The following is a 68,088-nucleotide window of genomic DNA, read 5'->3' as shown; positions in this document are numbered from 1 at the left end:
CTATAATAAGCCTCTACAGCCTCATTCCTTCCACTCGGCCCAACTTCTCCCTACAACTTCTCCCTATAATAAGCCTTCCAGGTAGTGTCGTAGTGAAACCCTAGACAACACCTCCAACTCCCATGGCGGCTGCTACAGTTGCAAGGGATCTCCAAGCTCCGGTCAAGGCTATAGATGTTATTTATCTAGGTATAACTCTATATTTAGGTGCATAGCAGGACCTATCTGTATAGAAAATTCAAAACTACTTGCATTTTGAAACGGATGGAGTAGTAGACAATCTTTTGTTTTCTGATTGAGAAATGATCTTTGGTTGAGAAATTGACGGGTATCATGTGGCCGATTCCAAGAATTTATCAATCAATTCTCATGTTCCCTTGTTTGGATCAGTTAGGCCAAAAAAATTAGCTATCTCCAATTTTATCAGTTAAAGAATATTTGGACCCCCCCCCCCCCCACACACACACACACCCCTCCATGAATATTTTTCCCTCCCATTCGTTCCACTGGGCCAGACCCCTCTCCCTATAATAAGCCTCTACAGCCTCATTCGTTCCACTCGGCCCAACTTCTCCCTACAACTTCTCCCTATAATAAACCTTCTAGGTAGTGTCGTAGTGAAACCCTAGACAACACCTCCAACTCCCATGGCGGATGCTACAGTTGCAAGGGGTCTCCAAGCTCTAGTCAAGGGTATAGATGTTATTTATCTAGGTACAACTCTATATTTAGGTGCATAGCAGGACCTATCTGTATAGAAAATTCAAAACTACTTGCATTTTGAAACGGATGGAGTAGTAGACAAGCTTTGGTTTTCTGATTGAGAAATGATCTTTGGTTGAGAAATTGACGGGTATCATGTGGCCGATTCCAAGAATTTATCAATCAATTCTCATGTTCCCTTGTTTGGATCAGTTAGGCTAAAAAAATTAGCTATCTCCTATTTGATCAGTTAAAGAAATATTTGGACCCCCCCACACACACACCCCTCCATGAACATTTTTCCCTCCCATTCGTTCCATTGGGCCAGACCCCTCTCCCTATAATAAGCCTCTACAGCCTCATTCGTTCCACTCGGCCCAACTTCTCCCTACAACTTCTCCCTATAATAAGCCTTCCAGGTAGTGTCGTAGTGAAACCCTAGACAACACCTCCAACTCCCATGGCGGCTGCTACAGTTGCAAGGGGTCTCCAAGCTCTGGTCAAGGCTATAGATGTTATTAATCTAGGTATAACTCTATATTTAGGTGCATAGCAGGACCTATTTGTATAGAAAATTCAAAACTACTTGCATTTTGAAACGGATGGAGTAGTAGACAAGCTTTGGTTTTCTGATTGAGAAATGATCTTTGGTTGAGAAATTGACGGGTATCATGTGGCCGATTCCAAGAATTTATCAATCAATTCTCATGTTCCCTTGTTTGGATCAGTTAGGCTAAAAAAATTAGCTATCTCCTATTTGATCAGTTAAAGGAATATTTGGACCCCCCCACACACACACACCCCTCCATAAACATTTTCCCCTCCCATTCGTTCCACTGGGCCAGACCCCTCTCCCTATAATAAGCCTCTCCAGCCTCATTCGTTCCACTAAGTCCAACTTCTCCCTACAACTTCTCCCTATAATAAGCCTTCCAGGTAGTGTCGTAGTGAAACCCTAGACAACACCTCCAACTCCCATGGCGGCTGCTACACTTGCAAGGGGTCTCCAAGCTCTGGTTAAGGCTATAGATGTTATTTATCTAGGTATAACTCTATATTTCGGTGCATAGCAGGACCTATCTTTATAGAAAATTTAAAACTACTTGCATTTTGAAACGAATGGAGTAGTAGACAAGCTTTGGTTTTCTGATTGAGAAATGATCTTTGGTTGAGAAATTGACGGGTATCATGTGGCCGATTCCAAGAATTTATCAATCAATTCTCATGTTCCCTTGTTTGGATCAGTTAGGCTAAAAAAATTAGCTATCTCCTATTTGATCAGTTAAAGGAATATTTGGACCCCCCCACACACACACCCCTCCATGAACATTTTTCCCTCCCATTCGTTCCACTGGGCCAGACCCCTCTCCCTATAATAAGCCTCTACAGCCTCATTCATTCCACTCGGCCCAACTTTTTCCTACAACTTCTCCCTATAATAAGCCTTCCAGGTAGTGTCGTAGTGAAACCCTAGACAACACCTCCAACTCCCATGGCGGCTGCTACAATTGCAAGGGATCTCCAAGCTCCGGTCAAGGCTATAGATGTTATTTATCTAGGTATAACTCTATATTTAGGTGCATAGCAGGACCTATCTGTATAGAAAATTCAAAACTACTTGCATTTTGAAACAGATGGAGTAGTAGACAATCTTTTGTTTTCTGATTGAGAAATGATCTTTGGTTGAGAAATTGACGGGTATCATGTGGCCGATTCCAAGAATTTATCAATAAATTCTCATGTTCCCTTGTTTGGATCAGTTAGGCTAAAAAAATTAGCTATCTCCTATTTTATCAGTTAAAGGAATATTTGGACCCCCCCACACACACACACCCCCCCTCCATGAATATTTTTCCCTCCCATTCGTTCCACTGGGCCAGACCCCTCTCCCTATAATAAGCCTCTACAGCCTCATTTGTTCCACTCGGCCCAACTTCTCCCTACAACTTCTCCCTATAATAAGCCTTCCAGGTAGTGTCGTAGTGAAACCCTAGAAACCACCTCCAACTCCCATGGTGGCTGCTACAGTTGCAAGGGGTTTCCAAGCTCTGGTCAAGGCTATAGATGTTATTTATCTAGGTATAACTCTATATTTAGGTGCATAGCAGGACCTATCTGTATAAAAAATTCAAAACTACTTGCATTTTAAAACGGATGGATTAGTAGACAAGCTTTGGTTTTCTGATTGAGAAATGATCTTTGGTTGAGAAATTGACGGGTATCATGTGGCCGATTCCAAGAATTTATCAATCAATTCTCATGTTCCCTTGTTTGGATCAGTTAGGCTAAAAAAATTAGCTATCTCCTATTTGATGAGTTAAAAGAATATTTGGACCCCCCCCACAGACACCCCTCCATGAACATTTTTCACTCCCATTCGTTCCACTGGGCCAAACCCCTCTCCCTATAATAAGCCTCTACAGCCTCATTCGTTCCACTCGGCCCAACTTCTCCCTACAACTTCTCCCTATAATAAGCCTTCCAGGTAGTGTCGTAGTGAAACCCTAGACAACACCTCCAACTCCCACGGTGGCTGCTACAGTTGCAAGGGGTCTCCAAGCTCTGGTCAAGGCTATAGATGTTATTTATCTAGGTATAACTCTATATTTAGGTGCATAGTAGGACCTATCTGTACAGAAAATTCAAAACTACTTGCATTTTGAAACGGATGGAGTAGTAGACAAGCTTTGGTTTTCTGATTGAGAAATGATCTTTGGTTGAGAAATTGACAGGTATCATGTGGCCGATTCTAAGAATTTATCAATCAATTCTCATATTCCCTTGTTTGGATCAGTTAGGCTAAAAAAATTTGCTATCTCCTATTTGATCAGTTAAAGAAATATTTGGACCCCCCCCCCACACACACACCCCTCCATGAACATTTTTCCCTCCCATTCGTTCCACTGGGCCAGACCCCTCTTCCTATAATAAGCCTCTACAGCCTCATTCGTTCCAAGCTCTGGTCAAGGCTTCCCCTCACGCGCAGGTTCCCGTCAGGATGATGGGTACCATTCCTAATGATGATGGGTACCATTCCTAATGATGTAAGTTCATCGTTTATTTCACAGGCTCACGCTTCTTGATTTCTATAGGCTTCTGGATCTTGATTTACTAAATTGAAGCTTGTTGTACGCACTGACGTTTGAGTTTTTGAGTTCGTTTGTTGATCTATCTTGATTTAATTTTATTTCTCTTTTTAGCCTGCTGTGAAGAGGACCGGTCTGTTGGCTGAACAGATCGTCAAACTGGTCAAGGAGTCACCAGAGGTATAGTCTTATCATATTTGTATTTGTGCACTTGAACTAGTCTATACTCGCTTTGCTTGAGGAGCTTACAATAACAACCCACTGCAATGGTCTTTTTTACTACCTAGCTATTCAATCTATCTGGAACCTGTGATGTAGCACTGCGGCATTTACAGCAGCTGGAGCCAGCCGATTTGGGCATTTAGCGCCAATTTATTGCAGCAGCCTGGGGATGTGGCTGTACAGCCCAGCCATTCGTCTGCAGCCCCACCAAGTAGCTGCTGCACTAACTCGGGGCTAAATGCCTAAATCAGCTGCCGCAGCTGTTGTACATGCTGCTGGCTGGCAGTTGCAGCCATAACTACTGAACAGGGCTGTTAATTCTTTTGTACCGCCAATTTCTTCAATCTATGCAGAACCTGTGGTTCACTGCTTGTAAAGTTCTTCTAAAGTTTGATCTTTGTCTGTGTGCTTAAACTAGTGCACCATGGAAAGTCTGCAACCATTGTTGGCGGAACTTGCTACGACAACACAACAGCCGCCATATAAAATTGCTGAAGCTTTGGCAAGGGTACTAAAGGAACCTTCCACAAATGTAGCACTTTGTTTGGAATCTTAAATTTATGATCTTGCTTGTGCAGTTTATAACTTGTTTTCACATCTTTTTAGGCATCCAAAGATAACACTGATGCACTCTTTAAGAGATTGGAAACTATTCTGAAGCCAGAAGAGGTGGTAAATCAATTTTTTTCTTCTTTTTGTCTAGCTTCTGATAGCTCTGGCTCGGATTGACTGCGATCATTTGGCAATACTTAAGCAATACCGTTTCCTATCTCTAGCAGATTTCAAAGCCGTTAACTCTTGGTGAGTTTAACCAACAAAGTCTGATATCAAGACTCACAAGAGTGAAATCAGGGCTTGAGATGCTTAACCAACAAAGTCTGGCATCAAGACTCACAAGAGTGGAGACAAGGCTTGAAGTGTTTAACCAACAAACTCTGACATCAAGACTCTTAAGAGTGGAGTCAGGGCTCGAGGTGAACAGCAGGGTTGCTATTTTACTTGTGGATATTTTGGGGGGAGGGACTATTATGATGTTGGGGTATATCTCTACATCAAAAGAATTCATGAAAAGTTCAGATGCTGAGTTTAAGAGAATTAAGAAAGAATTCCTCCGCATCGACTCTCGTTTGTCGAATGTGGAACCAAAAGTTATTTGCGGTAGATATAGCTATATAGCAAAGCTGTTGTTAATTGTTCCTTTTATAGGAGGCCCTGCTGAAATACTTGCATTGTTTGCAGCTTTGTTGCTCTGCCTGTGGCGATGCTGTCGTTCTCAAGAATCCTGCAGTGGATGATATACTGGAGGAAGCTGCTACAGCTCAAACTTCTGCTACTGTCAAGGTATATCTCAGTGTGTCTATATGCGTTATGTTTGCACAGTAGAAACTTGTAGCTGTACACTAAGTTTGGAAGTTCTCATCTTGATGGTTTGGCTGTATATTTCTGCACGTCTATTGTTTGGTGGCATATTCTGCATGCGCTGGTATGTCCTCTTGAGAGTTTTTGCTGTGCTGCTACCTGTGCCTGGCCTCTTGAGAGCTTTTTTGCTGTACCTGTGCTGGTTTGCGAGTTGTATCCGTTTTGCCATGCTATTGCACTGTTACTGTTGCCCTGTGCTTGTATCCGTTTTGCTGCACTGTTACTGTTGCCCTGTGCTCAACAAGTCAACAGACAACAGGCAATGCTTTCCCTCCAGTTTGTCAGTCGTCTGAGTCTTGCTCAGCTAGACTCGCCTGGTAGCAGCCATGGCTGAGGTGAAGAGCAGAAGCTCACAATCAAGCAAGGAGAAGCTCAATCCAGTGAACAGGAGCTCGATCTTAGTAGTACAGGTTCGATTCAGTGGTCCGCCCATGCTAGCGGATGGTCCTGGTGGATTACGCGGATTCGACGGTTAGGGTCGCGACCCGGCAGCGGCGACTTCCATTTGGGCATTTGGCCACCGAGAGTAGTCTGGTGAGCTTGCCTGGTAAAGCCAGCTGCAGCTACCGACACAGCGTCCAGTTCTTGGTATGGCTGTTTATTCTTACTATCACGACGTTGGCCCATCGAAGAATGCATACGCCCTAAACCAATATTCAGAAACACAATGTGTTGATGCAAATGCAGGCACAGAGAAGCCGTGTCAGTTACATCCAGTCCCAACGTTTTTTTCCGTTTTTTTTTCCCCAGCGTAGATGCAGTAGCCTGTAATTCGCATGCCGCGTGCAAAACAACAGGTCAGGTTGGGCTCGATAGGTTAGCTGGTGGGCTACTATGGGCCTTTTATAGGCCATATTACATTATTACCCGTACTTTCTTTGAAATATATAAGTGCATACCTTCCAGTTTATTAGACACTCGCAAAATAAAAGATGATGTTTCAGCCTAGTCCAACTTTCGAACTTTTGGCCTCCATATCTTTCCACCGTGTTGTGTTAAAAATTTTAAATATTAGTGTGAGCAGATTTGTCTCCAAAATTAGCTTAACAGTATTTTAGTTTTTATTATGTTTTACAAACGGAAAGCAGTGTACAAACGTGCTTGTACATACATTAATGAAGCTTGTAGCGTCCGTCAGAAACAGAGTACGTATGCTCTTCCTTAGAGTACGGTCAACCGGGGCAACATGATTGCACTGATTTTGCGAAACCATCTGCACACTGCTTCGCTTCACATCATTGAAAACTCTAAATTTACAGTCCATGGTAATTAAATATTTGAAGTGATGATATACTTGTATTCACCATGGTTTCTTCTTCTGAAATGCATAGACATAAACAGCTCGCAAACTGGTAGTAGCACATATAATTTCCCTTTTGCTCCCTGAACTAGCTAGCATGCAACAAGGCATACGAGCGCATGCATCCATGATGGCCTCGCCGGCGCATGATCGGTCACATGACGGCGCATGCGTTGGCGTTGTCGTCGCTGAACATGGTCATGTACCTGATCTCGGGCCCGGCGGGGTCGGCCATGGCCTGCGGCGCGCTGCGGACGAAGCCGGCGGGGGCCTTCTTGTCGTAGACGCCGCCGACGTAGGGGTAGGAGGTGAGGGTGTAGGGCGTGTAGGGCCACATCTCGGCGTTCTTGCCGGTGCCCCGCACCCGCGCCAGCACGTTGGCCGGCTCCACGTACCCCGTCACCGTGCACTTGCTCTGCTTCGGGATCACCGACACGCTCGTCACCCCGCGCATCGACTTCACCGCGCTCCTCACCCGCCGCACGCACCCCTCGCAGTCCATCTTCACCTTGATGTGCACCGTCTGCCGCAGCAAATCAAAATTGGAACAAGTTCATCAGACGAAGTCTCGTTAATTGATCTGCAAAAACAAACACTGCAAATTTAAATCTCGATCGAAACACAAACACGAATTGAATCATATCTCACATTCAGCGGGCGCTTCTTCCGGAGCTTGAGGGCCTCCTTCGTGTCCGTGAAGCTGCAGAGATGGGAGAGGTGGTTCAGGATGCCCATGGTGTGTATGCCGAGCTAGTGTGCGTCGTGGCTATGAACGTACAACTAGCAAGGCTTCTCGTCAAGTTTTGTGGTGTACTTGTGCTCGACCAGGGGTGAAGTAGAAGCTCAGGACTGAAGCGGAAGGCGAGGGGAGGATGGTATATTTTATATGTAGTTGCAGAGAAGAAGCCAAAAGGGATGGAAATGAAGATAATTGTTGGTGCAACTTTATAGCACAATCGTCAACAGAATGCCACTTTACGAAATATTCTCCTGAACTTTAGCTAGACTTGCTGTGGATGTTCTAGAGAACCATATGATAGGAGGCTGCAACCATGCGCCAACTTCCTTTCTTTGACAGTAACAGCAGCATGTGTGGCGTTCGGCGTTCCAGCTTTGCAATCTCAGTGGCGATAAATTCAGAAGAAAACAGTCACACCACCTCTGGGAATTGCTTTCCGCCATTGATCATTCTGAAACATGTACCTGGTTGCTTATCCTGATGATCCCAATCCTAATCCACTCCTGCAGGTTGTCGATTGCTAGCTTCGATCTGGTCTGGTGTCACGCCTAGGCCGCCAGGTCTCCCGGTGAGAACTGCTTTACTGGTACAGTGATTACCTTGCTCTTCGTTTTCAGGCGTGCACATTGCAAGATTCTACTTGGCAACAATGTATGCGCCCCGCTTTATTTTATTCTCGTATATCTACATTGGCCGCTTTGCATATTCGCGACGGCGTTTTATTCAGCTGAATGAGCAGCGAGCTGCTTTCTCGCAGAACCTAACAAAAAGTGAGGCTGGCTGCCATGTCTCTGAAGCTACTTGTCTGCTAAGTTTTCTCCGGCTTGCTAGCGTTCCAATCCAACTCCAACCATGGGCCTTCGTCTCCGTGATGTGATGCTGCATAGACCGGAGAAATGGTCCAGGATGCTGGCACTGGTGTGTATGTGATGTGCATCACGCCCTCGCCAACAGTATGATCACAAGGCAAACGTCTAAGCATTTCCCCAAAGCAAATGCCAATGAAATGCTTGTCCCTAGAGGCAGGCTAGAGCTGTAAGCCTGTAACTGTAAGCGCAAGTGTCACAGAAACGGTTTGCTACAAGAGGAGCATCATCCGCATGAACACTTCCAGAATTTTGACTGCTCCGTATGCCTTTAGATGTTCATAACAGTTACAGAGTGATAGATAACCAGATAAATACTACTGTTACACAAATAGATATGCTATCTAGGTAAGTAAAGAGGATCTAGTCATCGCCTTCGCCACCGTCCTCATAATCGCCGTAGCCCACATCCGGAACGCGGGGCCGGGGGGCCGCTAAATGGCATGTGCTTGAGGCGCCAAAGCTCTGTCATCACGTAGCCTGATGATATCGTCAAACCAAATAGTACCAGTGCTAATAGATAGTGATCTGCCTCTAAAACAGTCTTCACGCCTCTAGGCCTGCCAAAAGGAGAAACATTGAATTATGATGAGTGTTAATTAATTTCACCTAGTTAATTTTCGACCCTTTACACAGCACATTATGACTCGCAATGGCATAGCTTACAGCCCCCGCAATGGCATAATTTGCTGCAGTGACATAATTTACTGCCTTATTAAAATCAGTACTGTATCAAGTAGTAAAGTTGGTCAAATTAATCAATGAGAAATCACGGTGAAGGGGTAGAAATCTACTTCATCAAGTTGCATTTTTTAAAGAAATTAAAAGTTCGATACATAAAGCCGTACCGGAGATTTTGAGGCCCTCAAGCAAACTAAGAAATGAGCCTAGTGAAATACAAATAATCGAGATATATTTTGATTCCAGTATGAGTAACAAATATATGCTTTTTTGCATACAAAGAACTGCAATATGAAATTAGGTATAGGATTAAAGGACGAATATTACATACCAATATCTTCTTAACCTCTAGTAAAAAGCATCTTTGAAATGAAATCTTCAATTATATCTTCATATTTAATCTTCTCCAAAACATCATTTTGAAGTGCAATTATTGCCAACCCATTGAGTCTTTCTTGTGTCATTGTACTACGCATTTAGGACTTTAATAACTTCAATTTTGAAAAGCTCCGCTCCGCAGATGCAACAGTTACATGAATAGTTAACAAAATTTTGTATGCAATAAGGATATTTGGGAAATAGCCCATCCGTTTCACAAACTTCAGAATATCAAGAGGGCTCATGTCTTCCTTAGGGATGAAATCTTGGTGGAACATTAACTCCACAAGTAATTCTTTGCCATCAATATCAGAATGTTCACCACTCTTAAGTGCTTCCTCGAGACAAGCACAAAAAGATAACAAACTCTTATCATCTAAGGAGCACAATTTACGTGAAGTGAACAAAAAAAATCAAAAGTCTTTCCATACCTCTGGTATTGCTCAAACCTCCTAGTTGGTGAAGCAATTGCTCGATCAACAACAGGTAAAAAATACTTGAGCCTAAATGATTCCTCTTCTGACTGTGAAGCAATAGATGCATCATCATGTGTCTCATCAAATGTTGGGGCCCCTATTTTTTGAGGATCCGGCTCGGTCGCTCCAATTACGCTGCCTAATGTACGGGGTTGTTTGCACTCTTTTTTGGATGTACTCATTTTATATGCAAGTTTAAAGGTATTATTGAAAATGGAATAAAAGTATGTACTAAGATTTTTCGTTTAGTTTGAGTTATAATAATACGAACATTATTCAAAACAGCAAAGGTGGAGTTGAAATCTATCAACCATCAAGAGTTAAAACATATTGATTGCATAAGCGGTGAAAAACTAAATTCGAAATAGTGATTCTGCAAAATGGAACATCCAATAGTGTTGCATCATATTCTTGTGCACTCACCGTTGCCACCAATTCTCAGCTTTGTCTGCTGGCACCCAACCCCCAGTTGAGAAACGCCTATAGCTCTGGAGCAAGCACTCTGATTAATATAAGTTTGAAGTCTAGACCAAGTATGTAACAAGCAGGTGAACCCAAAATTAAGCCAACACATGTCAAGTATCTGATGAGCGGAAGGACTGCGGCGGCGGCGGCGTTCTTGTCGATGCGGGGCGGAGCGACGGCAGAGGAGGCGTCCTCGGCGCCGCGGAGAGGAGAGCTTGGTGGATCGAGGCTGCCGAGGTTCCAGAGAAGCCGCACCGGCGGCCGAGCATCGCCAACACCGGTCGCATCGCCGCCATCACAACTCGCTCGCCCGGCCGTGCCTCTTCTCCCTTGCGCGCGCGCACGAACAACGGCGTGGGTTCGGGCGGAGCCTCGCGGCACGCACGTTTCGGGACTTTCATTGCCGTCTGATTTCCCCCTTCCATCCAACTCGGATTGGACTTCCATGATCAGTGTTGAGCTCATGGGCCTTGCTTCTGGGCCTTAACACTTGGGTCTGGTTGTGCTCACGGGCCTTACTGCTGTGCTCTTTTTATCCTCAACATTTTTTATTATTTTTATTTTTTTATTTTTTAGCATTTTGCAAAAATATATGTCCAAATAAAAAAATTGCAAATCTATACACATACCGCCGTTTGAAACGCTTAGAGGTGGCCGGCTCAATTGGCGGAATTTCCCTTCTTTGAACATCATATATTAAAAAATTACAACTAATTCATATGAACTTTGATGAGATAAACTTTATATAAAAATCTACAATTTTGTAGTTCAAACTTTTTTGATTTGGAATCATCTTGGTGCTAATATTCAGATCTAAATTATCTTGCCTGGCCCGCGCCTGATCCCGACGTCCGATTAGTAGTCGGTGCAGTTCATGAGCTAAATAAGAAGTTTGCACTGCCTGTTGGTCATTATTTTTCTCTGTTTCGCATACAACATTTGTTGCCAATTGTTTCTTAATTACAGCATCTGTTGCCAATTGGTTGAGCAAAAGGCAGCAAAATGCACTCTAATTTAGCTGCCAGTGGAGGTCGATCGCAAGCAACCAAACCAAGAGTGCCTCTTGGCGTTACTTTTGGGCTAGGCGTGGCCCAGTTTCAGGTGCGGGCAGCCACGCCACAGCTGGACTGCAGGGGACGTCGCACCAGCAAGAAAACCCCAGCTAACACACGAGCATTAACAGGCACAACGCAGACGAGAGCCAGCGTATATATGGCAATGGAGGCAACAAAATTAAGCAAAGCAAGCAGGGTTCTTCCCCTGCACTGCATGATCGCTTTCGCCCCGGTAGTTAGTGCGACGGTGATTGCCGCTGGTTGGATTATGACGTGGACACACACACACACAGCACATTGTAGTCTACATCTACAACACTACAGAAGTTTGGATGCACGTAATGCTCAGCTTAATCATCGCCCTAAAACTGGACACCATAACTAACAACATAAACATATTGTTGCCCGTACCAAACATTTTTAGTTTTAGTGCTAATGGCAGATTCTCTGTGTCGTAAACAAAAACAGTTGAGAAACGAGACATGCATCCTCGGCTCCCCACCACGTACGCAGCCTGTGAAGCGTGCAGGGGGATGCTCTCATGTGATACAAGTGTCGAGCGAACGTGCTGCTGGCGAGTGGGCCAGAGCGCATGACAGATCGATGCCCAAGGCTTTTGCGTGGTGGTTGTCGCCCAATGCCCACGGATTGCCGGTACGCATGAGTTTGTACGTACTTGATGTGTTCATTGAATTCATGAGATGGGAGGCAGGAGCACGAGATTAGCTGCTGCTTCCATCAATTCCAGATACGGCTCAACTGCCCCTACCTCGACACTACTGCATGTGTGTACGCGGGCTACCATGCTGATTTTCAAAAGGAAAAATGCATACCTGAATGCCTGATGAGAAAGCTTGTAACTAGAAAAGATTAGTGACCATTTATGGCCTCAAATTTGGAGCAGGCTGAGAGATGCTCGTGCTAATTAGGGATACCCCTACTAAACTTTAGCACCTGTCATATCGGATGTTTGATATAAATTAGGAGTATTAAACATAGTTTAATTACAAAACTAATTGCACAGATGGAGTCTAATTCGCTACAGTAACCATGTGCTAATGATAGATTAATTAGCCTTAATATATTCGTCTCGCGAATTAGACTTCATCCGTGCAATTAGTTTTATAATTAGCTCATATTTAATCCTCCTAATTAGCATTCGATATGACCCTGCTAAAGTCTAGCTGCTCGTATCCATAGTTGACCAAATTGGGAATGCATCCGTGGACTTAATATTTGTTAATTGGGAACCGGCTGATCCAAAGAATTTCTTCTTAGGCACAAATCACGTGGCAAATACTGTTTGATTCCTCCCACTTGATCAACGAACGGGGACTGTTGGTTTAGCCCCACATGGAGCTCTATTAGGCTCTGCGCCCTGTAGGTCAAACTGAGACACAGGGACGGTTAGTTCTTTTTTTTTTGTTTCATCTCTATTCAGTGAGTTTTGGAGGGCAAGATACACTTTGGTGCTGGTAGTGTTTGCTTCAGCAGCAAGCATTGGTGCCATGTCTCATTCCGTGAAAGCTTAAGCCGAAATCAGTTGCCCCCTCTTGTTACCAAGCTCTCTGAACTGACAAAACAAAAGTGACACCACTTCGACGGTTTTGATCTTGAAGAAGAAACTCGAGTGGCATCAAGAGGTACTACTATAGCCTAATGTTCTTTCAAAGCACCACCAACAACAACAAATTTGGCCTCTTGCCAATTGTAGTGTCATATAATTCAGCCACCAAAAATTTGGCAAACCAAACGGATGTCCTTGCTTGGTACTAGTAACATTTAGCATAGCTGTTCTGGCTTCGCACTGACCTCTTATTTTACCACACAATTTTTAGAAGGCAAGTTTTACCAAACCATTTTCTTCCGACGACGTTTCAGTTTCACCAAACTGTATTTCATTCTGATGATATTTTACCCGACACTTGGCAAGGCAGCAAGCAGGCAACGCATCAGCGCTGAGTTGACTCGCCCAACCAAACTTGATGCTACTGCAGTAGTAGAATACAATGCCAGTAGTACAGCGATTAACGCCGCAAAATACTCCAAGTCTAGCAACGCTCCGAGCAGATAAATTCCCGGGAAAAATACCTGCTACCAATCAGAGGAGGTGAGCGAAGAACGAGAAGGACAAGGAAAAGCGGCAGCAACAGCAAGCCAGCAACAAATGATTTGGTGAGGTCGAACCATCCGTGAGGTGCCCTGTCCCTTTTCCCTCACCTTCTCCACCTCCTCGTCTTCCCTCCCGCCTATAGATCTCTCTCTCCTCCATTACACCTCACCCCCGAGCTCACGGAGTCGCAGTGACACCAAGAACCGCAGCTCGTCCCTCCCCCTGCGGCTTTGCTGAGCGGCGGCGGCAATGTCTTCCAACGGCAAGCCCACCCCGCAGCCCCCGGCCGCCTCCGGAAACGGCACCGGCGGGCCGCCCAAGATGTACCAGCGGCCAATCTACCGCCCACAGCAGGGGGGCGCCAAGCGCCGCCGCGGCGGCCGCTCCTGCCCGTTCAGCTGCTGCTGCTGCTTCTTCTGGACGGTCCTCGTCATCCTCCTCCTCGCCTTCATCGCCGCCGTGGTGGGTGGTGCCTTCTACCTCCTCTACCGCCCGCACCGCCCGGCCTTCACGCTCTCCGTGGCGCACGTCACCAAGCTGAGCCTCTCCTCCTCCGCCACGGCGCCCGCGCTCACCGACGCCATCGACGTCACGCTCACCGCCAAGAACCCCAACAAGAAGCTCGTCTACTTCTACGACGACTTCACCGTCACGGCCGCCACCGCCGCCAACGCCGTCCCGCTCGGGGAGGCCTCCGTGCCCGGGTTCGCGCACGAGGCCGGCAACATCACCGTCATCAAGGCCACCGTATCCGCCTCCGCGCTCGCGATCGACCCCACTGCCAGCTCCGACATCAAGAAGTCCGGCGAGTTCCCCATCACCCTCGACCTGGAGACGAAGGCCGGCGTCAAGGTGGGCGGGCTCAAGACCAAGAAGATTGGCATCCAGGTGCACTGCGAGGGCATCAAGGTGACCGCGCCCGCGCCGCCTCCGCTGGCGAAGAAGAAGAAGCTAGCGAAGGCCGCGGCTAAAGCGCCTGCGCCGGCGGCCGCGGCTAAAGCACCTGCGACAGCGGCCGCGGCTGACGCGCCTGAGCCGGTGGCCGCCGACGACACGCCGGCGCCGCCCGCGCCGGCGGCCACCGTCGCGCGCGTGTGCCAGGTCAGGATCCGAGTCAAGATCTGGAAGTGGACCTTCTAGTCACATCGTCGTCCTCCTAGGGGCCGCATTGCAAAAGTTTTCGGGTAAAAAAAGTGGCTTTACTTTTTTCACGTCGACTGAAGTTTCTCCAGTAGGAAACCGAAGCAGAATCAAACGCCGGTCGCTGTAAATTTTGTGTTTGAATTTTACCAAATTTGGCGGGGGAGGGGAGGAAGTGGATGTGGTGAAGTGAAAGGAGGTTATCCATTCTGCAGTGTGAGGCTTGAACGATTTGTTCATTTTTTTAAAGTATTTTTTCCTTTTTCATCTCCATTTTCCTGTTGGTAGTGCAAGTAAAATTTGGTGATCTGTTACTTTTAACTATGTAATCCAAATTATCCGAATGTATAATTGGTAGTGAGATGCAAAAGTAGTTGTACTAGTACTGTACTCTCCCCATTTTTGCGTGTTTATTCAAATCTGCAGATGAAGTGAACAAGCTTTGTTCTGAATTTTCAATTTTTTTGCCGTAATGTAATGAGCAGTGAGCAAAGCAAGAGCATATATGCGGTCAGTAGGGAATTGGGAAGTGTCGGTGAGCCTGATCTCGCCGGTGTTTGACTAAAATTATGCGTAAAAAAAAGATAAAGACATCAAATCGTGGGGTTGCTTTGTCATGTGATGGACAGTGAGGTGGAGCTGCAACTTGGAGCAGAAGAGTTCAATCCTGTGCGTTGCATGACGTGACCTGACCTGTGGGGAGGGAGACACATGAACTGTAGTGGTAGTTCTAGATACACCGCTTGCTCATGTAATTGTCTTTTCTTTCTTTCTTTCTTTTATTTTAAAAAAGAGGCCAGTAGGGTTAACTGTTAAGGCCCACTGCGATTAGTGAAGGTGAGTTTTGTTAATCGGGATCGGCGAGCCCTTAACTAAAGGTCAACACAATCATTAAAGCGGGCTGCGTCGTCTTTCCCCAGCACGCCCAAGTGACAAAAGGGAAAGGCAGCTTACTAGACTACTGCGTCGTCCCTGCACCAGAGCTAATGACATGCCAGGTCTTGTGCTAACCACGTTGCGTTTTGAGAGATGGGACTATGGGAGTAGGTCGAGATGCGTAGAATGGTCGCCATCCCTGGACAGGGACTGCACGGCTGCACCGGGTCGCGACTTGTGATGCTCTGCTTGTTTGCCAGTGAAAAGTCCGCTTCACGGATTAGCTGGATGCTGTAGCTGACTGAGAGTGGCTAAATTTTTTAGCTGGTGATTCTTTAAGTTGGGAGCATTCATGAGGACCATGATAGTGGCAACTGGGCTTTGGTCCAAATTCCTATTTTTATTTTTGACAGCCCATTGAGAGAGTAGGGAGGAAATGGGCCGTTCTCCCAGGCTGGCCTGGAAGGGAAGTGGGCCGGGGTTCCAGGCCGCGGCCTTGGAGTGAAATGGCCCGATTCCCGTTCTCCCAGGCCAAGGCCCATCTACTCGGCTTTCTTTCTCTATTTTGACTTTTTTTTTAATGAACGTAGCAGAGCTCTGCCTTTCAATTAAGAGCGAAAGAGAGTACTTATTTACAAATCACAGCGGACCTTCTGCCCAAAAAGTGGCAATACACACACGGATGCGCCAAGAACAAATTCACCCCGGGATTGAACTGAAGGCATGCTTGAATTGCTCTATGCACTCTCTGGTCCTTTCGGCCACCTGCATGGCAGTCGAGTGTACGTTGTCCAAAATACCTCGGTTTCTCTCTTTCCACAAGATCCACATGATGTAAAAAGCCATTTCATTAAAAGCTCGCCTCTGGTCCTTCGGCACCCTCATTGCCATCGCTTCCCACAACTCACACATGCTGTCGTAATTGTCGGGCAGGTTGTTTGGGAGAGCGGGAAGTTTTCCCAAGTGGAAACTTGGTTGCATACTGCCTGGGAGAAAGGGCAGAGCAAGCAAAGATGTTGGCCTGTTTCCAGAGGGCCATTGCATAGCGCACAAGAGCTATGATGTGGCCAGCCGCGCATTGCCAGGTTGTCCGATGTTAGGATTTTGTTTTGGATTAGGATCCAAGTGAAGAGCTTGCACTTATTTTCTGCTCGGGCCTGCCAAACGAGAGGAGGTTTGAGTTGGCGGTAGGATCCAATGAATTGTGCGCGATAAGCTGATATTGTGGAGTATCGTCCGTCGCTAGTCCACCTCCAGGTGATTGAATCAGATTCCCCTGTATGCAGCTGCACATCCTGTTGCAGTCTAGCTGGTTAGGATACTCGGCTCTCTATTTTGACTCTCGCGATCATCACTTCATCAGGACGCATAATCCGCGGGATCCGCGTACGAGCAAGGGCAGGTCAGGTGACCGACCGAGCGTAACACGACATGACGCAGGCACAACCTGCCGCGTCACGTCGACACGACCTCGAGTCAATGACATGTACCGTGCGTACTTATCATTGATCTTCCTACTAGGAAGCTTCTCAACCGTACGTCTCTCCTACAGCCACAGGTCTCGAGTGTCCACTTGCGCGTGCCACGCCAGAGCGAACCAAGTTGTGCACGCGAGTTCAAACTTCAAAGCTTTATGCCCGCCGCGGCAGTTGTTGCAGCTTGGCCGCCGGTTTCCCGGATCAGCGAGCTCTGCCACCGCGCGCGGTCACGTGGTGACCTCGCCGGAAGTGGGCGACGACTCGGTGGTTGGGCGGCGACATCACCGCCCTTCCGTTCTTGTCTCGCAGCCCCGCTTCTTCCGGTTAAAAGAAAAGCTAGCAGCGCTGCTACTGCAGGCAATGCTTGCCTGGATGGACTGGATGGACCGACCTGCCGCAAAGCTAGCTGTCGCGCCATCGGCCCAATGTGCTTGCATTGGCAACGCTGCTAGTGCTAGCGCTCCGTCTGTGAACCGAAGAAGGAAGGTCTGGCCGGCCGGTGAGCGGTGAGTGACGAACGGGCGGTGCGTTTCTTGCCGGCTTGCCGCGAGGTGCGGCCCCGCCGAACCCGCAATTACTTTGCCCACCTGCCCCGCAGCCCGGCGCAGGACGCCACGGCTCGTATCGTTCGTTTTCGGCAGGACGCCAGGCGCCGCGCCGCGCCGCGCCGGCCCAACTGGCACGCACCAACCACACACATTAGTAGGAGTACATGACACGGAGAGGCCATGGACAAGTCACGGTGATGTGGCCGGTCAAGACTTTCCCTTCTCGTCGGTCGTCATCACCCCGGCGAGCGGGCGGACGCGTCCAAAGCCGAGGAAAGAGGCGCGGCGCGGGTTCCCAAAGCGCCAAAGCGCTAGTAGCCGCTAGCGGACAGGTCAGGGAGGGGATGGGCGGGCCAAGGGGGAGCGTCCGTTTCCCACCCACGTCGCGGGCGCGCGGATCCGACGGCACGGGGCGCGCCGCGCAGCCTCGTCGCGGACCCCGGCTTATAAAGCCCACCCCCCGCCGCCCCCGGTCGTGGGCTCCCCGAAACCGTGTCCGTGTGGTGTGCCCAGCAAGCCGCGCCGACCACAACCAACCGCTACCTCTCCATCCGTCTCCAGTTTCCAGTGCCCAGCGGTTCCAGTCTCGTTCGTGATGGGGGAGGAGGAGGTCCAGGAGGCGGAGGAGGCCGGCGCGCGGAAGCGGAAGCGCGGCGTGGGCGTCGGTGGCAAGGAGGAGGCGGCGGCGGCGGAGGAGGGCGTGTGCGAGAAGGACATGCTGCTGGGGGATGACGACGACGACGGGGCGCGGTACGAGGGCATCGCGGAGGAGGCGGTGGCGGAGGTGATGCGGTGGCTGGAGGCGGAGATCTCCCCCGCGCCGGGCCCCGCCGGGTTCGTGACCATCAACGGCAACGAGGAGAGCTGCGGCCCGTCCTTCTCCGCCGCGGCGTCCACCGTCATGGCCTCCGTCGACACCCGCGCCGGCGCGCCGCCCCCGCCGCCCGTGCCGTGGCCGTGGCCCGAGCACGAACCGCACCCGCTCCCTCTCCATCTCCACAGCTCAGCGGGCTCCGCCGACATGGACGTGGACGTGGACGCCGCCGACGGGACGCGGCGGAAGGACGCGGACGTGGAGATGATGGGGTCCGGCGGTGGCGAGGCCGACGAGGAGTGGTTGGCGCGGCTGCTGACCTGCGGCGGGCCCCTGCTGGAGGGCGTCCTGTAATCAGCCTAGGCCTAGCAGCAGCAGCAGCACAGAGCAAGTAGCCGTAGGCGTGCGTAGCAGGGAGCCAGGGGGCTCCGCTGGCCTGTGTGGCTTTACCCTTTTTTGGACGCTTGTACAGTGGGAACCGGGGCCGGGTGGTTCGTTTTGGCGCGGCTCGCTCCGTCGCTTTCGGCCCAGTCGTACTTCCTCCCTCGGCGCCGTGTGGCGTCGACGCGTCAGGTCAGGTCAGGTCTCGGTCTCTCGTGCGGTCATGGGTTGCAGAGATCGGTAGCGATCGGTGGTAATGCTAGCTGGTAGTGGTAGAGATGATGGCCTGTTCTTGTCTCTGGTTGGTTTGGTTCTCCGTTGTTTTCAAACTTGTTCACACCCTGTTACCTTTCTGTCCTCGATCGCCGGAATCCCAGGCGGACGAGACCAGCCCGTGTCCAATCTGTCATCTGCGGGTAGCCGTGTCGATCAACTGCTACTGCTGCCACCTAATCGGTTTTTATGACCTCCGAATCACCGGAAAGAAAAATTGACTGTGTGGCACTGACATTAGCACGAACACATCCTGTTCCAGTAACCTGATGAACCAAAACGAAGCGAAGGTTCAGGGCTCCAAGGCAGACGCTAACACGGCCGAGATACGCGCGGGCATGGGTCCGTCCGGCGTCGTACGCGCAGGGTCTAGCCCGTCGGCGTCAATCGGCGTCGCGCCGTGCGGCCGTGCCCCGGCCCCGCCCTGCGGCAGGACGGGGATGTGGGGCTCCAAGGCTTGCCGGTCCCAGACCACGTCTCGCGCCGTACGGACTGACGGATCGATTCGGGGGGAGGGGGGGGGGGGGGGGGGGGGGGGGGCGCCTGTTCGTGCGCGTGTCCGTTCCCCACGGTTGCCGCACGTACATACGGACGTGCCGCGGCACGCGTCTTCCACGGCCCGACGTGCGGCGGTGGCCGGTGGGGAGGTGCACGGGCACGGACGTCCCGAGCGGTGTGTGAGAGAGAAATGGGCCCACGCAGTCTCGCTGGGTGATGTGTATGGACCGACCAGGCCGTATGGCGTCCAGGGCTCCCGTCTCCCGGGCTGCTGTGATTCGATTCAATGGGAGAAGAGGACCAAAACCTGGGGTCTGTTCGCTTCAGCTTATAAGCCGGCTGAAATGGCTGATTTGTTGTGAGAGGAAAACACTATTTGGTGGCTGATAAGCCGGCTGAATAAGCTGAAGCGAACAGGCCCCTGAAGAGCTAGCAACCGGACAGGCGAGGCGACGTGTTGGTTGTCGAGAAAGGACGCGCAGGAGCGCAGCGCGGCAGGCGGGCACAGTGCACGGAGTAGCTCTTTGTGGCAGACGCCTAGCTGGTAGCTGCAGGGAGGATCAGGCAGGCCTGGCTCTTGCTGCAGCAGCAGCCTTTAGGCCGCTGCTGCGTGTACCAGGGCCTGCCGCTGCTGTTGCAGGCCCGATCCATCCATCGGCTGCCGCTGCGCCTGAGCCTGCACACGCCATGGCTGGCTGGCCGTGGCTTGTTGATCCCATCCATCGCAGTGATAAGAGTAGAGTAGCTCAAACAGCCGGGCGCCCGCCCGAGCACTAGCGCGGCTACAACGATAGCAGCATGGAGCTACAGGGCGCGCACAGGCAGGAGGAAGGCTTGCAGCACAGGGGGCTGGGGCTCGCCCGGTCCATCGTCCGCTCCTCTAGCATCACCGGTTCTTAAATCGAAGGCAATACGTGTAGCTAGATGTGTAGCCATGTACGAAAGGGCAGCGTCGTCTTTTCTGTTCCAGATGGGCTACAATATGTAGGCCGTCACGAGCTAGGCTCGCATCGCATCGCGTTTGTCGTGGAGCATGCCAATGCCAAAATTCACACAGCTCGCCTGCGACTGCAACGCTGTAACGATCATAAGCTGTCAGCATACATTAGCGAGCCATTAACCACACACTCCGATCCACCTGCGTTTCATAAAAAATCTGCATCACAGCTCTGAAGCAGATGATGGAAGATTGGAAGCCTCCTGGGCCGGAACGCCGACCTCTCTGTGTGGTGGGTCGGCGGCGGTCTCCTGATCTCCCGCCTCGTCGACTCGGCCCAATAGCTTCAGTTTGGCAGGCTTCTTTTAGACCACCGGTTACACCCGCAAGCCAGCCCGCAGATGGGCCGGACCCGTATTTCCTTGATCTTTTTGGCAGACAAACAGGACGAAGAAATCTGTCAGTACCACCAGACTTTCAGCTCAGTACACAGGAACAGGTTTCAGAAGCAAAGTCCCGTCATAACTCTGCTGATGAATAAAGAAAGAGTTATGCCCCCTAAAAAAAGAAGAAGAAAGAAACAAAGTCCCGTCAGAAACACAGAAATTAATAACAAAGCTGCATTCATCCGGGACCCTTTTCCTCCTGCTAATCAACCTTACGATCCGCCTTAGAACGCCGTGCGGGTGATACTCATGAAAAGAATAGAAAACCGAGAGGCCGATCATGACTCATGATTCGCCTGCATGATCCTGGATGGATCGCGACCCAAGCCTCCAAGCTCTAATCCTCAATTCCTCATCGAAGGAGCTGCAGGGACACACATATACAGGCTGCTACGTAATCCGCTAAAGAACAGCCCTGTGCTAGTACTCTACCGCTCATCAGTCTTTATATCCAGAAAGAACAAAGTCGGGTCCCCAGTGACGGTAGGCTTGTACGTAGCTTTTTTTTTTTTTTGAAACGAGGTAGGCTTGTACGTAGCTTGAAAAGAGCAAACACCGAAAGAGAAAGACGCCCTGATTTGTGGCAACACAGCTGTTCTTTTGTTTGTCCTCTCCTCTCCTGCGAAAGGAAAAGAGAATGCATGGAGTGGAAGCTTCCTGGTCAAGCCCCTTGAGTTCAGGACCCGTCAGGACCAGCCACTGTCTGTTGCTACTGGCATCTACCACCACTCCACTCTGTCAGTCTTTCAGTTTTCGACCCATGCATCATTGCCCCATCGCCCATCATCTACCTCCTCTGCTAACTGGTAACTGATGCCGAGACTGAGACTGCAAGAGAGATGGGCACTAGAGATGGGTAGAATTGCGAGGCAAGGCAAGGCAAGGCAAGGGCGATTAAAGCGACGACCGCGATGATGGATGGTCCCTTGTTCCTTTGCAGGGGCAAAAGGAAAAGTTGCCGCTGCCGCTTTGATCTTTAGGCCCTCATTGCTGAAGCCAAAGGGACCTGCGGCGTGCCCCTGATTGCCTGACTGCCAGGGTTGCATCGCAACTGCAGTGCATGCGCACTTCAGATCGGAGCAGGACCGGGGTGCCGGCCGCTAGCTTGATTCACATTCACCGGTCACTTTTCTGGTAGGCCGGCCGGCATGGTCCAACTCTCCTTCTCCCTTCTACCCAGATCAGATCAGACATTCAGAGTGATTGATCTCTTCTTTATCATGGCTTCACCAAGGGCCAAGAGCTTAAGGCCAAGGCGTGGTCGATCCGTGGATGCAGATGTCTAGTGTATGTGCGCGCGCGCTTTTCGTGATCCAAACCAACCAACCTTACAGCTCTGCGGTGGTCTGGATGAAGTGGCCAGAAAGGTCAGGTTTTAAGCGCTGCATTTATAGAGTGACAGCCATATGGAATGCTCCCATCTTCTTCAGAAATGGCTATACTCTGAAAATGCTCTGAACATGTTTGTGATCGCCATGCAGACACCGATCGCTAGTGGTCGTGGTAGCAGTTGCAGCTAGCAGCGCCGATTCCGCCACGATCTTGCACGTGTTGGCAAAAGGAGTGAGGGAGATGGAGATGGAGACGGGCAGTGCGTTGCGTTGCGTGGTGGAAGCTCGCTCGGCTCATGTGGATGTGGTGAAGTGAACGCCTGCTCTCGCTTTTTTCCGCTTTACAGCAACACGCAAACACAAAGTTCAGAGCCGAACAGAAGGGGGCGCCCTGAATCACTGTACCTTTTCCCTGCCACTCACACGAGTTCATACAATGTACTAGCGGGAAGCTGGCCATCGATCAGCTGGGGTTTATTTATTTTATTTTCAAGGATGGGGAAAAGGTTTTAACTCCAAGCACGCGCCATTTGAATAAAGAAAAAAAAAAGGGGTAGCACGCGCTAATTCAGTAATGGCATGTATGATTTGGGGAGCAACATGAATTTGACACGGTTCATGCGACAAATAATGGACCCATGATAATGCAAAAGCGATCACGAGTTATAAAAGACTAGCAATCCAATGTGCCTTATTCCTTTCTGCACAAAAGGATGGCATGATTAGCGTTTCCATCAGGACTCTAACAGAACCAAATTATAAACAAACCAAATTGTGATGATGCGACCGATCATCAATTCAAGCCAGCTGGCTTTTGGTCACAGAATACCCCCATTGCTATAAGAAATAAAAAAAATATACATACAACGTGCTTCAATTGCAGTACTTTGTTCCCCTTGCATTTGAGACACTGCATACTGACCCACATTGTTGCATGGACTATATTATGGACACATATACACATTTCTCTCCAAGAATGCGACAGGCAGTGGACTAATCACTGGACAAGCAATCCATGATGCCACTTGTCAGGCCCAATCATATTGATGCGAGGATTGTCCCGTCTCCTCTAGCTAGACGAGATGGTATCTAGTACCGCACACCTAACAAGCTCCAGACGCCACAAATTTGTACACACCCCAACCACCACATTTGCAGTGTTCATCCTCTCTACAGGTACTGATGATTGAACAGGAACGTGTCCACGGACTTGGCAATTTTCAGAGCAGCAAGCATGTGAGCCGAACTGGCGTGATAGCGTCGTGTCATGCAGGGCACGTACGTCGTCCGCTGCAACTAGTCGATCGACAGTACGAGATCATGACTCATGAGCAGGAGCCCAACAAACCGGTCGTCTTGTCCGTTCCTCCAGTGATGATTCACATCTCAGGCATCTCATCAGCAGCAGCCAGATGCCAAATATGTATGTAGAACGAGCCAGTGCTACAAAGCTTATACAACAGTCAACAGGTCCTCACGTTGCTAAGCATGCATATACATGTATAATTGATTGCATGAGCTAGATTGCATTTTGTACACGTGAGTTTTACTGTTAATATTTAGAGAATATTTTTTATATCCACAGTAATTCTCACGTGATTCGCTAAAAAGAAGATAAAATCTTAGTTTTTTCTCGATTCCACCTCCACCTCTTCATTGAATAGAGTTTTTGGCCTTTTCCCCCGGTCCTCCGCGTACTCCCTTCATGCAAAAAGGAATGCAACTCTCATTTCTCGAGAAGTTAAACAATTTTAAATTTGATCAAATTTATACAAAAATATACTAACATTTACATCTCCAAACAAATTTAGTATGAAAATATATTACATTATTAATATATTGATATTTCTTTTGTAACATAGATGTTAGTACAATTTTGTATACATTTGGTTAAATTTAAAATTGGCTGACTTCTCGGGAAGCGAGAGTTCAATTCTTTTTGGGACTGAGGGAGTAGAACGGATAGGGATCCTCTGCGGTTGGTTCCTCCGCAATTGAGTCATTAACGTGTGCTTGACTATAGAGAGATCAACTTCAAGTGAGTCTCGTCTGATTTTGCATTAGCGATTTTATCACCAAACAAATCCGCCTCCTTTGAGCTATATGACACACCATGTGTGATGAAAGGATCGTGCAGTAGCAGGGGGTTTCGAGCATTGCTGCTTAAGACATATTAGTGCATATAATGGTTGGCCAGACTTACTGCTCTGGTGACCACCATCCCCGCAAGATTGCCGGTGTGTTACATACTGAACCTTTTTTTACAGTTACTCTTCTCTTCTTTTGAGAATTGAGATAGAAGATGAGGGGTTCAAAAAAAATTTGTAATATGAAAGATAAGCAAACAATTCAGGCATGTCCGTATTAAATAGAAGTGGATGTCAGGATGTGGATGCATGATTCTTTTAGTGCCTTGGAGAAGGAGAAGCCAAAGAGATCGATGGTTCCGCAGATGATTCTTTCTGTTGTTTTGGAGGTCAAGTAACCACTTTAGGTTTCTTGGCTGCTACACTTTGAATATTCAATGGGTAGAACGTCCCTGTGCTGTACAACGATAGGTCGTCGTTGCAATGCCCTCCTGCAATTCACGTTAGAGCTGAAAATGGCTATAACCCACCGAGAGTTCGACGGTGATTTTGACGGCCAGGAAAGAACAGGGATAGATGACCAGCACAGCAGAATGCTCAATCTTTGCAAGAAAAAGTTGGTGCTGCTAGTTTATTGTCCGTGCCTGGACCGGTCTCTTGAGGAACATATAGCATCGGGACCAGTAATTACTGATTAGCCTGGACCAAGGCCCCATTTGGAAACGGATTATATCTTTTTTTGGTTAAATATCCTACGAAATCCCCAAGATACAATACAAGCGTATATAGCGTTGTGAGAAATAGTAGAAAGGTTGATGTGCCCACGTAGGATGGCCATGTGTGCATCACGTGGAGGCATGGTGTTGATGCTTTTTTTTTGTCAACACACCGAATTGCGCTAGATCGCGCGCGATGGAACTTCACCTCGCGAGGCTCCTGCGTTTAGCCGGTCAGACCGGTTTGCATAGGGGCAACGCAAAAACCTACGTTCACCACCTCGGGAAGGATCCCGTCAGGAATGATACGTCTAGGGTTGCTCTGAGTTTGGCAGGCTACTCAGAACGTCCTCAACCATGGTCAAGGCGAAGGAGGGAAGCAAAGGGGTTGGAAAAGATTAGGGTTTGAAGATAAAAGTAAAGATAAATATTTTGTTCGATTGGGTGTTAGCCTTAATCGGCCGCGGCCCTTTATATTTATAGGGTGGGGAATTTATATTATAAGGTTTATATTGCTTTCGGTTTGTAGATAAATTTTATAAAGTAATAAATTTTATAGGGTCTTTATAAATTTATCTCGGGTATTTATATTGCTAGATAATATAAATATATATTTATAAAGTAATATATTTATAAATATGTTTAAATATATTTATAAATAAAAGTAATACAATAAAAAGTAATATAGGGTTCTATCAATATCGTATGTATTGCCCACCTATTAGACCGGTTGATCTTGCCAGACCAACCGATCCGACCGCACCGATCAGACCGCATGGAAGAACCGGTTAACTTTTTTGTCCCAGCTTGATCGGCTTCCTATCAATTTTGGACTCCTGGACTCCAACGCATGGCAACTTGGCAAGCAAAGGTGGCGACGACGTGTAGGTAACTTTGCCTGTCACGCAATCTCTAGACACCGATGGCCATGGATGGATCCGGCCGGTGACAAACAAAGCTGCAACTAACAGCAGCCGTAGTAGGTCAAGCGACCCTGACGCGTACACGCGCGTACACCGTCGTTCTCTGTTGTATTGTAGTACGTGTCGCAAAGCTCTGTGTATTTGCAAGCTACCTGAGAGAGAGGCTGAGGACCATGCTACAGTTTGCATCATGATCACCGTGGAAAGCATCATAGGCAAGGAAAATGTTGCTGTTGCTTCACTTGCTGGTTGCAGCTGATGATGATCTACACAATGCATATGCGTGCAGACATCATCAACTCTTTTTGCAGTATCGCGGCCGACCGATCAGTTCCGGATGAAGCATCTCAAATGTGGCCGGAATGAACAACCGTCGCGGCCATTGCTGTTGCTTGCTTGCTGCTGAATCGAGTTACACGTACGAGAAAGCGACGCCGGTCGCCAATAGCCGCGTGTTGCTTCAGACTCGAGAGAGTTTTCGCCGCATGAAGTGAACGAGAAGCATGCGATGGTGCATTGGTGCAGGTTACTTGTCCTATTTGTTAATCAGTTCATCAGCGTAAGTTCAATTCAGTAGAGAGGACAGACAAGGCTGTCAGCCTCCCACGGGTGGGTAGATGATGGATGGATGCAGATGACCAGAGGTAGTATAGCATGGAGTATCTGTTGGAGCTTACAGGTAGCTAGGTTTGTGAGCTAGTTCTTGGATGGCTCTGTAGCCGACCACGGGGGCGCTCGGGTTGTGTTCTTGTGTTGTCTGCGTCCAAAACGTTGGTCTGTTCCCTGATCACGGCGGGATCAGGGCGACAGCGCCACTACGGTTACATTTGTCTATCGAGGCCAGTGAACCATCGCTGTGCGCGCCCGCTTACTCCTTTGTGCCTGAAGCAGTATGCCTGTTTGGATTGGGGAGAATTTCAACCAAATTCGACTTGGTTCAAATTTTGTCTTTTTTTTTTTTGGAGGTACATGTCCATCCAACTCGGTTGAATCAGGATGGACGCAGGTAGGGCCGTATAAGGGGGACGCCGGGAATTCAGGAACAGGTGATAAGGATGATTAGCCCGAATCTAACAGTAATCTTTGATGTATACAGTCCCCTGCCCCCCGCAATAATACCCTCGTGATTGCCAGGATCTGCGACCACGTACGTGTACGCCGTACACGCGTACAGCAGCCTCATGCCTGGCGCCCCTGGCCGCTGTCGCGGGGGTCCCAAGCCAGGCAGGCCAGGCCTGCCGCCGCCGCAAGCCTTCAAGTTAGCAGTCGGCGTCGGCGACCGCGACGCCGCAACCTCGCCTCCCCTCGCCGCCCGCGACCAAACCAAACGCATGCTGCCGATGCGCTGCTCACGCCTCACGCAGGAGGGGAACAAACCCGCACGTCGGAATCTGAGGATCCGTCGCGGATCATGGGCCGGTCCGGTACAAACTGCATGCCGCGGCGGCGCGGAATCCGATGGTGGCGTCGCGGCGTGATCCGGCGCTGCCCCCATTTACGCCGTCGGCGCACGGGGACGGAACGGGAGCGCGTCGCGCGCTCGTGATCGACCGACAGCCGGATCGCGCGCGCTGCCGTGACACGGAGTGCCGATACGAACGCGAGCGCTCGTGCTCTCCGTCTCCAACGCAGCAGAGCTGGGCACTGGGCTAATCCCTGACCAGGCTGGCGGGTGCCGCCGGACGACGAGGCCACCACCTGACCCATCCACGCCCCCACCGCCCGACGCCCGCGGGGCCAAGAATCTACAGCGAGAGGGACAGTGGGGTTGGCATTATCCCCGGATTAATTACCCAAAGATTGCATCTTTCCATGCCGGTACAGCTCAATAATTACCCCCCGGCTAAACCCAACCAAGATTCTCCCTCCTTCCTCCTGCCCTTTTGTTCGCTCGCCCCTCCTTCATCCATCCATAGTACTAGGACACATGTAGAGATTAGTTATTGATCCCGGCATGTGCCCTGCACCTCCCCGAGCAGTAATGAGATCGTGAGAGGAGGGCACGGGGTGGAAGCAAGGAATGTTAGTTTACTGTTCCTCGCGCCCCCTGGATTAGCTTCTTGTTTCTTCCTTCAACCCAAAGCTCTCTCTTTTTTTATACTGCTGCTGGAAATTTTTTCTGTTGTTAGGAGGATGATGCTAGTAATTTATTCCTAGCTACAATTAGTCTTCTGTAACTACTGCTCGCTCTACTGGTACTTGTACTGGCCGTGCTGGACTGCTGGTGGTGGCGCTGTCTTGCTCTTGCCTTGCCTCCGGGTCGGCACCTCCTCACCTTCCTCTATTCCTCCTCCCCTTCCCTCCCTCCCACTGCCAGGCTTCCTACTCCTCCACATGGGTTTGGTGCCCTCCATGGCGTGCCGCCAAAATGTCGGTCAGGCTCCGTCGTCTTCCCGCGCTTCAGGGGCTTCTTGCGGTTGCGGCGGGAGGAGCGGCGTCGCAGCGGAGCCGGCAAGGTTGTGATCTGTGCCGGCATTGACGGCTGCTGCTGGGCTTGCTGATTTCCCACTGCGGCGGCGCGCGCGTGAGGGGGGCGAGATGCGGACTCTTGCTCTCGTGGCGCTTCTTCTTGCTTCGGCTCTTGGATCCAGAGGTGAGCGCAGCTCCACGCGTTGCAAATGCATTTTCGATTTCAGCTTGTCCCCCTCCCTTTGCTCTGGTTTCTTGGGGTGGGGAGACCCAGCGGTGTATGGTGCTCAACTGGCTGTCTGGCTTCATGGCGTAGTAGTGCGGAGGATGGGTTGTTTCTCATGTTTTCTTCCCAGCCTCGGTTGAGCAATTTAAGAAGAATTCAGCGTGTTCTGTTAGGGTGACTTCGAGTTCTGGATCAGCAATTTTCTTTGCAATGCCCATGTTGTTTAACTGATCTGTGGCTGAGGAATTGCGGTTCTGGGCTGTTACTTCAGAATTTGAGCGAATTGCGGGGGCGGATGCTATGAATTGGCTAGAAATAAATGAAATTTCTGTTTTCTGAATTTTAGTTAAGATGGATGCTGCAATGCCGGTGGCTTTCGAAGTTCCAGTTCTCGTCCTGGCATGCTGTAGCTTTCGAACTGAATTTCGAGGGATGACTGCATTCTTTTCCCTTCCATAAATATGACGGGCATTTCCATGTCCTGTACTTGCATCATCATTGCTCTTGTTCTGCAACATGGTAGTGTCATTTGATACGGTGACTAGGCACTAGTAAAATTACTCTAATAACTGCAACCTGATGATTGTAAACTTTGATCTTAATAATTGCGGAGTAGTGTGCATAATTCTAGTCCTTGCCATGAACTTGTCTTCTTTACTTGATGTAGGTACTACTCTGGCCCCTTCTCCTGCTGTCACTGATTCTCCTCCAGACCAAGGACAAGCTTCTAGTCCTCCTGAACCTGCATTTGCTCTTGGTCCAGTAACTATTCCAACAGGTAGCTCCGAATTTCCTATACAGCATGACATTATGTTCCCAGACCATAATCAACTTTGGAGTGTAACCCCTTACATTCTTTATTTCAGCACCATCTACTCCATCAGCAAGTCCTTCCCCCGAGAAGGCAGCTGTTAGCCCTGCTGCTCCCACTGAGCCGCAAAATGCTCCCAGTCCAATAACTCCTCCTGAAGGTAACTCATCCTCCTCCAATTTTGTTTTTGTCCCTGCAGTTAGATATGATTATATGATGTCCCAGTCCTAATGGCTACACTGCAAACTTTATGTCTTGTAGTGTATAATGCACCTCCTCCAATTGAGGTTGCACCCACTGATCCCACGGATGAGGTTCCTGCACCGGTAGCTCCTCCACAAGCTGCAGCTGAAAATCCCACTCCAATTCTTCCTGGGGCACCTGCACTGCTACCTTCTGTTCAGGCTCCTGCTCCGTCCGTTGCCCTCAAGCCTATTCCACCAGTCGTGCCACCTCCATCTGTGAACAATCAACCAAATAGGCCGGTTGGGTCAGGTATATGTTCTGACTGATAGAAGTGATTAAGATTTTTATTAATGAATTCTTTCTGCATAAAATCTCATCTCACTGATGAAAAAAATTTGTAGTCCCACCTCATCCACCCCCTGCATTGCCCCCTCCAGCAAATGATGTTCCGCCATACCCACCTTCAGGAAGTTTTCCTGCTATCCCTCCTTCCGCTTCAGGTAAACTTTTTCCTTGAAAGTAGATAAAATCACTCAGGTTCCATATCTCTTCTCATTTTCCTATTTCTTGAAAAGCAGTTCCACATGTAAATCCTCCGATTGCATCACCTGTAGTACAAGCACCGCGACAGCAGGCAGAGGCTCCAAGAAGTGAGCATAAGAATGGTGAGGATAAAATTACCTGATTTGATCAATTCGATTGTGGTTTCTTCAGCCCTTCTGTTCTAAATATTTGACTATATGTTAATACATAGGAAACACAGCACCCCCAGCAAATATTTCCCCTCCTGCAAATCTCAAGAAGCATCATGTTCCACATGCATCTCCTCCAAAGGAATCCACTGGTCAAACTGTCCCAGATCACAAACCACCAGTTACAGGTAATCTCAGTTAATGAACTTTGGCTGTGTCTTCTTGTATATGTCAATGTAGCTTGTCAACCAAAATTCCTTGTTTCAGGATCTGCACCTGCAACAAGTCCTTCGCCCCAGAACACAAATATGCCTTCAATCCCGAAGAATGCTTCATCAGTTTCACATGCCCAACCTTCACCACCAAGTTTAGCTCCTAAATCGGCACCCACTGGTAGATCTCATGCTCGGGGATGGAAATCCAATACTCCAAAGAATGGAGGAAATCCATCAATTGCCCCATCATTCCCGCCGTCACGTGCTCAAGGTCTGTAAATACACTTCCACCTGAAGCCTAAATATTGTCAGTTCTGACCATGGATCTAAAAGGTTATGCATTACAGGGCCCGAGGTCTCACGAGCTCCAAGACAGACTGGGACTAAAAGGCAAAATCACCATGCACCTCCACCAATCCCTCAAGGTAGTCCAGCTAATGTCTGCTTGTGCATTGGATTCATTTCAGACACTGACAATTTTCTCGTATCTTTTTTCCTGCCCAGGACATCCAAGCTTTCCTGTACATCCCCCATCTCCTTCGCCAGCATCGTCGAGGGGTCCCACGAAAGGAAAGAAAAGTATGTTCATGGCCTTGTTTCTTTGCCTTATTAATGATTTTTCCTCATGTCAATACAAATTTCCAAACTGTTGGTTTTTTTAGGGCATCATCTTTCTCCTACTTTGCCTCCAATCCCTCCCCTGCCGGAGCCAAAAGCACCATCTGCTCATCCTATTTGGACATTGCCTCCGCCACCACCTAATTCAGGTACAGATGTACAGTTTTGCGTATTTGTTCTCATACGTTTATCATTTCAAATTGGATCTAATATTACCGGTGTGCTGTGTGATATCGGTGATTGCTTACATGTTGGAGCCTGTGAAATGCAGATTGCAATTCATTATCATGCCCTGAGCCTCTAACAGATCCACCTGCGGGAGCCCCATGTGCCTGTGTTCTACCAATCAGAGTTGGAATTCGTCTAAGTGTTGACCTTTATTCATTCTTTCCATTGGTCTCTGATTTTGCTGAAGAGGTATCGTCTGGGGTAAACATGGCAGAGAGGCAGGTCCGTGTAATGGGTGCAAATGTTGCTGGTGATCAACCTGACAAAACAATGGTTCTTGTCGATCTAGTACCAATGCAAGTGAAGTTCGACAATGCTACAGCATTTTCAGCATTTGAAAGCTTGTGGAGCAAAAAAATTTCTTTAAAACCATCAGTCTTTGGGGACTATGAGATTCTGTATGTTGTATATCCAGGTCTGTGATCTTGCTAGTGTCCTGACTCGTTTTATATTTGGTATTCTGTTGCTGATCAGTGCATATTTTGCCCATCAAATCTATTATTGACATTCAATCGCATATGCACACAGTGGAGGATGCAGCATCAAACAAGTCATGCACCATCTCATTTATTGAACATGTTGAAATTCTGCACCACTAGTTCTCACCAAGAAATATGAACTTTATGCAGGTCTTCCTCCTTCACCACCTTCAGCACCAGAAGGTGTTGGTGATGGGGCATTTGGCAACAACAGAAATGCGAGGGCAATGAAACCCCTTGGGGTTGATGTAAGAAGACCCAAGAGAAAAGTGAATGGCAGCCTAATCGCTATTGCCGTTTTGTCTACCGTTATAGCATTGATTATTTGCTGTCTTGCTGCATGGTTGCTGATACTAAGATTCAGGGGCCCAAGTGACACAGCTCAAGGATTTCCACATAATGTACTTCCAAAATTTTCTAGGTCATCTGGTACGTGTAGCTAACATGCTAATTCCCATAGTTTGCTAATTGTCTAGTGAAGTGGTGCCAATTTGCTATTAAAATTCACCATGAATTTATAGTCAATAAGCAAATATTAGTTATTTGAAATGCCAGTCAACAGTGCTTGCAATAACTTCTCAGATCAAAGGCTTTCTCTGCAATTTCTCATCATGTACATGTCCTTGCTAGAATAATATGTGCACTTTAGCCAGTACTAGTTTTTCCTTCTGAACCGTCTCAAGTGATTGTAGGCACAGGTCACACGCATTTAGCTGGTGTTGGTCGCTATAGTTCACCTTCAGGTCCGTCAGGTTCGCTAGGCTCAAGCATCGCAACGTACGCAGGGCAGGCAAAAACATTCAAATTTGCTGAGATTGACAAGGCCACAAACGGCTTTGATGATTCAAAAGTACTTGGCGAAGGTGGCTTCGGATGTGTCTATCAGGGCACACTTGAAGATGGAACGACAGTTGCGGTGAAGGTCCTTAAGAGATATGATGGCCAGGGTGAGCGAGAGTTCTTGGCTGAGGTTGAGATGCTGGGACGTTTACACCACCGGAATTTGGTCAAGTTGTTAGGCATCTGCGTTGAGGAGAATGCACGGTGTCTGATATACGAGCTTATTCCAAATGGCAGTGTAGAATCCCATTTGCACGGTATGTATTTGCATGTTAAAGTACGTCTAGAAGTTTCAAGAATCGACTTAACGCAGTGCCCTTTTGTTTGTTTTTCTGTTTGCTCAATGTAGGAGTGGACCGTGAGACAGCTCCACTTGATTGGAATTCCCGTATGAAGATAGCCCTAGGGGCAGCGCGAGCGCTCGCATACCTACATGAAGATTCAAGCCCGTGCGTGATTCATCGCGATTTCAAGTCAAGCAATATTCTTCTGGAGCATGATTTCACGCCAAAAGTATCAGACTTCGGACTAGCCAGGACCGCGAGGGGGGAGGGGAACCAGCACATCTCCACTCGTGTCATGGGAACATTCGGGTATGAACCATATCCCCATCTCTTTTTATGAATGTATTTTATACAGAAAAACATTATCGCTTGGCTTTCTTCTCAGCTATGTTGCACCGGAGTACGCCATGACAGGGCATCTCCTTGTAAAGAGTGACGTGTACAGTTATGGGGTTGTATTGCTTGAGCTCCTAACTGGTAGGAAGCCGGTGGACATGTCTCAGCCTGCAGGGCAAGAAAACCTAGTGGCTTGGGCTCGGCCCCTTCTAACAAATGTTCTGAGCCTACGCCAAGCAGTCGATCCACTTCTTGGCCCTAATGTGCCACTGGACAATGTAGCAAAAGCAGCCGCCATCGCATCAATGTGCGTACAACCTGAGGTTGCGCACCGCCCCAGCATGGGTGAAGTAGTGCAGGCCTTGAAACTTGTTTGCAGCGAGGGTGACGATTGCCTTGCATCAGGAAGATTCAGCCAGGAGTTGCCCATACACACTACAGCGGTTTATGACGTGACTGGCATGGAAGCAGAGAGAGTGCTGATATCTGAGATATTTGGCTCCACGCCAGTCTTCACTCCTGCTGATGACTCAGGCTCTTTCCGCAAGCAGTCCAGTTCAGGCCCACTGATGACAGGCAAGAACAGGAAGTTCTGGCAGAGGTTACGAAGCCTGTCTAGGGGGAGCATGAGCGAGCATGGCGTTTCACCAGATTATGAGACACGCTCGCAATACAGCGGCAGGTGAGGAAAATTTTGCTCGGCATCCAATTTTCCAAAGACAGATGGATATTCAGTTGATTGGGAATAAAAGAGTTTCAAGCTGAGCTAGTGTAAATTATGCATCTGGATTCTGGAGAAAAAAGCTATATAATATAGTTCAGGATCACATCAGAGTAGCAGCGGACTGCTCATATATGGCCAGACTCCAGAACCCTGATACCCCTCGTTCCTTTACAGGTTGTTAGTTTTGAGTTTTTTGTTCTTTTGTTTAGTTAGCAGTTTATTTGCGCTTAGTTTTTTGTTTGGTAGTTGTTTGTTAGGGCTGTTGTGTATAGATTCGGAATACATTTCTTGGGCTTGTGGATTTCGACAGACTTGTTGTACACTGACATTTGCTGGTCTGAAATGAGGATGATAGATTCTTGGTTCTGGCTCGTGACTAGTTGTTACTGACGAATTCCATCTGATTTGAAGAAAAAACATTCTTGAGATTGATGTCTACTTAACATTTATGATATCTGATTCTGATCCTAAAAGTTGTGAAGGTTGAACTGCATCATGACATACCTGCTGGGTTTTTTCTCTGTAAGAATACTGTGGCATGAGAACCCTGATGTCCCTCTTCTCTTCATAGCTTTTGTAGTTTGAGTTGCTGATTTGTCTAGTAATTTGTTTTGTGGTTATCTTATGTTTGGCCAGTTGTTTGTTAGGGCTGTTAATGTTATGTACGGACTCAGAAAGCAATTCTTTTGGCCTTGTGGATCTGCACTTGTTATAGGCTGACAAGTTGCTTACTGGATCGACATACATCATCCCGTGCTTCTAAATCATAGAGGATGTGAAGATTCTCTGGCATAGCTGCATCACAAGCCGTTCGTACACGTATTCGCCCGTCTTTATTTCTCTTTGAGGATATGCTGTAGCATGAGAATTGAGAATTGGCAGCTGGGCTAGATCTGTCGAAGTTATTGGAGACGAGGTCAATTTTGATTTCGTTCCAAGGTCACGTTCTCCCTCTTTTTTTTCCTCGAAGCTTCACTGCGTGCTTCAGTCGAGGAGGATCGCAAAAGTTGTGGCCTGGGTGCTGCAAGATTAGACCAAGTGCAAGCGGAGAGGGATACATATAGCTTTGCGGAGAGAGACGGCCACTCAGCCATGACATTGCTAACTGATGGAATTCAGTAACTTTGAAGAGGGGGAAGTCCTGCCTGATTGTGATTGATCGCGTCGCGGGCTCGCGGCCGTTTTATTACTGGGTGAATTGGGCTCGCCGAGCAGCCGCGATGGCCCAACTTGCGTCCAGACGACGACCCACTCTCTGTTTTCTCCTGTGCAATTTCTATTTCCACCATACGCGCGATTATTAATGCACTTTTTTTTTGTTCTCAAACAAAATTATTAACAAGGTGCGTGTGCCTCGTGCAGTAGAACAACCTATGCAAATTTTTACGCATGCTTCAAATAAACTTTGAATATAAAATCAAAGACGTTTCGATGTAGTATGTCCTTATTAATTAGTACGAGGTGTAATTAAGGCAATTTAGCACGGGTCTTCCTTGCACCCGAGATATTTACTCCCTCCGATCACACACGCATATTAAAATTTAAAGTTTACAATTTTTAACTAATAATGTAGCTAACATTTTTTATTTTTATAATATAACTACGGTGAATTTATAATCAAATGTACTCTCTAATTATTATAAATTTATAACTACAAATAATATTTTATAAGATAAATGAATGGTCGAAACCCTACCGTGTTCTATCACACCTCTTAAGGGAGCGAGTAGGACTGTGCTGTGCGAGAAGATTCTGACAGCTACCACTCCAAGACGGCGATTAGGATGTCGATCTACCTGAATTGAAAAAGTTCTCGCGATTAAACCACCCTTAAAAATTGATTCAACCAAGAAAGGTACGTGCTGATGCGTGTGGGGGCGACCAAACAGTCAACCCTAAACCGACAATTCGACACACGGATACCGAACCATTAGAAAAACTTGGGACTCTCTCTCCTCCAACAACGCTGTCAAAGACAAGGCACGGAGAGGGAGAGAGAGAGACATGCCATGCACTCCTTTTCACCCCCACCCCGAAAGCTCGAAGCATCCGAGACAGAAAAAATGGCGCTCTCGATCGGTAGCCGGCTCGAGCTCCCATGTCAACGGCTACAAAAGTTTAGGCTTTCTGTGTCATCGTCCTTGACCTCTCTCAATCGATGGCCTGCAGGCCCTGCACACATATGATCACACACCATGCCCTGTGTTTACACACATCACAGTTGTTTAATTTCTCTCGTACACAAAAGTTAACGTTGCAAAAAAAAAGTTAACTTTGTAAAGGAACAAAAAAAAAATGCTGGGACGCAATGCAGCGTGCACAGGCATCTAGGAGGTAGGAACACGAGAATAAGCATGTTGTCAATGTTGGTGAGAGAGATGCGTGCATGCAGATGCAATGCAACGAGGTGCAGCAGAGGCTGCGTAGTGGCAGCTACAGTGTGGGGGTGGGGCTTCATCGGCAACTATAGGCACAGGACGTAGTGGGCTAGGAACCCCACGGAACAAGGGCTGCTGGTTGCCTCGTGATGGACGCCAACAAGCAGCGACCTTTTCCGACGCGTCCACGCTAGGACTAGGACCCCAGGAGAGAAAGGAGCCGAGGATTAGGCTTTGCGATTTGCAAAGCTGGGGTGCGTCCCAATTGCCACGCAGAAGGTCGCAGTCTCCCTCCCTCTCTCTCTTCTCTCTCTCATATGATCGATCTCTTTCTTGGACGGTCGTCTCTCCCTCTCCCCCCCTCTCTCTCTCTCATGCAGTTCGTGGCTTCGTGCCATGCTCATGCATGCCGCAGGGCGGTCGTGGCAGTGGTCTCTTTCTCTCTCGAGAATAGAATCTGGCAAACGAAAAATAGTGACTGCATGTGTAAACGTACGTGTACTACTACATACGTACGTAGGAGTATGCTGCAGCTACATGCATGTAACGGTATTGTCGTGTTTTTATTTTTTTGACCGAGGAAGAGCGTGCGCTCGTCGTCATCACCACCACCCCTTGGCCCCGTTGACAACACCACATCAGTGTGATCAGAGATCAGGCTGCTACCCTGCCCTCCCCATATCGGCATCTGCAGAGTCCTGGCTGCTCCCTCTCTCTCTCTCTCTCAAATTTTTGAACCAAGCTTTGTTTGCGAAGAAAAGAGATAGAGACTTCTTTCAAAAAAAAAAAGAGATAGAGACATAGAGTGCAGCAACCATCATCCATTCATCCAACACCTCTCCCTCTCTCTTACGCACACTGACTGGGAAAGGGACACGTGAAGCCGCTCTTGTCGCGTAGCCCTTGGAAGAACGCCCAAACTTTGATGCGCGGAATATTTGATGTGGAAAGCGGGGCATGGCATGCACTTGTCTATGCGATCGATGATGCGCCATTCCAAACTTACAAGCCTGCAGGAGCAGGGTAGGATTAGGATACAGTGCTCTCTCTCTCTCTCTCAGGGTCTCAGGCTCTCACCTCTCTAGCATAGCGTAGCATCATTCATCCATGCTCACATGTCAACAGTATCAAGCCCCTCCCCGCCAGCCACTCTGCCGGCCCACGCTACGCTACACCGCATAGGCCATATAGACTGCAATGCAAGCTACCTGCTACAGCATCAGTGCATGACAAGTCAACAACAGACTACAGCAACTAGGGGGAAAAGACTTATTTTTAGCAATTACTAGCATGTATCCTTTGTATCTCTACCTACGTATCCTTTGTATCTCTACCCATGCACTATTACCATATGTTCATGGTACACAAAAAGCTGCCATGAAATCATGGAGATTCCCCGAAACAAGACAAGGGGGAAATATGCGGAACATTTATGATCACCAAGGCAGCGCCAAAAGGAAAGGGACCTTTGCATCGCTTGCTGCATGGTTGAGTTCTATGTGTGCAATCATGGTGTGCATGGAAAAAGAAACTATATGCAGCAGTAAAACGAGACGAGTGAGAAACTATGCAAACAATGCCTATGTAGCTACTAGTTGGCAAGTACTGCAACTCTTCCTGGTGTGATGATAGGTGAATAAGACTCTCTTCGGAACAGACAAATGCATCGCCAACAAAGCCTTTTGGATGCCCAAAAGGTTAGATACAACTAGTAGAAGCTTTCACTGATTTGTATGCACGCAGAGGAGAAAGTCATGGAAGTTGATGCGTCTCTTCAGCACAAAGTTTTGGAGCATGGGCCTGGGATTAGTTTTGTTGCTAACTGAGATTGGATGATCGGTCTTGCTTCAGCAAAGAACTAAAAGCGTAAGCTAGATAGTACATTGCAGTTAACTAATGCAATGCCCATTCCTTGTGCCTAAGATAATTATTCTTTTTATCACTGAACGGGTACGGTTACTTTTTTTCAGCGTGAAGAGACATACTCTCATGGAGCGGCTGATCAATGAATCAGAGATGTCAAAGTTTGCTAGTTTATTCTTCTTAACAATAGGAGTCACAGCGACTAGCTTTTACCTAATCTCAAGTTGTTCCATATCTCAGCTGCCAGTAACATAATACTGAATTAGAGCACAAGAGTAATACTACTATGAAGAATTGGTTTTCTAATTAAAGAATGATTAATATTATTGTGTATGATTGTATAAACTAAATTGAGCTACATTCAAAATATCTTAATTAAGCTTCTCTAATCAAATATATTTATTACCTTTATTTGGAAAAATCTATTATATTGCACTCAACTCACTTGGTGACCAATAATAATCACCAGGTTATCTTTGAACTCCTAATAATCCACATATTTATGGAAATTGCACTAATATTTCTTGTGGAAAATATATTCTAACATACAGTTTATCTGATTTCATTTAAACATTTAGTCTATTAGAAGTACCAGATAAAATTACACATGGGGGTTATCAAAAAACTGTTTTAAGCAAAAATAAAAAAAATGAGGTGAACTAAAACATGTATCTGTCGATTTATATATATTGATATGTTTGTCAGTACTGTAGGGATACTCAAAAATTGATTTATTTTTCTTTTCTTACAAACATATATATCATAAAAAATCCATGAAAATTAAACTCAGAATTCCCACCCAAAAAATAATTTTATAAGGTATATCATTTTCTTCATAAGTTTTCACTTCTAGCATATAATGTTCAACTTCATGCCTAATTTGACATCATTTTAAAATGACCCTTCGAAAGTTGAAGCAGGAACGTGAACATTTATTTGAACAGGTACATGCAAGGATCTACACGCATAACGATCAGACCGTTTATGCAGTAAACAACGGTTTCGCGTGTAGTAGACCTCGTACAAAGCTTACAAATTCAGTACCGCTGACTACCAATGGATACAGTGTATATATAATCTGACTAAGAACATGAATTAACTATGATATAATAGCATAAACATTTGCAAGTCTCTTCCTTATATATAGCACCTTGAATGAAGTTTATATAAGAATTGAAATGCCCCCCCCTCCAAATGAACATCAAAACAAGTGCCAACTGCCAAGCAAAAAGGATTCGATCGATCCAACTTACCCAAATATTGATCTCGACATGCATGATCGAGCAATGCCGCGGTGCAATGCATGCATGCTGATGCTGCACCTCATCATCTACTAGGATACGATTCATCATCCATGGCGAGCTATGGAACTGAGCTGACGACGACTAGACATGCCACTGCTTGCTGCTCATCTGGTGCCCTTGTTGCTCGTACGCCGCCGGCGAGGCCGGCGACATGCAGGGATCGAACCCGGCCATGCTGAGTATGTCGCCGTGGGAGAAGGCCCGTAACCCCAGGAAATCCCTGGTGAGCCCGTCGTTGCCGCCTCCGGCGGCGGCGCCCGCGGCATTGCCGCCGCTACCGGCGTCGCGATCGGTCCTGCTGCTCCTCTCCCGATCCCCTCCAAAGTGATGGGATGCCCCGAAGCCGAGGGCACCAGTGTGGGCGCCAGTGGTAGGCAGGCTGCCTGCGGCAGCAGCTGCTGCGTTAGCGCTGGTGGTGCTGGTGCTGTGGACGCTCGCCATCTGGCCCTGGTTCGACGGCCGGCTCAGCGTTGCACCCATCTGCGCCGCTTTCTGCAGCAGCGCGGTTGCCGACATGTGCGCCGCCGAGGCGGTGGGTGGCGGCGAGAACCCGAAACCGAGGCCCGCCGCCGGCTGCGCGTTGCTATCCGGCGTGGAGCTCCCCGTCATGTACTCCTGGGACCCGAACACGGACGGGGGGTTGCCCATCTCCAGGTGCTGCTGCTGCTGGGGCGTGAGCCACGACGGCGCGAACTGCTCCCTCTTGAGGCACATCTCCTGCAAGGACATGCCGCCCAGTGGCGGCTGCGACGGGTGGTCCAGCACGGCCGGCAGGTGCACGCCGTCGCCGAGCATCCCGGGGTGCGTCTGGTGGTGCTGGCCCGCCGCCACCGCCGCCGCCGCCGCCGCGGCGGTGACCGCCCGTGCGCTCTCCTCGGCGAGCGCGTCGCAGAAGGCCCTGTGGGTGATGAAGCTGTCCCTCCTAGAGAAGAGCGTGCCGCAGTCGCAGCGGTACTCCCGGGTGCCGCAGACCTTGGAGTGCGCCTTCCAGTCGGAGTGGACGGCGTAGCGCTTGGCGCAGCGGTCGCACTTCCACTTCTTCTCGCCGTGCTTGCGGCTGAAGTGCTTCTTGATGCCGGTGAGGTCGCCGAGGGCGCGGGCGGGGTCGTGGTGCACGCACCCGGCCTCCGGGCACACGTACACCTTCTTTCTCACCACCTCCTTGGGGTTGCGCTGCTTCAGCTTCCACGGCAGGTTGTGGCCGCGCCGGTGGAGCTGCAGGTTCTGGTCCCGCTGGAACCCCTTGCCGCACACCTCGCACACGTACCGGTTCGTCGCCATCAGCGTCCGCGGCGACAGCGCGATCACCTCCGCGTCGGGGTCTAGAAGGCGCCATGGGTGTGCATGAATTGATCAACGGATCGAGCGAGCGAGCTAGGGATTCGATTGAGATGGTACCTGGATTCCCGGGGAGGCTGCGCTTCTTCTTGGCGGGCGGCGGGAGCGGGTGGGAGGAGACGCTGGTCTGGTCGCCGGAGGCGGAGGTGAGGTTGGACATGTTCTCGTCGGCGGCCAGCTGCTGCTGCTGAATTGCGGCCAGATCCTTGAGCATCATCTTCTTCCCGACCGGTGGATACCAGCAGCCTTGTGTGGATGGATGGATCAGCTCGCGCGCATGCAGGTTGCAGGCGCAGCAGGACCAGATCTCACGGGCGGGCGCGGGCGAGAGGCCGATCGTGCATGTGCAGGCAGCCGTGGTGGTACTTGCAGCTGCGCCCAGATCAGCTAGTGCTTGTCCTGCTCCGGCAGCGGTGGGGGCGGACACCTAGCTAGCGAGCGAGCTACCCCCCTTGGCCCTTGATGAATCTTGAGGCCGCCTGGTGCGCCGTACTAGTACTGCCCCTGCCGCGGAATTGCCATACATGGAGTGAGTGGAGTCAGCTCAGCGACCGACCCATCGATCGATCTGGTTGGGGTTGCTGGGAGAATTCGCCGAGGTTGGGGTTGGAGGAAGAAGACGGGCGGGGAGGCTATGGAGTCTGGATATAACCTGCGTGCTAGGGTTGAGAGCTGGAGGTCGGAGCCCAGAGAGAGAGAGAGGGAGGGAGCGGATGAGGGAGAGAGGCGACCAAAAAGCTAGTGTGGAAGCAATCGTCTTCTCCAGTCCACCCGATGGATACCCGCAATCACAGTGGTCTGGAGTACACTCATCACTGCCCTCCCCCTCCGGAAGAAAACAGCCGCTACCACACGCGGGGCGCGGGGCTTTCTGTCTTTTCCTCTGGCCTTCCTTGCTCCTCTCCTCTATCTCTCTCTTACCGATGATGCATGCACTGGCCTCGAGAAATCCCTTGTACCTTCTGCTGTTAGCGTCCTCTAATACCATTCGATGCGGATTATGATTCTGCAGCTGGGCCAGTAACCCATGGGGTTTAATCTAGAGCACTGTACTGTGCTTGTCCACTACTACAGTACTAGGAACAGTGAGGTTGCAGGGCTTTGCAGTTGCATATGCAAGGTGTGGATAGCCCTTTGCTCTAGCAAATCAAAGGATTTGATTTCTCGAGTTTGAAGCACGCAATGGCAAATATGAAACATTTTGTACACTAGCAATTTTTTCAGGGTTTTTTTTTTTTTTGAACCTGAAGAGTGAAGCTGCTGCATGCGCAAGGGCCGATCGAGCTATCCCTTATTCTAAATATTTGCACTTTTTGCAGTATGATGAACGGATTACGTCAACTACATCAGGAAGAAGAGATCGGTAAAATTGGAATTTTCACATGTTTCAATGTCATTTCAGCTGCTTCAAAGCATCTGCCTAGGCATCACACCCTTGACCAGATAACATCAAAGCAAGAGACACGAAGACAGACATGACTTTTCCTCTGTCTTCCTGACGAGTGTGCATATGTATGTGTATCCATCCATCCATCCACTCCGCCTTTCAACGCCCCGCCCGTCCGTCTCTTCCAGCTTCCTTCCCCCGGCATTGGGTTTGGTATCTCGCGCGCCCTCAACAAATGTGGCACGATGTGCCTTCCAGGTAGCGCGATTAAATTAGGGCACGCAGCCTTTTCTGGCCTTGAAAGTGGAAAGGCCAGGCCTGGGACATGCACGAAAAAGGTTGGTATGATTTCCCCGGGGGAGATGCATGATGGGCTCCCGATTCATTTATGCCATTGTTAAGCAATGAGAAAGGGGAGCGAGTGAGTGGCAGGGAAAGCTAGTAGCTACTAAGCAAAAAGGTTAGCTTTTTTTCGCGTTTACACATACTACATGATTGGCCCATTATATCGATTGGTAAGTTCTTCGTTCACAGGTTTCTGCTTTGTTTTTTTTTTTTGTTTTTGAACTAATAACTGGTTTCTGATTTGTTACATGCCTGCCTATGGATCAGTATCCTCTCCCCATTCCCTGACGGCCTGACCCTGCAACAGGTGCTGTGTTGTGCCGGCATGCGCTAAATTCTGCTGGTGGAGTTTGGCCGGCCAGGATGTGAGCAAGAATGTGTTGAATCAAAGGAGTCAAGGTAGTGGTGCAAGTGCAAGGCTGCTAAGAATGTTGACTGAAAACAAAGCAGTAAAGCAGGCACATGTCAAATCCGGTCAAACACAGGCGAATTCATATGCCCATCGTTTTTCCCTATATATACTGATAGTACTGAATTTAAAAGATATTTTCCTGAATGTAAATCCGTGACAAAGTAAAGCTGAGTATTAATTAAATGTAGAGGAGGAAAATGTCAAATCGAAGTGGGCTGAACTGAACCCCAGCCGAGCAGCAGCAGGCAGGCAGCCTTTGCAATGTCAATGCGGCATGGCGCGCACGTACTAGCCAGAGGCTGGCATGGCGCCATGGCGGTAGGCCAGCGGTCAGCAGTCTCTCGGGGCAGGGGCGGAGGAAGAAACAACAACAAACAACACATTTTGATGCAAGCGCAAAGCCCCCCAGATTAAAGCCTGATGATGGGTGTTCTGGGGCCGCTACCAACGAAAGCAACGATCTGATGGATCCCTTTATCTGCCGGTGCCTGACCACCACTGCTGCGATTAGCCTGCCGCTCCATGCCTTGCAGTTCCACTGCTGGGATGGCATTGGCATGGGTTCAGGGTCCACCGGGGCCACGGCCACCTCGCGCCGCCCCTAATAGGGCTCGCCGCCATCTCGCTTGGTCACGGAGTAGAGCAGTCACGGGGACGAGACGCGCTCGTGAGCTCGATCGATAGCCGGCCTCCGCCGTTGGTTCAATCGTCGACCGTGCGCACGCCGGCGCGGCCCCATTCGAACTGCACTCCTTAGCTGGCTGCTGAATCATGGAGCTGAAACCACCGGACTACGGCGGCCGCGGTGGGCGCCGGAGCTAGGAGTTCAGGTTCGCGGGGGCACCCGTACTACGGATGTTAGGTTCGTATGGTTGCCGGCCGGCCGGCGTGATCGTGCATGATGCACGCGGATCAGCGGGTCGCCCTCCGGCAGCCCGTGACGGCGCCACCTGTGCGCTTCCCGCTAGCTGCACTGTGCAGGCCACGGTGTGCTGGACCGGCGGACGACGCGGGTGATCGCTAGCTGCTGCTGCTGCCGCACGTACGTGCCCCTGTCCGCACATGGCCAGTAGAAAGAGCAAAGCTAAGTTAAATTCTGGTCTAAAATAATCTCCCTAGCTCATCAGGATTTCACTTGGCCTGTCAGCGAGAATATTGACCATCCGGGCAGGCCGGGCATGTAGAAACAAGAAAACAAACGAACGAACAAAAGAGCATCCAGCATGAGACATGCGGGGATCGATCGGAACAGTTCCGGACGCGTGGCCTTGCTTGCCTCGCTCGCAAAAGCGCCTTTCTGAATTTTATATATATATATATATATATATATATATATATAACATATATGTATATATTTATCAAGTACACTATCTAAAAATATATTTGTCAAGTAAGGTTTGCCTCACTTTGAGCAATTCCTTTGGATCCAAGCAAGGAATATAGAGTAAAGCTCGATCGGGGGCATGCACGCATGCATTTCCACGTCGATTTAATTCCCTTTCGCCAATTATTTTTTATCGGGCAAGAGATCCATACATGTGCACGGTACTGCTGTTTCACTTAATTCCATTGCGCAATGATTTATTTTTTTCCCTATTTTGCAGACCTCTTGGTCGGGCCTTGTGTTGTGTGCGTGATTGTAGGTAGGACTGTCGCTCGCTTTTTCCCCCTAAAATCCAAAATCGTTTTGCAGCTTGCTGGTACGCATTATTTGGATGGAACAGATGATGGGGACTTACGGTGCCCTGCGGACCGTTTTTTTTATGGTACCGACCGCGTGATCATGGTCCCAAAATTGTCCGGAATCCAATGTTGAGCATACATGCATGCATTAAGTCGAATTATTGTATAGCTTTAATTGAACTTTCATTGAGTCGTGATCATGCATATTAGTGAATAAATAAAACATGCTACATTCGGTTAGTCTTCCATGGATTTACAATATTTGTCGAGCTTCTTTTCTTTTTGCAAATAGTCGGTGGTTATTATTTAATCTCTTTAGTATTTTATTTAACAAGTAAGGGTACTTAGTCTAATTAACATATTTTTTTAAGAGTTACTGTGTTAAGATATGCCGTAGTGTGTATGTTTTGCATTTTATGATCTTGTTCGAGATGTTGACGTGTAGTATGCAGTACGTATGTCCGTGTGTGTTGCAAGCTGACAACTCATTTGAAAATTGAAACCTGCTCCGTTCCGTATGGATGTATCCTGTTGGTAGGTCTTTTGTATTGGCTGCTAGCTAGCTAAACCACATCCGTTGCCGTTTTCCCTCGTGTTGTTGCCTTCTTGTCCGTTAGCCCGTGACATTGCCTACCCAGCTATGTACTTGGCCACTGTGTACTATTAGCTTGTCGGTGACGTAGACTATGATGGTTACCGCCTTACCGGCCTATGGACGCCATACAGCAACGTCTGCCTCTGCACACAAATATACACACTGCTAGTGGACCCAAGCTAAAATGATGTAGTGGATGCCTCCATTGTTAAGCTTTTTAAACTAGGTAGCTTCTTGGGTTCGAGAAAAGGTTTAAACTAGCTAGTTACCGACGCAGCAGTCGGCATTTTTAATCAGATGGAGCAAGTTGGTAGGTTTGTTTTTAACTATGCCGTGTGGGTAGTTGTTTCGTTCCATTTCCAAGTGGTTGGATGGTGCCATTGTCATGCATCATCAATCTGTCCAAAAGTTTCTTTTTTTAAAAAAAAATAGAGAACAGGCGAATGGTTGCTCCGCGGAAGAGATCAAGTGAAGGCGGCCAAAGATCGGAGTCTCCAGAGAATAATGTGTGCAAGATGACAGTTGACACGAGACAAACAGTTGGTGGTCGTGAACGGCCGTCGTGTCTGCGTGATGTCACTTGACTCGACGGCCCCTGCTTTTACTCTGCACTACCGCGCGCATTTGGGATGCCAAAGTTATAAACAACAACCAAGTCAGCATGCACTACCACTACCAGAGAGAACGCCTGAAAATACATAGCTCTCGTTAGGGAATGGAGTAGTCAACAAACACACCGTCAAGAAAAGGACGATTTTGTTATTTTTTCTGCGTGTTTCACCAAAATGGAAAAGGGCCAATTATAGGCCCAAATGGTAGTGCAAAACTGTGGCCCAGTTACAGCTGTGGAAAACATTCTATTTAGGCCGGCCTTATTAACCAACGGGCCGGGGAAAGTAGGGGAAATTGTGGCATATATGGGCTCAAGCCGTCAAGCCCACGAAGAAGACGAGTATGATCCGCGCTGTCAAGCCCACGAAGAACCGAAGCCCCCCGTTGGCCCATTTCCAGTCAAACTGTCTGGTAAAGCAGACGAAAAAAAAAGTCACAACGAAACGTAGCGCTTGTGGGCTTTTGGGCCGGATTCAACTATAGGCTGAGATGAGTACGATTGCACTGACCTCTCACTAGAAACCGAAGCCCACCACGAGCTTGTCCCGAGTACACTACTTTACTTCTTAACCAATTTGCGAAATTAGACTTGTGTGCGTATCATTGTAATTATATATTTTCCTCAGGGCCATGTTTGCAATATGGGTGTGATGTGTTCGATGTAACGCAATCCACCCTTTTCTTAAAAAAAACAATTTGGTCAAATGAGACTGTTGTACAGACGGTAGGGATAATTACAGCAGCACTCCTCCATCTGCAGAAGCTGTTCCTGCCAGACGCAAATTGGTTCAGAACAGTCGCCAGGCACCATTGTGGTAGTTGCAAAGCTCGCAGTAGTTGCGGCATACATGGAGCTGTTTCCATCTGATCTACCAACATACTCCAGGGCTGGTTGCCACGTCTCCAGGCGAGCACGTGTCGCTGCAGCGGCGCCACACGGCTGCCTCAAGGGCCACCACCGCGCGAGCACGGACGACGGGGGGGCGGCCACGGTTGCGGCGCTCAGAAACCTGTGGGCGTCTGAACCAGGAGCCAGGAGGGCATCTGAGCTCGGATCTCGCGAGCTCACCTCTGCCCGCCCCGCAGCCAGAATCCGTAAGCACTGGCACCAACCACCGCCGGATTATACTAGTCACCAGTGGTTCGTGCGCGCGCTCTACTTTAATCATACGACTCATCCGGCTAGCTAGCTAGCTAGCTGCCAAATCGACGATCTGGCCCAGGGGAATAAGATATGTGCAATTATTGGCACACTGGAATATGCAGGAGCAGAGTGGTAGAGTAGCTGCCAAACGAGTTGCACGCTAGCTGACTGGGTGACGTGGCCGGCAGCGTGACGTGGCCGACGAGCCTCATCTCCTCCTCAGAAGCGGACAACCCAATTATACGGAGATTAAAAATACTCGTAGCATACTCGTCCATTAATGGGGGGCCTGTGGCTTCCTTGGGTGGAGTATTTTGCACACTGCCCCTTCCTTGGATCGGCCCCGGCGGTGTAGAATTTCGTGCGCACGGGTGAACAGTGTGGGGTCGCGTGCGCCGCATGCGGCCGCGCCCATCGCGCTCGGTCTCGCGTCGCGTCGCCGGGAATTAAGCTGCCGCCGCACATGCCCCCCCGCATCGATCCCGTCGCCGCCTCCCTCGCCACGCCACGCCACGCGCTGCCTTCCGCCGCCGGCGACCACAGATCACCGCGCTCCGCTTCGCTTCTACGTACTTCTCTTCGCCAAGAATCAAGCAGAGGCAGAGGGAGCAGGTTGGCGTCAGCTAACGCGGCTGCTCCGGAACCGACGGTCCAGATCGGCCGAGGGAAAGGGTGGCGGAGCTGGAGCTTGAAGGAGTCACAAGATATCGCAGTTGCATATCGTCACTTCACTTGTTGATAGAAAAGATGAACGGGGGCAGGCTGCGATCAAGCAAAGTCCGCAGTGACGTCGTCCTCCATTACACTCACCGGGCGCCGCTTTTAAAAATGTTATCTTCCGGGCATAAGATAATCGGCTTCCGACTAGGATCATACGCCCGCAATCATGCGTGCTAGTTTAATCCCAGGCGCCGATTAAGTTAACAAAGACGATCGGAAGCAAGGACAAAACAGAAGCGAGGAAAGACGGTAGGGTGCACTGGCTAAGAGTAGCCCAAGCCTGGCTTACGCAGTCATTTTGGCTCGTGATTGGTTGGGTGCTCTGTGTAGCTTGGCTTAGGTTTGCTGGTGTTTGGTTTGCTGACCTACAAGAATCGGGTTACCTTGTTTCTGCTCACGTGAGCTTACCCGTGGGCTCCTACATCTTGCGCATGGAGATGACCGGCAACTCCTCCGATTCCACCAAATGCAACTCCAATTCCATCGAATACGGCCAAGATTTGCATCCTGGGGAGCTCTATTTGATAATAGATTCCACCGAACTTCGATTCCAGCTTGTGCAAGAACATGACGCAGTTCGTGGCGGCGCTGGAAGCCGTCGTGGTGCCCCCGCGCGGCGACGTCGTGCTGGTGGGTCGCGGCGCAGGAGAGCAGGAGCGGCGTGAAGTGGAAGGGGAGCTGGTTGGAATGGGCGAAGGCGTGGAGGCGGCTGCCAGTGCGAAGGAGTGTGTTGCGGTCGGCGCCGGTGCCGGTGATGCGGACCTTCGGCGGGTGCCCGATGACGCCGGCCGCGCGGCGGCAGACACCAAGCCCGGGGCAACGCAGCCGGCGGCGGCAGCGGCCCTGGCGTCAGCCCGGAGCGCGAGCGCGCGGGCGAAGTGCAGGCACGGTCGGCGGCGGCGGCGCGCGATGACGCCGCGGACAGCAGGACCCCACGGCGCGGCGCGGCGCGGCGCGTGGAGGCGAGGTCCCCGCGCTGCAGCAGGTCGTCGTCGGCGGCGGAGCGCTCAAGTGTGACGTGAGGAGGTAGGCGACGCGTCGGACCCTCGAAGGTGAGCGGAACGAGGAACTTGGCCCCCTGAGGCGCTAGCCAGGCTGCATTAGCGGAAACGAGCTTAATTTGCGTTTCAATTTGCATTTCCAGGTATGCAGGCCGGACAAGCCTTTTTCATAATCAAGCTCAGCTAACTCTCTATGCAGCATTCCAAACATGAGCTGGCTGCATTACATAAGTCTGGACAAGGGGCAATGCAAGATCACTGCCGTAGTAACTTGCTTGCTAGCTTGATTGCTGCTGTGAAAGGAAGGAAAAGAGACGGAGAGAAGGAAGAAGGAAGAAGCAGTGTTACTCCTAAGTAATCACATTTAGGTCCTGCCGTTTTCTCGCAAAACCCCCTGTAACAATGTTCCCCCTCACAAGCATCCCGCCCCGGCGGCGTAGTAGTACTACCACTTGCTTAAAACTTATTATTCGAGTGTACTTTGCATCCAGCACCCTGATGCTTCTCCGAATCGCAGGGGCCGCGCGTATGTACATGGACGCGACGCGATGCCATGCGAGGCCCCCGCCTTGGGTGAAACTGAGGAGTGGCGATTGATGAGCGAGCCCAGCCGCGCGCGCCCGGCGGACGGCGAGGTGGCTAGCTAGGCGCAGAGGGCGCCGACCTCCCTGAGCCGGGGCACGAGACGGCCGCTGAGGTGTAGGTCCATGAGCCCCTCGAGCCCGCCGACGGGGGCGCCGCCCACGAAGAGCGCCGGGACGGCGCCGCGCCCGGCCTCGGCGGCCGCCGCCGCGAGCTCGTCGGCCGCGCCGGCGTCCAGCTCGATGACGGTGGCGTGCGCGCCCACGGCGGCGAGGAGGCGCTTCATCACGTGCGCCATGTAGCACCCGCGCCGCGCGAAGATCACCACGGGGCTCTCGCGGACCAGGCGCCCCACCCGCGCCGCGGGGGCCTCCTCCTCCCCCGCAGGGTCGATGGTCAGCCCCCTCCGGATGCCCACCGCCTGCATGGTGTGCCCGCTAGCTCTCGACCAACACGTGATCGATGAAGCAAGCTGCCGCGTAGCTAGAACGAAGGAGACGATCGAGCTCGATCGCCGGCGGCCGGCCTGGACGTGTCGTCGTCGCCGCCGAGCAGGGGAGCAAGATCCGGCCGGGCGCGGAGGAGCAAAGCAAAGCTAGCGAGATCAAGAGCTAGGCGGCCGGGGAGGAACGGGGAGGCGCATCCGTGGCATATATAGCCGGAGCGGCAGCGGCACATCACATGGCCATAGGCGGGGAGGTGACGAGGAGCGGTGGGGCCGGAGGTTGCGTCACGTGGCCGGGCCATTAAATTCCAAGCGCTGCGCCACATTAAACACCCACCGATCGAGCATATTCTACTCCTACTCCGGCGAGGAAGAAAATCATCGGAAGGAAAAGGAAAATGATTTCTCTTTTTTTTCGGGGTGGCGATATTTTTGGTGCGTGCGTTCAACCTGGGCCAGTCGTCGGAAGAATCTGCGTGCGTGCGTTAGGAAGAAGCTCCGCTCGAAGATGCCGCCACCGAAATTCGATGGTACTACTGCGATTGTTCTTTCGTACTCCATAATTGACCTCGAGCTCGAAGGTTTTTCGTTCCGAGACGGCGTACCAACTGGGCTTCGTCAAACAAGAATCGTACTAGCAGTAGACCTGTAGCAGTAGGAGCTGGAACCTAGAAGCAGTGCGCCCTACGTCAGCACGACGGAAGACCAGTGGCCTGACGTCAGCGCCCGGCACGCTCGCCGATCGTCTCGTGCGGGGCGACGGCCCACGGTTCAACCGGCTCGCACGGCGAGGCGAGGCGAGGGGAGAGCGGCTGGCCCGCGGCTCTCACGTCAGGGGTCACGTCCCCGAGGGGATGGGGCGGCTCCGGCGCCACACGTGGCGTCCCCGGCGGCCGTTGACGTCGCTGTTGATGGTTCCCCTCCGTTCCCCGCCGCGCGGGGCGCCCAACCAGAGGGAGGTAGCCTGCACGAGCAGCACCTGCATCTGCACGCGGCGCCCGTCGCCATCGACCCGGCGGTGGAGGGAGGGAGCGAGAGCGAGATGGACGGCGCGGATCCGCCCGGGTCGGCATCGTATCGCATCGTATCCCGCCCGCTCCCCCGAGCCCAGATCTTTGTTTCCTACATCCTACTGCTACGTGGTGTTGACCGTTGACATGTCGCGATCGAGGTCGAGGGTGACGCCGGGGCTGCCGTGAGACCCTACGTGGCCGTGACGATACTACACACGGTCACGCACTGGGGCACTGCACGGCTAGCGGTGTGCCAGTGGAATCGTACAGGCGCGCGCTAGGAATAGGATGTCGGCAGCCGAATGAAGCAGCGGTCAGCAACACCGGCAAGCACTAGGCGAGAGGAAGGCGAGCATGGGGATGCATCATGCATGCCGGCAACGTCAACCGGGTCTTACTGGTGTGATGCACATGTGACACGTCACCCCGCATGTTTTCCACTCGATCATCAATAAGCACATGCATATGTTGATCAACGGGCGATGAATGGAGCGGCAGAGATGTTGGAGAGCTTGGAGCACCACGCCAAAAATGGGCCAATCGACCGAGGATGGATAGCTAGTACAACGATACTTCTCATGAAATGCAAATACTGTAGTACGCGATCTTATGTGCTCTTTATGTAAAAATGGAGCTGTTTATTTATATGATTACATGAACAAAACTTATGCGCATTGAATGAGTCTTATAATTGCTTAGCGTGAGTAGGACAGGGGGGGGGGGGGGGGGAGGGGGGGGAGCATCGCCCTTGTAGCCCAATCCAGCTCGTCCATGTCGAATGGGTTCATTAAGTTGATGAAGAGAATAGATGCTTTTCATTCCTCAACAGTGTATCCTAGTACAATTAAGGGGAAATGAAAAGCATCGAAATGCCAGTCCATGAGCAACCTCAAAGTAGAATGCAGCTGCAAAGCAACACCGTCATGGCTGACATAAACTATAGTGTCGTGTTTGATCCTTCTTTGCGCCCCCTTCGAGCTACTTGCTGATTCTAAACTCTTTCTCCCCTCTCATTCTGCATCTATCTTCGTCCACCAATTCGCTACTCCTGCTGGCGCATGCACACATGCGCATGCATAAATTAAAAAAAATGTTACTTGGTGAGGACTGAGGAGATGTCTGATTGCACCGGGATCAACTAGTAATACTAAGATCCTGTTTGGATACAAATTCTTAAAGTTTAGTAGTGTACTAAGCAAGTATCGTTTGCTTCCTCCAACCACGTGAGGTGGTGGTGGTAGTGGTGGGCGAGCCGGTGGCCCATCGGGTTACGCATCGGCATTGCCACTGCAATTGCCTCCTCCACCGACGGCGGTGCCCATCCACGGAGGCGGAACTGGCTAGCTAATGGCCGTAGTTTTCTTATCCGGGGGGCGCGCGCGACGCATTTTTGGTTGAAAAGCCCCGCCTTTTAGCGCTGATTTGCCGCACTAGCTTAACAAGATAGACAGACGATATATGTGGATTGATTGGTTACGTTGATGGGTGTGTGGTGCGTGCCAGTGTCGCCGTCGTCGTCGCCGTCACCAGCTGCTAGCATGTTCCACCGGCCACGGCTCTCTTTTTGTCTATGTTGGTAGGTGGAGGGCGGGATCATGGATCCCTGGTCCCCGAGAATCCACGAGTAGTGATGAATCTTCTGCCCCGGAATCGAATCCCCCTGGAATATTACCGTCTGCTGCTCCACGCACGTAAAGGTCAACCCCCGGCCGCTTTCGATCTGTGTGGTTGTGGTGGCTCATCAGGGCGATCGCAGCGATTCTTGCGCATGCATGTACTGAAAGTCGGATCAAGCAGCACCTGAAAACAGCATTTGATGATATGATGTGTTTTATTTTGACAGGAAACAGTTCGTGTGCATATGGAGGAGTGCCTTTAGGCGAGCAGACAAATGCATTCTGTTGATAGAGGCACTATGTATCTCACTCAATCATGGACTTGGATTAATCATGGCACTGGAATTATTGCACGCGCGTTGCTAAAGGCTATCGCCTAGCCGGTTGTCATCACCAGTCGTCGGCCCAGTTTGATACAGCGTTAGGAGAATTGCTTCTCAAATAAGCTGCATAAAAGTAGAAAAAACGCTTCCCTAAGAAGCAGGTTTGACCCGCTTCTACATTTTAGTACCAATGGGTGCAGTGGGGAGAAGTGCGGTTAAAAAACAGTTGCAAAAAAGTGCGCCGTTCGGCTGCTAATTTTAGGTTATTTTGGCCATAAGCAGGATTTAAATTGTTTCAAACAGGACTGTCATCTTCCTCTCGACCGCTTGGCTGCTTGACTATGGGCCTGTTTGTTTCCCTCCTAAATTATATAAGCTGGATTATGATCCAAGGATAGTAGAGTAAAAGAACATCATGGAACCACAAATAATCTGAAATAGGCTCCACAAATAATCTCAAATAAGCTGCCCAGGCTAGCCTATTTCAGATTATTTGTGGTTCCAATGTGATCTTTTATCATAGTACCTCTGATCGATAATTCAGCTTATATAATTTAGGTGGATTATAATCTCAAATAAATAAAGCCTATGTGGTGGGCCTTAGGGTCTCGGCTCAAGGCAACGCATTGCCGCATGCATGCTCTCTCTCTCTCTCTCTTATTCCCGAGCGATAGCTTGAGACTAGTTAGTGCAGTGGTACCGAACGAAACAGCTCAGCTGGAAAATTACGAATAAGTATATGTTAATAATGCTGTATTATTGGAGCCCTGTACTATTTAGATCGTTGTCCAATAGCCAATAGGGAGATCGGGTTGAGAGCATACGACATCAGCAGGAGGAATACTGTCCCTTTACTGATGATGCACTGATCTCAGATGACCAGCATCGTCCAGTGTTTTGTAGCGTAATAGTGCAAGAGTCAAGAGACCATACACGTGGTCATTGGGGCCGGGCGTTCTCTGTTCTCTCCAACCACTGTGCCCTGTACAGCAGCCTACTAGGCTACTAGCGGCGGCGTCGGTTAGCACACCTGCTGCCGTCGGAACCTGACGAAGCATTACAGATCCATAAACATCATCATGCATTCATTCGGAAACCTTCCAGAGCTCCTCTTCGAGCTATCTATCTACTTCCGTCGCCACGCATGCATACGCATCTCACTGTGTCCTTGTGATCCATCATCCATCCATCCGGCGTCGTCTCCTCGCCGGCCGCCGGCCGGGACCCTCTGGCATGTGGACCGGCCGCTCTCTGCACCGGCCGATGCTCTACAGGGAGTACAGGCCAGGCCATCCGATCGCCGTTCTGGCCTGATGATTGAGAATTGGAGCTACTCGGTAGCTAGCTACGGCCTACTAGGTGAAAGCAGAAGGCGTCGTATTGTATCTGGGACTAGGAGTAGTGTGTAAAAAATAGTTTGGAGGACGTGGCTATAGGTTTTGATTGTGCGTGTAGGGTCAAAAAAGGCTTGGTTTGGACGGACCCCACGAGTTTTTGTTTACCCGGTTTCGTGCGCCCGCGCCGAGATGCGCGGCGGCCGCTTGGACGCACGCACGGTTGCGCGGCCACCGGTTGTTACACCTGCAGCAGCAGTCAGAAGTCAGAACTCGTGAGACTTGGAGTTTACCGCGGCGAGTGCGAGGTTGTTTACTCCACGCAGCAGCTGATGAACCTGAACGCTCTGAACGGCTGCGGGAAAAGAAAGAAACAGGGCCAGTCATTGTGGGCCGGTTGGTACGCCCAACACACGCACGCAGCAGGAAGCCCACCCAAGCTCTTTTAAAAGAAGGCCCAAGAATCTTAGTTTGTTGGCGGTGAATGAGTGGGCCAAAATCCCCACGTCCGTCGTCGTCCTTCGTTTTCGGCCCTGTGCAGTCGTAGCGTTGTGCTGTAGTCGAGGGATGCATTCGATTTTCTGACGGGGTACTGTAGATTGCTGCCAGCGCTATTGGTTGTCCACGCGGATTATTCCACGGGTCCCGCTGAAGACTGGTGCCGGAGCCGGATGGGATTGGGGCAGCGACGACCTTCATTTTCATCCGACAGCAATGGCGGCGACTCTCGGTGTAGCTTGCTTGCGACCTTGTTTTGTTTCACGCACAAGTGATCCGCAAGGTTTGGTGGCTGAAAGAGCACCGAGGGGGATATAGATCACGTTTGTTTCCGCTTACGGGTTTATCGGCCCCACCAAACATTTTACCGGTCTTATATGGTGAGCTGTTTTAGAAATTCGAACGGTAAGAAGCGAGAAGTGACAAAATCTCCATTTAGATTATAATCCAACCATTAGCTGAGAGGAGGGGAAACAAACAACCGCGATCCTAGCAAAAGCGCCGTCTGTGTCGCCCCGCCCGTACGTGCACGTTAGTGGATACGCATCGTGGGCGCCTATCGCTCTGTCAGCACGGGTGGCGGTGCGGATACGAAAATGACACGTGCCGCCGTAAACTTGCGCAGAGTTCCCTACCGTCCCGTCGGCTTCACCGATGCCGTGGCCCGTGTGCCAATCGTCACCCAATCCGTCAGTCATGTGCTTGCATGGTAGGAGTAGGCTGCAGGAACATCACGGGGTCGGTCGTCGGTCGCAACTGACTCGGCACCACGTTTTGTATGTAGCTCGGACGCCACGAAACTTCTTACCACTTAATCCATTTTGGCAAGGATGAAATTACGGTCGGCGTTGCAGGAAAAACTCGCGTCCTGTGGTGAAGTTTTACCGGAAAATCTCTTGCTGCTACCAGGCCATAGGGTTTGGAAACACATCCTCGTACTAGCTCAGAGTTTGTTCCCGTGATCTGCAGGCCGCACAGTGCCAACCAAACCAGATCCAAACATTGATGCTAGTATGTTTGTTGCTGCGCTCTCTGTCTGCTGCTGCGTTCATTTACCTTGCTTGGGAAGACCAGACCGGCCGACCAGGCAGGACATGACGTGCGAGCTTGGCACGAAGCGCTGGTTGGTTCATCGAAGCAAAGCAAAAGCGCAACAGATGAGATCGCTCGCACGTATAGACAGCGAAATGGGCGGTCCGGTCACTAGCAATATTCGATCCGACACTATTAGACCTTCCGGCCGCACCCATTCATCTCAAAACTTCATCAACTTTATCATAAATCCATATAGATATACACCATTTCATCGTGAACTCGTATATAGATAGATCAATTCCACCACAAATTCATATAAAGATATATGCATTTCATCAAGCAGTGTAATATATATATCTAGTTTACAGCATTATAGGTCAGGATAATCGTGCCACGTAATACTTGCCCAATAATCATGTCGTGCCAGGTCCAACACTACATTTTGCATAAGATCGTGCCAGTTCAGACACTATTGCTATAGTGTCGGGTCACGTCAATGTCGTGCTTTTTAGGGCCACGCTTCGGGCCGCCCGCTGGGCCTGGTCCATCTGGCCGTCGATACTCGCACGAGCGGCCCCGCTCGTCGGCCATGTCTCCGTCCGTTGACGCGGCCACGTCGCCGTTCGTTCCAGCTGACTTTGACTTGGACCGGGCCATTACCGGACGGGACGACGGGCCGCGCGCGACTTCCTTTTTTTTCTCCCTGGCAAAAAAAAAAAATCAAAAGGAAGTCGCGGCCAAAAATTGGAGCGAACACGTGCGCACCGGGCAAACCACCACACCCCAACGTGCTGAACTCCACTCCAACCGGAACCGTACGTGTCTTGTCCAAAATTATTGTTCCACAAGCAAAGCACCTTTCTCCTTTCGGCTCCAGCAGCTGATATGCCGAACGACTCGTTCGGAACGAGGAACCTTTCTCTCTTCTTCTTTCAGCTACGGGAAACGTGATAACTAAGCACCGCACGCCAAACCTGTCACGCATGATCCCATACTGGCATTACCGTATTAATTTCTGAACAAACACTGGCTTTGTGATATTTTCCGATGCTCCCAAGTTTGGGTGCAAAAAATTGACGGCTGCCGGAACGGAAGAGCCGGTGCAGCCGCAGCCGTGGAAGACAAGGACGCACGCCGGCCGCTGATGAGATGAGATGTCGCCGCCGTCTGCCGGGGAGTGGAAGTGAGTATCACCGCCACGGCAGTTGCTTCGCTTCGGGCCGGGTTGCTAGCGGATACCGTCCAGGGACCCACCAGACAGCGACAGTGGGGGTAAAGTGGCCGTTGGGCGGCGCGGGACATGGTCCACCCGGATGGACGTGCAGGGTGCGTTGTACAGGGACATGCAAAAGGGTGCAAGCCAAGGGGAAAACGCTAGCATGTATAATTTCCACCAAAAATATTAGCAAAGGGGAAACACTAGTATAGTATAGTTCCCTCTAAAAAAAAAGGACAACGCATGCCACTCCCTCGGCACGGATTCTTAGCTCAAATCCAGTGTCACGAAGAATAAATTCGTTTAATTTACGCCTGAAATCGCAAAGCTAGCCCAAATTGATTAATAGAGAGCCATGCATGCACCTTCAAGGTCAAATTAGTGAGCAGATGCATGTGGGCTGACGTGTTTTTTTTTTACTACAATACTACCTGCTGACTGCGCCAACGAAATCGATCCCAGTATTAGAGAGTGGTCCGACAGCTAAGCTAAGTTACGCGGGAACTGTCCCCATCGGATTTGAAACATTTCAGATAAGCACTCACTTAAACTAAAGGGAGGTACCCATATTTAATTCAACCCTTGATGTTGTACTACTAGGCGCACACACTACTTTTTGGAGGTACGTTTGGACCAGATGGAGTGACTAATGGATGTTGGGGGGTGCTTCATCAACACGCCTCTTCTGATAACAAGGGCAAACAAGCTTTGCAACGTTATGTAATAGAGTTGTTATGCATGTCTACTATGCAAAAGATTTGCATAGATACTTTCAGATTAAAAGCACTTACGATGATGCTTAATCTCTATACTATATAGACCGGAAGAGAAACTAGAATGCCAAAAATCTACTTTTTAAAGACTTTCTCGTACCAAACACCATAGCCAGCTAGGTTGATGGACCGGAGAAGTACGTACGGACTTTTTTGATTAAAAAAAAGGTCGGAAGAAAAAAAAGGAAGGAAGGATCGGTGCGCAGCATAATGCCACAAGTAAGCAGCTACAAGATTCCAAGATCAGATAGGCGCGTATAACTGTCCAGCTGACGACGATCAGGCACCTCCATTTCTTTTTGCAAGGCGCATTTGTCGCAGCATATAGAATCGAACGAAATCTCACTCTCACAGCTAGCCGGCCGGTCAAAGGTGGTCCAGCAGCCAATCGATCAGTCGTCGTCTTCTCCGAACTGTCGCATCAGGGACACAAAGCATAGATTAGTGCTACCTCGACGCGCCCATGCTGTCTGGCTCGCTTAAACTACGGCATCAATGCAAAGCTGCCACGCGATTAGCTTAGCTGTAGCCTAGCCATTGCCGGATCGGGCATGCAGGGGTTCGTGCAGTGGCCGAAACTGTGGGCTGAATCTGGCCTACCACCCGACGTATCTTGTAGCCCCCTGCCTTGTTTAAGCAAGCAAAGCAAAGCAAAAGCTCCCCCGGTGCCGTCCAGCCCGGGCAGGCGGCGGCGATCACACTGGCAACGCCATGCCCGTGGCGTGCCACGTCGCCACGTCCTTCCAGTTGCAACCGCCTCGGAGGGTTTGCAGGAGCTAGTGGGGTAGGGAGTAGATTTGTGGACTTTATGGGTGTTGTTTATTTAATTTACGGACAAGAGGAAGCTTATCTTCTTCAGCTCCTACGCGGGCTAGCGCCTTTTGTCTCCGGGTGCAAAGTGAAAAGCTTTCCTCTTGTGTTTCTTCCCTCTTGCCGCTTCGTCCTCCAAACTCCTGGTAATTGTGTCTCGGCACCGCAGTTTTATCAAGCTAGCAGTGTTTGTGAAATTTGCTTTGCAGAGAAAAGAAATAAACCATTCGACACGTTCTATAATATGATCTGTTTGGATGTTGTCCCAAAGATAATATATTGTATTTGTGACGGAGAAATCATCCAGGTGATGACGCATGTGCAGCACAACGCTCTAAACATTGGACCGCAAGTCTGACTGCGGGCTGAATCGGTAGAATCGGTACCACTCTGTACTGCGATTTATCTAAAAGTATGTAATTTAGCTCGCAAAAATATTTATACGTCAAATTTGTTTGTTAGAGCAACTGTTCACCACTTTACGCTTGTTTGTTAGAGCAATAATATAACATTTAAGAAAATAGATAAATTGCATAGCACGCGTGAGGATATGGTCTATCTCGATATCATCCCAAAGATGCTACGTCGTGGCTACGCCATGCTTTGTAGTGACGGACAAATCGTCCGTGGGATGTTTTGGCGGATGTTGGGGCTAGATACAATGGAGAAGGAAGTGAATGACGCTTGCGCAGATAGGGCTTGTTCTTGAGTGACTTGCCTGGTGAAAAGTGCTGCATGAGAGTTGTCCGTAAAATTGATAAAATCTGCCTGACCAGATAAGTTGGGAGATGATGTGTTTGGTTGGAGGCATGTGCCTAGGCATACCAATGACACAAGATGCTCATGATAAATATGCTTTTTAAGTATAATCAAATATATATTGATAGTGTGTGCTATTGTTTTGCTAGTAGAATGTTTTTTCTAATAAATAAATCTTAACATGTTTTGATAAAATATTTAATCAAAGTAAGGATTGAACGAATGGAAACGGTCACAAAATATCATTGATTAAGCTACATGATATTGTGCCCTCGTCGTACCAAAAATCAGACAAAAAGCAATGAGAAAATGAGTTGGTAAAAGTAATACGCAAACTACATGATCTGATCAATTAATCAACTAATCATAGTAGTTAGGCTAGGTAACAACCGTGTTGCAGCTAAGCAGTCGATTTTGTTGGACGGGGGACGATGCACCTTGCCTGGTCCAGGCAGCTCCTCAGGACTTCAACCAAACACGTCACAAGCAAGGTGCAGGCAGAGTTTTGATCAGGCAGATCTGTTTTAGGCCTTGAACCAAACAAGCCCGTACTGCAGGCCAAACTTTCGGCGGCGAATAAAACAGTGGGCTAAGCTAGTGTGCCGTGCTGTAGTTTTCATGTAGCGTGCACCGGACATGAACCAAACATGCCATAGACATGCACTTTGCTAAGGCGAGCAACAAAATGACAAAAGGGAGGTTGGTCATCTTTGGGACCTTAGTTCATAAATGTATGAAACGAGGGGGCCAAATCGCAACACCTCCCCATCTGCCACCTCAGTCGTGCCGTTTACTAATGCCATAAATCCGTCTCTTTCCCCGCGCCCCTCCCTCCCTCCCTCGCCGCTGAGTCCGCTCGCTTCGATTTCCTCGCGCCTTCCCACCAACCCGGGCTCCGGCGCGCCACCCCCTGGCAAAATGGAGCCCATGGACAGCCAGGTCACAGCCGTCGCGCTCTCTGACTCCGATAGCGTCTCCGTCGACGGCGCCGACGCGGCGGACGCCGACCTACAGGCGCTCCGCCGCCTCTCCGACAATCTCGCCGCCGCGTTCCGCTCCCCCGACGACTTCGCCTTCCTCTCCGACGCGCGCATCGCGGTGCCCGGCGCGCCCGACCTTTGCGTGCACCGCTGCGTGCTCTGCGCGCGCAGTCCCTTCCTGCGCGCCTTCTTCGCGCGCCGAACCGCGGCCGCCGGCGCCGGCGAGGAGAAGGTCAAGGACAAAGACAAGGACAAGGACAAGGACAAGGACAAGGTCGAGCTCCGAGAGCTTCTCGGCGAGGAGGTGGAGGTCGGCTACGAGGCGCTGCGGCTGGTGATCGAGTACCTCTACAGCGGCCGCGTCGGCGCCCTGCCCAAGGCGGCGTGTCTCTGCGTCGACGAGGGCGGTTGCGCGCATCTCGGCTGCCGCCCCGCCGTCGCCTTCATGGCGCAGGTCCTCTTCGCCGCCTCCACCTTCGAGGTCGCCGAGCTCACCAGCCTCTTCCAGGTCCGCATCCATCTCATCTCCTTCGATTTCTCGACCTCCCTCTCACCTCACGGCTCACGCCCCCCGCGCCGCCGGAAAGGATGCCGCGATTCATGGCGCCTTTTTCGGTTGTCGTGTGACTGCTGTGATGCGTGTTGATTGCTTGCTCAAGGTTTCGTGCCATTAATCGGTGGCTTGCAAAGAGGCTTTCTTCGTCTGTTGCGCTTCCCACGCAGACGTTGCCTAAATTGGGAAAAAAAATTCTTCATGCATTTGGAAAATAGAGTTCGTCGGTAGTACAATCTGGATGCTACAGTGACAATAACCTCGTGCTGATTGTGCAGTGATGGGTAAAGTTTTCGAAGTAGACCACGACGTGTACACAAACAGTGATATGCAACATAAGTCATCAATCAGCCAAATCATGCCCTGTTTAATTGGTCCAGTTATAATTTGATCAGAAAATACCTGGATACATCTATTTGGCACGCGAAAAATCCGCTCCAATTTGATGGGTTCAGTAAGATATGTTGTACGGTAAATTGCTGTAACTGTAGTGCAGACATGATAAAGCTGTTTACTATTTTTGCTTTCAGGAAAGGACAATTTCTTTTTAGAGTACTGAATAGAAAGAGATCAAACTCTGCATTCTCTACTTTGGATTACTTGGATACCGACAGTTCACATCGACACAGCAACAATACACATGCAAACAAAAACAAACCAGCATATTTTTCCCACTTAATTTTGATGGTGCATACATGATAAGGCAGCACACCATTTATGGAGTGCAATAGATGACATGTTCTCGGTCCTTGTTTGTAGTTCAACAAATCCACTAATATATCTCTATAAAGGAAAGTACAAGGGCCTAAGAAGCAAAGAAATTGCCGATGAGGAACTACTCTCTATGTTATGGTGAAACTTATTATTGCTAACTTGCATAGAAAATATATTATCTGATTAGAGCTTTGTCAATCCACTGTGAAGAGAATAGTAATAGCACTAGAACATCAGGCTATTAATGTTTACCGAAAAATCAGCAATTACTTCCACAATTTTTGGGACCTTTAATCGAGCTCTCAAAGTGGGAGCATAGAGCCCGGTTGTCCTATCTTGCCATTCCGTGCTTCTGGCAATGGTCCTGATTATGCATGTGCTAGTCTGCATATGCAAAGCACCTTACTCTGTTTCTACTTGCTTCTCCATTCTGACACCTATATTTAATATAAAGATCTATAAGGAACCTGGAGCTGTTTTTATGCCTTCTGGAATATTTAGTTGTGGTTTAGTTCTATCTCGAGAATTCATGGTAAGATCCGTTGAGGTTTGATACTACTTGCTTTCCCCCCTACTCTTTTGTATAAAAGTTGAACTGATGTGCAGGCATGCCCGTTTACTGTTCTAGCCTAGTACTATGTGTTAGCATTACTATAATTATTTGTGACTTTTGACATTACTAAGCCACATTGTTCCTGATTTTTCCCTGCAGCGGCAGCTCCTTGATGTCCTTGATAAGGTTGAAGTAGACAACCTCCCATTGATCCTATCTGTTGCAAACTTATGCAGCAAATCTTGTGTGAAACTTCTCGAGAGATGCCTTGAGATAGTAGTTCGGTCAAATCTTGATATGATTACTCTTGAGAAGGCTTTGCCTCCAGATGTTGTCAAACAAATTGTTGATGCAAGGCTAAGTCTTGAATTAGTTTCGCCTGAAGACAAGGGCTTCCCTAACATACATGTACGAAGAGTACACAGAGCGCTGGATTCTGATGATGTGGAGCTAGTCAGAATGCTACTCAAGGAAGGGAAAACTAATCTTGATGACGCATATGCATTGCACTATGCTGTAGAACATTGTGACTCAAAGATCACAACAGAGCTTCTGGATCTCGCACTTGCAGATGTTAATCATAGGAACCCAAGAGGTTATACAGTTCTTCATATTGCTGCTATGAGAATGGAGCCTAAAATTATTGTCTCCCTTTTGACCAAGGGAGCTCGGCCGTCAGATCTCACATTTGATCATAGAAAAGCAGTACAGATCTCTAAGCGACTTACCAAGCATGGGGATTACTTTGGGCCTACTGAGGATGGAAAACCTTCTCCGAAAGATAAATTATGTATTGAGATACTAGAGCAAGCTGAAAGAAGGGATCCGCAACTTGGAGAAGCATCAGTTTCTCTTGCGATGGCAGGAGACTGTCTGCGTGGAAGGTTGCTCTACCTTGAAAATCGAGGTAATCTTCACCTTGGAAAATGCACATAGTGCTATGTTTTTCAGAACAAATTGTTCAAATGTGGCTGGTGGTGTTGCGTGGAGAGCACTGTTCTGCACCAGCAATTAGCTGACTAACTAGTGTTTTGTACTTCTCTTGCATGCTTTGTTATGTCTTCATATATTTAATTTTTATGTTATGCAGTTGCTTTAGCGAGGATATTGTTCCCCATGGAGGCAAGGGTAGCAATGGACATTGCTCAAGTGGATGGAACCTTGGAATTTGCCCTTACTGTTGATCTAAATGACACTCCTTTCAAAATGAAGGAAGAACACTTGACTCGGATGAGCGCCCTCTCCAAAACAGGTGACATTTGGCTTGCATTTTTCCCCCTTTAAACTGCATTTTTTTTTTCATTTTTCAATCTATTGCTGTTCGCCTCTTTAACATATATCTGTTTTCTTTGGTCTTCAATTTTAGAAGTTTACTGTCAAATATCTTGTTAGATACTCCATGAATTAGTCTGTGAAACAAGGACACTTTTCCTTTTTCACTCTTTGAGAATGATAGCTGATGTTTCCATGACAAAACATGTTTAACCTGAATATGCAAGTTTTGCTGTGGTCATTTGGAATTGTAATATCTGACCTCGATTTGCTAAGTAGTAGTACTTCTGGGGATTAGAAGCAGTATACAATTGAAACCCAGACTAACCAGAAGATGACTTTGTGTACCAGTGGAACTTGGGAAGCGCTTCTTCCCACGGTGTTCAAAAGTGCTGGACCAGTTCATGGACGATGAAAACGAGCTGGCTTCCCTTGGGAGAGACACATCCACATCCACAGAGAAGAAGAGGAGGTTCCATGACCTGCAAGACGTGCTCCAGAAGGCATTCAGCGAGGACAAGGAGGAGAATGACAGGTCAGCCCGTTCATCTTCCGTATCATCGAGGACGACATCGATCGGAGCCGTCCGGCCCAGGAGATGAAAGGAAACCTTGGTTCCCCGTTCCCGCCATTTTGGTAGCTAATGATGTGCCCCTTCTGTGTAATGTCCCCATGGTCGTTGTAGCAGTCTAGCTTCGCCTGATATTCTCCATGGCTAATCTATTGGCCATGCAGAGCCCGTATTGGTGCTCACTTGTGCTTGTACAGTATGTTCCTGCATAACATATAGTAGTACTTGGTATGTCCATAGAATTGTGTACTAGGTGTATGTAAATTGGTAACTTGAGATGCTTGGATTGTGAATGGTAGTCTAGATCAGCGATGGGCAGCCGAGTGATAAACTGAATTGCAACAATTACCAGTGCTTGGCTTATGTCTTCTAATGTTTCATGCATGAATGGGAGTTTCTGCTGCGCCATGATCGGTTTCTGCTAATTTTGCATCCGTAGACTTGTTGATTCCTGAAACATCCACCATCGGTGCATTGAAAACTGCACTATCCTTGCCCTTTGCTCTCATGTGCTACAGCGGTAAAAGTAGCAGCTGCACTAGTTGCTTGCTGCTGGTGCTGGCTGCTGCAGCGTAAAAAACACGGGACCGTGGGCCGTGGCCCGCTGGCACGTGCCGTTAATGCGAGGCCCCTCCATGCAAACTTTCTTCTGCGCGCGCTGCTGCGGCGGCGCCCTTTCCCGCCTACCGCGCGTAGCCTTTCGATGCTACTACGCCATAGGCGACCTCTCTGTCTCTGAACCTGAGGCATCGAGCGTTGCAGAGACGAACGGACTGGCCGTTCAACGCAAAAGGCCGCCTCGCAATCACGCGGCTGTTGCGTTGCTGCGGCCTGACCTGAGTCCTGACCACTGCAACGCAATTACGAGCATGGCACGCCGCTTTGCCACATGCGACGCGACGCGAGCGAGGACCTTGACCTTGTCCTAGAAAAAGAAGGCCCAGAGGAAGGAGCTCTGAGGAGAAGAGTGCACAGCAGAGTGGAAAGTAGAAGACGTAGCAACTAGCTCTAGCATTTCGCAGCAAACAAGAGTGAGTAGCCTCTGCTCGCTGCCTTGCTGCCGCTGCGCTTCGTGATGTGTGGAGCTCACGGTCTGCGGAAGCACAACAGTAGGGCACCCTGGTTCCTCTTCGTCTTCGTCCTGCTTCTTCCGATTGCCGTGTCCCAAGGTGAGGTGTCACCGATCCTTCATTTCGCCTCCATTTTTTTTTGGTTTCTGAAACCATGCCAATCGTCTCGGCAGGCGACCGGGAGCTTGCGCATGTCGGGGACGGCGGGCAACCATCGCCGGTACGTTCCTTTCTCGCAATCCTGTGCGAGGCGCGGCTAGCCATGGCTGCTTCTCCTTACTGCATGCGAAGCATGGAGAACGCTGATGATGTCGCTGTGCTTCGTTCACCAGATCGGTGGTGGGGAAGGTGAGCAGGAGCAGCTGAGCAGGTTGGGCTCGAGGCCGCCGTGCTGCGAGAGCAAGTGCGGCGGGTGCGCGCCGTGCGAGCCCGTGCAGGTGCGCGCCGGCGCCGTCACGGAGGGCGGCCTCCGCCCGCAGTGCGCCAACTACGAGCCCGTCGGGTGGAAGTGCAGGTGCGGCGCCGCCGTCTTCGATCCATGACGACACTGTCTGTATTCAGGTGGAAGTGCGGCGGCGCCGCCGTCTCCGGTTTCATCAAACGACGACAGCTTCAAGAATGGCGAGGACTGGACGGGTTGCGATATAGAAGCTGCTCTGCTAGACTGCTAGAAGCGGTTGCTAGTGTCACGGGGCAGGTTGGCCGACGGCGACGGTGGCGTCCTCGATCGGACACCGCAAGGACGACGGTCCGACGCTGCTCTGCTGTGGCAGGGAGCAGAGCAGGCCCACCCTGTCGACGCCGCCACCGTCACGGCGTCGTGCGGTCCGTCACCGGAGCCGGCGCCGGCGGCGCGCCGGGCTTGCCGTCGCCACGCGTGGGCGTCCGCGTCTCGTCGATGGGTTGGCGATAGAGCGGAAAACAATAAAACGATGTAAAATAAGAGATAATTTGCGAATTATCTGAGGCGCACAATCGTGATTGGACGGACAGGAGGGACCAGGGGTGGACGGTATTTCATTTACCGTCCACCCGGACGGTATCTCAAATACCCGGACGGTAAATGAAATACCGTCCACCCCCCGGGTCGCCTCCTTCCGCACGCCGCGGGCTCGCCGGAGCGCCGCCGCGTTTCGGGCGTCCACATTTGTGTCCTCGGGAGCCCTCCGACGCCGCAGCATGTATCCACTATGGTCTTCGTTCCCTTGGCTCTGCTCAACTGCCGCGGCGTTCGCGCTCAGGACCGTCGTGGGGTCCGCCAAGTTCTCCGCCGGAGCGCGGAGTGCTCATGGTCTCCGTCCGGGCGGCGGTTAAGGGTTCCGACGGCCTTGGGCATGCATCCGGTAGTTGTGTAGGCTTGGGCACGATTTGATTCACAGATGCTGCTTCTCTGATCTCTGAAGAAATTGCCTGTCCATACCTGCCATTTTTGTCCGTCACAAACTCAGAACTCTGCCTCATCTTCAGGCTCCAGTTCTCCAATGCGCAGATAATGCCGGTTGATTGGCTCTGCGAGGAGGACGAGAGCTTCCATCTTCAGTCTCCATTCTGCAAATGCAATGCAAATTGCACAGCACTGCCATGCGTGTAAGCGAAGCGAATTTTTCTTTAACCGATCGTCCTCCGTCGTAGGCGGCGCGAGGCAGCCCGTCGGCACCGGAGGCCAAGTGGGCGCGAGCGCGACACTCCCACAAGAACGTCTCGGCGTTCCACTCTTCGCCGGCCCTGGAAACGCCTCTGCCGCTTCACGCCGGAGCGCCGGCCGCCGCCGGTCTCCGACCGTCCCAGAGGCCATAGCTCCGTCTCACTTCCTCTCGCGCGCGTGTGCCGACCCCAAAGGGCCACCTGTATGTACGTGTCCACAAGACAGAGACGCAGAGGAAGATAGAAATTGCGCGGCGCGAAGGGTGGTTAGTGCCGCGGGCAGGTCGGGAGACGGAGATGGTGGCGCCGGCGGAGTCCAAGGCGAGGATTGCCTGGGCGTCTGATACCGCCGTGGCAGTGAGCAGCGAGCAGCACCCGATCATCATGGGGCATCTCACAGAATATCAGTTTGGCATGGATTCCTGATGTAGAACAAATGATAACAACATTGCAAGCATGGACTAGAGCCTGACTGACGGTGTTATACTCCACTGGTGAAGGGAAGATGAGCATGCCGGGCTGCCGGCGAAGAAGGGAGGAGCATGTTGCAGCGCCGCAGCGGCATGCCGGTGAACCAATCAAAATCTCGCCACCGGTGAAGGGAAGATGAGAGCATGCGGCTCAGCTCGGCTTAACATGCGGCTCATCTCTCAGGCGAGATGTAATTGCTTCCTTACCGTTTGCCGTCGCATCGCCTTCATCGTCCGCCGCCGTCGACGTTGCCTCCGTCGACCGCTGCCGTCCCCCTCGTCAGCCGGCGCAGTTGCCTCGTCTGGCGCCGCCATCCCCCTCATCCGCTACAGTCGTCTTGTTCGGCACCGTTCCTCTAATCCGCCACCGCCAGCCCAGTAGACCTTGTTCGGTGCCGTTCCTCTCATCCGCTGGCCGCCGAGGCAGCCGCGTCGTCCGTGGTGCACCCCTTGTCCCTCACGTCAACGCCCACACTCTACCTCCGCTTGGATCGTGAGACCAAATGTATGGTACATCCGCCATCAGGTACTTCAGCAATTGATGTTTTGTTCTACAGGCCGAATCATGTAGCGTCAGAAGTGGGATGCTCATTCACTATCTGAACTCTGAAGTAGTGGCGTCAGAAGATCATCATCTTTCTACTGTGCTGGTGGGACGCAGAGGAATAAGACTAATGCAACTGAAGTAAGAACTAAGAAGTGTGCTCAGGAGATAGTCAATGATGTTATTTGTCACCTGGACGCATGGAATTTGTCTAATAATCGAAGTGAGCAAAGCTCAAAAACCGCATAATGCATAATAATAACAATAGTAAAGGGAAGACCCCTCCAGAAGACTACTATAAACTGTAATGGCGCTTTTCTGCCGGAAACGAGTTAGGGAAGATGGAGCTTCATGATACTGGCGTCGCACGAGAAGCTCAACATGCTGAAACAATAGCCTGCATGATACAACAAACAACAGCGGCGGGGTGGGGTGGAGACTTCCTGCGGCGCGAGATCAGGCAGCGTCGGCTGGCGGCCACAGCGGGGACGGCTAGGACAAGGACGAGGAGGACACGGCGTGGCAGTAACAGG

At 49.9% G+C, this 68,088-nt stretch overlaps 9 protein-coding genes across 12 annotated transcripts; 6 read left to right on the top strand and 3 right to left on the bottom strand.

Moving 5' to 3' along the window:
• The first annotated feature begins 3,640 nt into the window (after positions 1-3,640).
• LOC117858798 (uncharacterized) lies at positions 3,641-6,154 on the top strand. The gene is made up of 6 exons (XM_034741930.2): positions 3,641-3,746; positions 3,903-3,968; positions 4,429-4,518; positions 4,617-4,679; positions 4,790-4,984; positions 5,250-6,154. Exons 1-6 carry the CDS (start codon positions 3,720-3,722, stop codon positions 5,391-5,393), a joined length of 585 nt encoding a protein of 194 aa, XP_034597821.1. The 5' UTR covers positions 3,641-3,719; the 3' UTR covers positions 5,394-6,154.
• A 541-nt stretch (positions 6,155-6,695) lies between these two features.
• LOC117855418 (heavy metal-associated isoprenylated plant protein 20) lies at positions 6,696-7,638 on the bottom strand. Its single transcript, XM_034737771.2, has 2 exons — positions 7,378-7,638; positions 6,696-7,252 (listed from the first exon to the last, which is right to left on the bottom strand). The coding sequence occupies exons 1-2, from the start codon at positions 7,462-7,464 to the stop codon at positions 6,884-6,886; spliced, it is 456 nt and encodes a 151-aa protein (XP_034593662.1). The 5' UTR covers positions 7,465-7,638; the 3' UTR covers positions 6,696-6,883.
• A 5,858-nt stretch (positions 7,639-13,496) lies between these two features.
• Positions 13,497-15,101, top strand: LOC117854416 (uncharacterized). Its single transcript, XM_034736600.2, has one exon. The coding sequence runs from the start codon at positions 13,752-13,754 to the stop codon at positions 14,640-14,642; it is 891 nt and encodes a 296-aa protein (XP_034592491.1). The 5' UTR covers positions 13,497-13,751; the 3' UTR covers positions 14,643-15,101.
• A 2,646-nt stretch (positions 15,102-17,747) lies between these two features.
• On the top strand, positions 17,748-19,098 carry LOC140222956 (uncharacterized). The gene has a single exon (XM_072294172.1). The coding sequence runs from the start codon at positions 18,140-18,142 to the stop codon at positions 18,710-18,712; it is 573 nt and encodes a 190-aa protein (XP_072150273.1). The 5' UTR covers positions 17,748-18,139; the 3' UTR covers positions 18,713-19,098.
• Positions 19,099-27,846: 8,748 nt separating this feature from the next.
• On the top strand, positions 27,847-34,369 carry LOC117858942 (receptor-like serine/threonine-protein kinase ALE2). The gene is made up of 16 exons (XM_034742100.2): positions 27,847-28,543; positions 29,253-29,363; positions 29,452-29,556; positions 29,658-29,891; positions 29,984-30,082; positions 30,161-30,247; positions 30,337-30,462; positions 30,542-30,760; positions 30,837-30,914; positions 30,994-31,068; positions 31,152-31,256; positions 31,379-31,750; positions 31,965-32,243; positions 32,507-32,911; positions 33,004-33,247; positions 33,324-34,369. The coding sequence occupies exons 1-16, from the start codon at positions 28,489-28,491 to the stop codon at positions 33,958-33,960; spliced, it is 3,231 nt and encodes a 1,076-aa protein (XP_034597991.1). The 5' UTR covers positions 27,847-28,488; the 3' UTR covers positions 33,961-34,369.
• A 2,944-nt stretch (positions 34,370-37,313) lies between these two features.
• On the bottom strand, positions 37,314-41,774 carry LOC117858943 (protein indeterminate-domain 7). Of its 4 annotated transcripts, XR_011898337.1 has the most exons (4): positions 40,942-41,774; positions 39,493-40,865; positions 37,454-37,584; positions 37,314-37,386 (listed from the first exon to the last, which is right to left on the bottom strand). XR_011898337.1 is itself a non-coding variant. In XM_034742102.2 (2 exons), the coding sequence occupies exons 1-2, from the start codon at positions 41,096-41,098 to the stop codon at positions 39,625-39,627; spliced, it is 1,398 nt and encodes a 465-aa protein (XP_034597993.1). In that variant the 5' UTR covers positions 41,099-41,774; the 3' UTR covers positions 39,151-39,624. The 4 variants fall into 4 exon arrangements, 1 of the variants encoding a protein (XP_034597993.1); XR_011898335.1 differs by having other exon boundaries at positions 37,314-37,587; XR_011898336.1 differs by having other exon boundaries at positions 37,314-37,584.
• A 7,105-nt stretch (positions 41,775-48,879) lies between these two features.
• LOC117858944 (monothiol glutaredoxin-S2) lies at positions 48,880-50,089 on the bottom strand. The gene has a single exon (XM_034742103.2). The coding sequence runs from the start codon at positions 49,787-49,789 to the stop codon at positions 49,424-49,426; it is 366 nt and encodes a 121-aa protein (XP_034597994.1). The 5' UTR covers positions 49,790-50,089; the 3' UTR covers positions 48,880-49,423.
• A 9,926-nt stretch (positions 50,090-60,015) lies between these two features.
• On the top strand, positions 60,016-64,235 carry LOC117858780 (BTB/POZ domain and ankyrin repeat-containing protein NPR1). The gene is made up of 4 exons (XM_034741913.2): positions 60,016-60,672; positions 62,144-62,891; positions 63,075-63,236; positions 63,608-64,235. Exons 1-4 carry the CDS (start codon positions 60,103-60,105, stop codon positions 63,856-63,858), a joined length of 1,731 nt encoding a protein of 576 aa, XP_034597804.1. The 5' UTR covers positions 60,016-60,102; the 3' UTR covers positions 63,859-64,235.
• A 125-nt stretch (positions 64,236-64,360) lies between these two features.
• On the top strand, positions 64,361-66,311 carry LOC117858781 (EPIDERMAL PATTERNING FACTOR-like protein 5). Its single transcript, XM_034741914.2, has 3 exons — positions 64,361-64,996; positions 65,071-65,117; positions 65,230-66,311. Exons 1-3 carry the CDS (start codon positions 64,903-64,905, stop codon positions 65,437-65,439), a joined length of 351 nt encoding a protein of 116 aa, XP_034597805.1. The 5' UTR covers positions 64,361-64,902; the 3' UTR covers positions 65,440-66,311.
• The last annotated feature ends 1,777 nt before the right edge of the window (positions 66,312-68,088 follow it).

This window comes from Setaria viridis, chromosome 5 (genome assembly GCF_005286985.2).
Source record: "Setaria viridis chromosome 5, Setaria_viridis_v4.0, whole genome shotgun sequence".
Lineage (NCBI taxonomy): Eukaryota > Viridiplantae > Streptophyta > Magnoliopsida > Poales > Poaceae > Setaria > Setaria viridis.
This window is presented reverse-complemented; position numbering and strand designations above follow the sequence as displayed.

Bases quoted from the DNA above. Each gene is read 5' to 3' on its own strand.
- LOC117854416 (XM_034736600.2), top strand. From the start codon at position 13,752: ATGTCTTCCAACGGCAAGCCCACCCCGCAGCCCCCGGCCGCCTCCGGA.
- LOC117858943 (XM_034742102.2), bottom strand. From the start codon at position 41,098: ATGATGCTCAAGGATCTGGCCGCAATTCAGCAGCAGCAGCTGGCCGCC. The intron at 40,866-40,941 runs GTACCATCTCAA...GGCGCCTTCTAG, and splicing joins CAGCCTCCCCGGGAATCCAG to ACCCCGACGCGGAGGTGATC.
- LOC117858944 (XM_034742103.2), bottom strand. From the start codon at position 49,789: ATGCAGGCGGTGGGCATCCGGAGGGGGCTGACCATCGACCCTGCGGGG.
- LOC117858798 (XM_034741930.2), top strand. From the start codon at position 3,720: ATGATGATGGGTACCATTCCTAATGAT. The intron at 3,747-3,902 runs GTAAGTTCATCG...TTCTCTTTTTAG, and splicing joins TGGGTACCATTCCTAATGAT to CCTGCTGTGAAGAGGACCGG. The intron at 3,969-4,428 runs GTATAGTCTTAT...TGCTTAAACTAG, and splicing joins TGGTCAAGGAGTCACCAGAG to TGCACCATGGAAAGTCTGCA.
- LOC117858781 (XM_034741914.2), top strand. From the start codon at position 64,903: ATGTGTGGAGCTCACGGTCTGCGGAAGCACAACAGTAGGGCACCCTGG. The intron at 64,997-65,070 runs GTGAGGTGTCAC...TCGTCTCGGCAG, and splicing joins TCCGATTGCCGTGTCCCAAG to GCGACCGGGAGCTTGCGCAT. The intron at 65,118-65,229 runs GTACGTTCCTTT...TTCGTTCACCAG, and splicing joins ACGGCGGGCAACCATCGCCG to ATCGGTGGTGGGGAAGGTGA.
- LOC117858942 (XM_034742100.2), top strand. From the start codon at position 28,489: ATGCGGACTCTTGCTCTCGTGGCGCTTCTTCTTGCTTCGGCTCTTGGA. The intron at 31,069-31,151 runs GTATGTTCATGG...TGGTTTTTTTAG, and splicing joins TCCCACGAAAGGAAAGAAAA to GGCATCATCTTTCTCCTACT. The intron at 32,912-33,003 runs GTATGTATTTGC...TGCTCAATGTAG, and splicing joins TGTAGAATCCCATTTGCACG to GAGTGGACCGTGAGACAGCT.
- LOC140222956 (XM_072294172.1), top strand. From the start codon at position 18,140: ATGGGGGAGGAGGAGGTCCAGGAGGCGGAGGAGGCCGGCGCGCGGAAG.
- LOC117858780 (XM_034741913.2), top strand. From the start codon at position 60,103: ATGGAGCCCATGGACAGCCAGGTCACAGCCGTCGCGCTCTCTGACTCC. The intron at 62,892-63,074 runs GTAATCTTCACC...TATGTTATGCAG, and splicing joins GCTCTACCTTGAAAATCGAG to TTGCTTTAGCGAGGATATTG. The intron at 63,237-63,607 runs GTGACATTTGGC...TTTGTGTACCAG, and splicing joins GAGCGCCCTCTCCAAAACAG to TGGAACTTGGGAAGCGCTTC.
- LOC117855418 (XM_034737771.2), bottom strand. From the start codon at position 7,464: ATGGGCATCCTGAACCACCTCTCCCATCTCTGCAGCTTCACGGACACG. The intron at 7,253-7,377 runs GTGAGATATGAT...TTGCTGCGGCAG, and splicing joins GGAAGAAGCGCCCGCTGAAT to ACGGTGCACATCAAGGTGAA.